The 69157-nt window shown below is 46.5% G+C and overlaps 5 protein-coding genes across 6 annotated transcripts in view; 3 read left to right on the top strand and 2 right to left on the bottom strand.

Annotated features, from left to right (window-relative positions):
• CCT3 (chaperonin containing TCP1 subunit 3) overlaps window positions 1-8056 on the bottom strand; it is a 13038-nt gene extending 4982 nt beyond the window's left edge. Inside the window, exons 1-7 of the mRNA XM_032234134.1 lie at window positions 7941-8056; window positions 4983-5044; window positions 4194-4244; window positions 3655-3717; window positions 3185-3281; window positions 2012-2129; window positions 1052-1238 (exon numbers count right to left, since the gene is read on the bottom strand). Of these exons, the coding sequence (XP_032090025.1) occupies window positions 1052-1238; window positions 2012-2129; window positions 3185-3281; window positions 3655-3717; window positions 4194-4244; window positions 4983-5044; window positions 7941-7971 (609 nt within the window). The 5' untranslated portion in view covers window positions 7972-8056. The remainder of the gene's footprint in view (window positions 1-1051; window positions 1239-2011; window positions 2130-3184; window positions 3282-3654; window positions 3718-4193; window positions 4245-4982; window positions 5045-7940) is intronic.
• A 3497-nt stretch (window positions 8057-11553) lies between these two features.
• On the top strand, window positions 11554-16053 carry TSACC (TSSK6 activating cochaperone). 2 transcript variants are annotated; one of them, XM_032234432.1, is made up of 4 exons: window positions 11554-11692; window positions 13292-13321; window positions 13789-13947; window positions 15738-16053. In XM_032234432.1, exons 1-4 carry the CDS (start codon window positions 11647-11649, stop codon window positions 15962-15964), a joined length of 462 nt encoding a protein of 153 aa, XP_032090323.1. In that variant the 5' UTR covers window positions 11554-11646; the 3' UTR covers window positions 15965-16053. The 2 variants fall into 2 exon arrangements, with proteins under 2 accessions (XP_032090323.1, XP_032090324.1); XM_032234433.1 differs by lacking the exon at window positions 13292-13321.
• Window positions 16054-18458: 2405 nt separating this feature from the next.
• On the top strand, window positions 18459-26529 carry SSR2 (signal sequence receptor subunit 2). The gene is made up of 6 exons (XM_032234376.1): window positions 18459-18531; window positions 19596-19753; window positions 22382-22480; window positions 23672-23780; window positions 24454-24531; window positions 26054-26529. Exons 2-6 carry the CDS (start codon window positions 19596-19598, stop codon window positions 26162-26164), a joined length of 555 nt encoding a protein of 184 aa, XP_032090267.1. The 5' UTR covers window positions 18459-18531; the 3' UTR covers window positions 26165-26529.
• Window positions 26530-31939: 5410 nt separating this feature from the next.
• On the top strand, window positions 31940-42951 carry LOC116519752 (cystatin-like). Its single transcript, XM_032233763.1, has 3 exons — window positions 31940-32263; window positions 33523-33651; window positions 42657-42951. The coding sequence occupies exons 1-3, from the start codon at window positions 32039-32041 to the stop codon at window positions 42732-42734; spliced, it is 432 nt and encodes a 143-aa protein (XP_032089654.1). The 5' UTR covers window positions 31940-32038; the 3' UTR covers window positions 42735-42951.
• Window positions 42952-46902: 3951 nt separating this feature from the next.
• On the bottom strand, window positions 46903-49471 carry LOC116520171 (cystatin-like). Its single transcript, XM_032234322.1, has 3 exons — window positions 49244-49471; window positions 48352-48454; window positions 46903-47015 (listed from the first exon to the last, which is right to left on the bottom strand). The coding sequence occupies exons 1-3, from the start codon at window positions 49469-49471 to the stop codon at window positions 46903-46905; spliced, it is 444 nt and encodes a 147-aa protein (XP_032090213.1).
• Window positions 49472-69157: the final 19686 nt, after the last annotated feature.

Raw genomic sequence — 69157 nt, 5'->3', positions numbered from 1 at the left:
AGCAACTCGGTGAGCCAAGTTCTCTCTTGAGGACCAGAAAGTCATTTTTGGAAAACTCAAGAAGAAACGGCACTTGTTTTCCTCTTCAGAAAAGCCTGTCGGTCATAATGTTCATTTTAGAACAAGTAATCACGGGCTTAAGTCGCCAGTGGAGAGCGCAGCTTTTTCAGAGCTCTCCTTTCTCAAAATAAGAACACGGAGCCTTTTACTGCACTGAGATTGGGCCTTGGCCTATTAGCCAAATATCCTACTATAACTTCTCCAAGTTACTAGATTTTTTTCCCTAGCTTGCTATGTGAATTTTGTAAAACTGGGATTACTAAAAAAACAACATGTGTGTCCATGTGATCTTATTTGAACTCATATTGAAGCATGAATAGAATAGAATAACAGAGTTGGGAAGGACCTTGGAGGTCTTCTAAATCCAACCCCCTGCCTAGGCAGGAAACCCTACACCACTTCAGACAAATGGTTATCTAACATTTTTTTAAAAACTTCCAGTGTTGGAGCATTCACAACTTCTGGAGGCAACTTCTGTTCCACTGGTTTATTGTCCTCACTGTCAGGAAATTCCTCCTTAGTTCTAAGTTGCTTCTCTCCTTGATTAGTTTCCATCTACTGTTTTTTTTTACCTCCCATGTTTTGGAAAATAAGTTGACCCTCCTCTTTGTGGCAGCCCCTCAAATATTTTAAGACTTCTATCCTGTCTCCCCTAGTCCTTGTTTTCATTAAATTAGCCATGCCCAGTTCCTGCGACTGTTCTTCGTATGTTTCAGCGTCCAGTCCCCTAATCATCTTTGTTGCTCTTCTCTGCACTCTTTCTAGTCTTCACATCTTTTCTACATTGTGGCAACCAAAACTGGATGCCGTATCCCAAGTGCAGCCTTACCAAGGCATTATAAAGTGGCATTAACCCTTCACATGATCTTGGTTCTATCCCTCTGTTTATTTCCACAACACAAGGCAGTATCAGTGTTGATTCTCCAAATTTCTTTCCTCCGAGCCTTCAGAACCCAATCCGGCTACAGAAACCCATTTTTTTTCTTTGTACCTTTTCTATTTTAGCATACTGCTTGATGTCAATTTCCTTCCTGCCATTCTCTTCCAACTCCACTGTTCTGACTGCATCCAGGGCAATGCTGCAGGCCATATCCGACCAGCGGTTGATAGCCTTGGTGCTGATGGCGCTGTTGATGATTTTAAGCATGGCCTCACGGTTGTTGACGTCAACTGCAGTGCTGCAAAAACCAAGCATGAAGCCTGTTATCCAGAAGCACATCAGAGACTATAACCATCTTTCCCAATAGCCAAGGACAAAGGAGCTCTCCATATGTTTCCTGAGCTTTTAACTTTCAGGGTTCTTCCCTTACATGTAGATAGTCTGTGACGTATGAGCATAATTGAGCCCAGAATTAAGATTGTAAGTTGTTGCAGTCATTAAAGGGGTTACCACACGATCATACTTGATTTTATTCACTTTTTTCTGGCGGTTGTTAAGCCAAAGTAGTGTTACTAACCAAATCCATTTTAACTAATGGGCGTTTTTTGCCAGAAATTGGAAGTAAATGCTGGAAACTGGCAAAAAAAGTCAAACATCACAATCAGGTGACTGTGAGATGCTGCAGACAACTGTCAAAGTGGGTTGACTGCCAAGTACCCAAAATGCAATCACATGATCAAGGTGTGTCAAATTTTTCAACATTCAATTTCCAAACATTAGGGATGCTCAAATGTTGTCACATGCCTTGGGGATTGTAAAGATATTTTACTGTACATGTATCAGAATTTCAAAATTGGGTCAGAAACACCTTTTGGAGGAAGTCTAGAAACAACTGGGCCATTACAGAATCAATCTACCTTTATAGGAAATCTGCTGCACCTGGTACACACCAAAGTTGTGGACTCATCAACTCCGACTAACACAGAGTGTTCGGGAATAATGGCCAAAATAGTTCACCCAATCCAAAGGAAACCAACTGCATCCCCCACATTTCCTCCCTCTTCTACTGACCTGATTTTTTTCAGAGCGCTGATCATGTCATCCAGGGCCTTTCGGTAGGCACTGATGATTACCGTGGGGTGCATCTGTTGCTCTAGGAAATGTTCTGCCACTGACAACATTTCTCCAGCTAAGGGGGAAGAAGAGAGCATGACCATCCTTCCGTTTATTTGAAGCAACATGTGAACAGAAGCACTCCTGCAGTGTTTCTCAAGCTTAACTATGTTAAGACACTCCCAGAATTCCCCAGCCAGTCAATTCTGGGAGTTGGAAGTCCACATGTCTTTAAGGTGGCCGCCCTTGAACCTCTTCCATGCCCCATTAGTATTAGTCCATACTAATATCAATACTTTAGAATTCCACACGCTAACAGATATATTTAGTTGTTGTGAATTGAACATGGGAATATATGGAAAGTTGTTAGTGCCTTGCAGGGCCTTTAGGATACTGTATATCACATAGTTACCTATGTACCTATCAGATAACCTAGGAAAGAGACACTAAACAAAGTTCTGCACAAAATGTGCTGCACAAAGTTAACAGATAATTATCCTTTCTTAATCTTCCCCATTCCAAATATATTAAAGGGATCGGATTCCATTTAGGAACTTACATATTTCATTTCTATCCTATTTTCCATTCAGGAGTCCAAGATGTTTAAATGGTATTTTGTTTTTGTTTTAAAAAACACTGGACTGAGAAAGAGTGACTGGCCCACAAGCACACAGTGGGGTTTATTGGCTGGGGGTAGGGGAAGACTAGTATTTAGGGATGCCAAACTGTGGCTTAACATAATTAACATTTGTGACACTCCACTGGGAAGCAAGTGAAGTTTGCTCACTTTCCATGTTGAATCTAAAGGATCTCCCCTTTGGATCCTTTAATGCAAGGATCCCCAACTCCCAATCCATGACTGGCACCAGTCTGCGGCTTGCCAGCAACCAGGCCATACAAACAAAGTCCCATCAGCAGGATGAAGGCAGCACACAAAACCACACCCCCTCTGGTCTGAGGAAAAACATTTCTCCACAGAACTGGTACCTGGTGCCCAAGAGGTTTTGGGGGGGGGAGGGGGGGAGGATGCTGCTGCTGCTGCTGCTTTAATGGTACTAAATGTTATCACCCAAAATATTTCTTGCGATCTAAGGTACTTGCATATTTCTTATCCATAACAGCACATCCTACCGAGAATAATCACAGATGTGGTCCCATCGCCCACTTCTTCATCCTGAGTACGGCTGATTTCTATCATGGATTTGGCAGCTGGATGCTGTACTTGAATCTGGAAGGAAGAGAGATGCGAACAGTTAACATTCTGGAGGCAATGTTTCTCAACCGTGGGCACTTGAAGATGTGTGAACTTTAATTCACAGAAATTCCCCAGACAGCAACAGAGTGAAGTGCAAGGCAAATGAGAGAAACAGCATCTGGATCTTACAATTTGGGTTTCATACATATTTCTGCATCTAGAAAGTATAACCATTTTAGCCATTCAAGAAAAATGAACTTCTGGGACACCTTGACAACGTGAAATTCTGACACACAAATGCCTGCCATCTTTAGTTAAGATTCTATAATGAAATATTGGAAAACCACATTTGAAATTATGCCTGCCTTGTGGACAAGATTGGATGTTGCTACTAAAAGTGACTTACTTCTCTAAGAATAGCATTGCCATCATTTGTCATGACGATTCCACCCATTGGGTCCAACAACATCTGCATGGGAAATTCAGAGGAAACGCTTGTTAGTATGCACAAAATGCAACACAAGTGTATGCAGGTTATCTCTTGTGAATTATAGGTGGTCCTTGACTTACAGCCATTCATTGAGCAGCCATTAAAAATTACAACAGCACTGAAAAAAAATATGGCTAGTCCTCACATTGTTACAGCCCCCTCAGCCACATGATCAAAATTTGGGCAAATGCATTTACTATGGTGGCAATGTCCCAGGATCATGTGACTGCCATTTGCAAGCTTCCCAGCTGGCTTCTAACAAGCAAAGTCAATGGGGGAAGCCAGATTTGCTTAGCAACAGTTTGAAACCCTTAACAACTGCAGTGATTCACTTAACAACCATTGCAAAAAAGGTTATAAAAATCAGGCCTGGCTCACTTAACTATCCTGCTTAACAATGGAAATCCTGGTCTTAAAGAGTACCTGTAAATGAAGTAAAAAAAAATAATCCTCACCTTCATCATTGCCCTTGGGCCTAAGCAGGTTCTGATAATATCAGCAATAGTCTACAATGAGAAGAGTATAATAAACTATGGTTATTCAATAGTGAACTTGCAAACTGCACTCTTATTTTAATGTCTGTACAATGGTTAGAAAAGTTAAGCCATTTTATAAAAGCTTGAATCTCCAGCTAAAAAAAAGGTTAACTTTCCCTCAAAATTATTTGCCTTTAAGAGGGGTGAATCACAATATAAAATTCAGACTTTGTTTTGAACCCAGAACAACCATTTTTCTTGGAGATCCTATTAAACTTTAATTTGGCTGAAGCAAAATCCAGAGGGAACCTGGAAATATTTTACAGAGCAAGTAGGATAAAGTCGGCATACGTTACAAGCAGAGCAAATGAAATTTCAAAATTGCAACTTTGTGTGCGTCGTTATATATAACCTACTGAGCAACTGTAAATTTCTTTCAGTGAGGTCAAGGCAAAAATCCATTGACATTCACAATACTGTAAATGGTACAAAGCATACTAAGTTTAAAAAAAACTGCACAAGCTTTTAAAAAATTAAAGAGCCACTTTCTAAACTTCTGAGTTGATAAATGTAGCTTTTTTTTTTTTTTTTCCAAGGTACATTTGTCACTGCTACATCTATTATACCAGAATATCCAAGATTTAGATCTGGATTTCCAGCTTTAGAACGGTAAAAAATGCTCTCAACCAAATTCCCATACTCTCTGGAACCTTGATGGCAAATGAACCCAATCTATTTTTCTCCAGTAGTTTTTCCTGGAATACATACCTTAGCAGCATTAATATTTCCAGCCTGGACTTTTCTTCCAGACTCACGTTTTGTGTTTTGACCTAACATGAAAAGAGAAAAGAAAAATAGCCTCATGCTCAAATACTTGCTGTACATCATCTGAAGAAATGCACCATCATTTAGAAGCTGCAATTACCCAACATACTAAACGGGCTTAGCATTTGTTCTGATTATTTTGGGGGTGACTTAACCTTGTGGGTCATCACTGCTATTGGTCAGTTTAGGATTCCCTTTGTTGCATGAACCCAGAAAACCTAATAATATTCATTGCATGTACAGGTAGCCCTCAACTTACAACCATTCATTTAGTGACTGTTTGAAGTTACAATGGCACTGAAAAACTGACTATTTTTCACACTTCCAAATATTGTAGCACCCCCCACCCCAAGTCTTACTTAGTCACAGAACTTTTGGGCTCAATTGTGATCATAAATCGAGGACTACTTGCATTCCTTTTACTCATTCAATAAAAACATTCAACTGTCTCCAGACTGCAGTTTTGCAGATTACAATTTCAGGACATTTTGTGAAGGGACTCTACAGTTGTCCCTTCACAATTTGCACCTCATTTCCCAAACCAGCTTTCCTCCTTGCCCAATTTCTGAGCTCTTCAAACAGAAGGAACTAACAAACCCAATTCTTCAGCAGGAACAAGGAGCTAGTTGCTTCTCCCCACCCCTTTACAATCCCATTTCCCACTTAACAGAGCCTTACACTTATTGTTCTTCCCCTTTTAGTATTTCAAGTCTCATCTGCTGGTGGGACACGCCTATCTCTTCATCCCTTACAAGAAAGCCTATGGTTTCTCTGCATCCCAATAGTTCCCAGAGGATGGGTTATGGAACTCTAAGCCACTCAGAGTCATTGGTTCAGATGGGCAGCTATGGAAATTTGGCTGCCTGGCTGGGTAACAAAATAAAATCACTTCTGGTAAAATTAAGAAGTTGGATGTGTTCACACAACCTGCCACTTTTGGTTCACAAGGAGAGGAGGGCAAGCACTTAACATGACTGACAAGCTAATCCAACTGCAAGAGTTCCCCAATGCATGTATCAAGTAGACCCAGGAAATGGATCAATTCAGGAATCGGATCAATTCAGGAATCATGAAGTAAATGTGCAAAACCAGCCTGACACTTCCACTAAGACTGATCCCAAGCAATCCTCCTCCTCCTCCTGGCAACCAGCCAAAAGGGGGCGGATTTATTCTCCATAGAGCCCTAGGATACAAGAACCAACAGGTGGAAGCTTTACAGAACAAGATCCAAACTCAAAATAAGAAGGGATTTCCTAACTGGGAGAGCTATTAAGCATTGGAATACATAGTCCTTGACTTGCAACCACAATTGAGTCCAAAATGTCTGTTGCTCGGTTGTTAAATGAATTTTGCCCGCTTTTACCACCTCCCTGGCCACAGTTGGTAAATGAACCAGCCTGCAGTTGTTAAATTATCAACATGGCTGTTAAGTGATTCTGCCTTCCCTGTGGATTTGGCTTGTGAAAGTTTGCAAAAAGGGATCTATGACCCTCAGACACTGCAACCGTCATACCTATGGGTCAATTGCCAAGCATCTGAATTTTAACCATGTGGCCATGGGGATGTTGCAATGGTCATTAAGAGTGAAAAACAGTCCCCCTTTTTTTCAGTGCTGCTGTAACTTTGAACTATTGTAACTTGAGTACCACCTGCATCACCTTTGGAGTGCTCCATTATGGGAGGTTTTCAAGCAAATGTTGCAGTCATTGGGGTGGTCTGAGGATTCCTGCCCGGCCAGGGGGTGGACTAGAAGACCTCTAAGACTGCTGAGACCACTCCCATAGAAGCTTCATACCCGGCCCTGGTCAGCCATTTACAGTTAGTCCTTGACTTACGACCACAATTGAGCCCCACATTTCTGTTGCTAAGCGACACAGTTGTTAAATGAATTTGGTCCATTTCACATTTCTTGTGACAGTTGTTAAGTGAATCTGGGTTCCTCATTGATTCTGCTTGCCAGAAAGTCACAAAAAGGGAATCCCATGACATTGAGACCCATCATAAATATGAACCAGTTGTCAAGCATCCGAATTTTGATCACATGACCAAGGGGATGCTGCAATGGTCATAAATGGGAAGAACAGTCCCAAGACACTTTTTTCATGTAACTCCATTAAAGTGAATGGTCACTAAACGAACTGTTGCAAGTTGAGGACTACCTCTAGCCCTCGACTGACAACAGTTCATTTAGTGACCCTTCAAAATTACACCGCCACTGGAAAAAAAGCAATTTGTGACCATTTTTTCACACTTACGACCTCTGTAGCATCCCCATGATTATGGGATCAGAACTCAAGATGCTTGGCAACTGATTCACACTTTAGGACTGTTCACACTTTAGGACCGCCACCCCCTTTTGACAAACAAAGTCAATAGGGAAGCCAGATTCACTTAACAACCGTCTCACTAACTTATCAGGCCGCAGTGATCCACTTAACAACCGCGGCAAGAAAGGAGGCAAAATTCACTTTGTAGCTACCGCCTCGCTTAGCAACCAATGTGGTCGTAAGTCGAGGACTACCTGTACTGAATGCCCTTTTTCGGTATTTTTTCTCTTCCTTTAACATGATCGATGCCCCTCAAGCCCACAGCTGCCTGTCCTTAAGAATAGAGGATACATGTCGGTTTTGGGGTGGGGCTTCCCCAAAGCTGAGGTATTTGGGGAGGGGGCTGCCTCATGGTGGGACTTTCTGGCGAAATTGGGCGAAGACCATGAGAGAAAATGGATTTTCCCAGCGTGTAGTGGGAGTTGGTCGGGCGAAGGACGCAGATGAGGGGCGAAGGAACCCCCAAAATGGGATATTCTGAGGGAAAAGTTGAGGGGAAAGATATGAGGGGTTCACTCGGGGAAGGGGCTCCTCTCCCCTCCCCCCCCCCCAGCCACCTCCCCCTCAGACTCACTGAGAACGAGGACGGGGCGCTGGCCCAGCATCTTCCCGGCGAGGCGAGGCAGAAGCCGGCGAGGAACCTTCTGGAGGCGGACAAAAAAAAAGAGCTCGGAGGGCGGGGAAAAAATGCCGTTTCACCGCGCTCGGACAACCTATCTTGCCCGTGGAGGCGGCTCCTCCAATCCGCAACACCGCTGCCCTCCGGACGGCCAATGAAGGCGCGCCTCCTTTGCCGAGACTCCGCCTCCCCCCGATGACAGCAAGGTGAGTTGAGCGAACAACGGATTATTTTCCGCCTCCTAGGCGAAGCATGCTTGGGCAGGGCGCCGCGGGAGGAAGGCCGCACGCATGCGCAGGTCTCTCTCCGTCGCGATTTTTTCCCCCCCTCCCGATTGCGACTGCGCACAAGATTAGAGCTGTCCTCGCGGCGAGGTGGAACGTTGAAAAGGCGAGGGAAGACAAATGCGCGTGCGCACAAGCGGTCGCCAGCGGTTAGGTGGATGAGGCCTGCTCAGCGGCGGCCGCTGCAGTTCCTGCCACGCTTCGTTTCCGGACGGCCGTACCCGAGAGGCGAGTTTGGGGGAGACCCCTGCCTCACCTAAGCCCAGACACGTGTGTCTTCCATCTCAAGAACATCGTGGGATTTACGGTCAACGAGTCGAGTAACAGCGTCCCCGCCCTTCATGCAATGATGCATGACGGGAATTGTAGTCCGCTCTCTACTCTGACACGTGCTCTATGATCTAAAAGTGCAGGAGAAAGAATAGGGAATCTGCGCGCTGAAATAAGAGGATTAACTTTGTAGTTCTTTTTTCTTCTTCTAAGGATTACAGGGCCCTAAACAGTGAGTTCCCCTCACACATATGTGCTAGTCGTTCCCAACTCTAGGGGGCGCTGCTCATCTCTGTTTCAAAGCAGAACAGCCAGCGCTATCCGAAGATGTCTCCATGGTCATGTGGCCGTCATGACTCAACACCAAAGACGCTGTTCCCTTCCCACCAAAGGTGGTTTCCTATTTTTCTACTTGCATTTTTTTAATGCTTTCGAACTGCTAGGTTGGCAGAAGCTGGGACAAGCAACGGGAGCTCACTCTGTTCCGCGGTGCTAGGGATTCGAACTGCCGACCTTTCTGGTCGACAAGCTCAGCACCTTAGCCACCCTATCCTGGTTCAAATCCCTAGTGCCGCTTAATGGAATGAGCTCCCATTACGTGTCCCAGCTTCTGCCAACCTAGCAGTCCAAAAGGTAAAAATGCAAGTAGAAAAATAGAAGCCACCTTTGGTGGGAAGGAAACAGTGTTCCATGTGCCTTCGGCATTGAGTCATGCCGGCCACGTGACCACGGAGACGTCTTCGGACAGCGCTGGCTCTTCGGCTTTGAAATAGAGATGAGCAATGCCCCCTAGAGTCAGGAACGACTAGCACATATGTGTGAGGGGAACCTTTACTTTAAAAAGAGAGTTTTACAGCATGTGCAACTTAGCATGTCAATTTCAACCCTCTAACACAGTCCCAAAGGTGTTTTTTCAAGAGGCAAATGGACTTACTGGTTTTTCTTTGAAGGCGTTTCGCCTCTCATCCAACAAGCTTCTTCAGCTATGATACAGACGACTCTTAATACAGTGTTTCTCAATTTTAGCAACTTTTAAAATTGTGGACATTGACTCCCAGAATTCCCCAGCCGGCCGTATAATTCCAGCTAGTCCTCAAGTTATGTTGGTTCGTTTACTGACTTCAAAGTTACGGAGGCACTGAAAAAAGTGACGTGTGACCATTTTTCACACTTAGAATCATTGGAGCCTCAGTTACGTGATCGAAATTCAGACGCTTGGCAACTGGCTCCTGTTTATGACGTTCCGGGGTCATAGGATCCTCTTTTGCGACCTTCTGTCAAGCAAAGTTAAATGAGGAAAACAGATTCACTTAACAACCGTGTGACTAATTTAAGAACTGTGGTGATTCACTTAACAAATGTGCCAAGAAAGGTGAAATAGGGCAAGGCTCACTTAACAACAGTCTCACTTAGCAACATAAATTTTGGACTCAAGGAGCTCTACCGGTTGAGTCTGAGTAAGTGATCAGTCTGGGTGTTTTGGAGAATTGAGTTCCTCTCGTGCAGGTATTTTTTGCTTTCTGTTTTGTGAGAGGAACTGAAAAGGAAACACTCGGGACACAAATGTTTGTGTGTCTGTGTGTGGATCGGCTGGCTGAAGAATTCTAGGACTTGAAGTCCACACAGCTTAGTCTGAGAAACGATGGGATGGGATAAGGAACAGGCAGGGCAGAACCTTGGAGGTCTTCTAGTCCAGCCCCTACTCAAGCAGGAGACCCTATACCATTTCAGACGTCCAGTCTCTTAAAAGCCTCCAGGGATAGAGCATCCACAATTTCTGGAGGCAAGCTGTTCCACTGATGAATTGTCCTCACTGTCGGGAAACTTCTCCTTAATTCCAGGTTGCTTCTCTCCTTGGTTAGTTTCCATCCATTGATTCTTGTCCTGCCTTCAGGTGCTTTGGAGAATAGGTTAAGAGAATAACAGAGTCGGAAGGGGACTTGGAGATCTTCTAGTCCAACCCCCTGCTCCCAACAGGAGGTCCTATTTCTGGGGGTAGTTCGTTCCAAAGGGTCGGAGCAGCCACAGAGAAGGCCCTCCTTCAGATGCCGTCAGCCAGACAATGTCGGCTGGCGGCTCACCGGAGGAGGGCCTTCTCTGTGGCTGCTCCGACCCTTTGGAACGAACTACCCCCAGAAATCCGGACCTCACCCACTCTCATAGCCTTCAGAAAAGCTGTCAAGACCTGGCTATTCCGGCAGGCCTGGGGCTGTTGACGTCATCGTTGAGGTCCAGCCCCGAATGGAGTGAATGTATCTATGTTGTTTTTTAACTTGTCTATTTTATTTTTATTTTATTTTCTTTCCCCTCTCTGTAAGCCGTCCGGAGTCCTCCAGGATTGGGCGGCCTATAAATAAAATTAAACTTGAAACTTGAAACTATACCATTCTGGACAAATGGTTGTCAAATCTCTTCTTTAAAAAAACCTCCTGTGTTGGATCACCCACAAATTCTGGAGGGCTGCCATTCCACCGATTAATGGTGGAAACAGTCAATAAGTGGAATGGCTTGCCCTTCGGACTTTGTGGCTGCTCCATCACTGGAGATAAAGCTGCTGCTGTCAGCACCTCTCCATTAGATAATTAGGAAAGAAAGACCACGAGACTCCATGTGTGGAAATCAAGTGTACTTTTACTAATTATAAATGATTAAAGGCATAGCGAAGCGAAATCTGAATATTTAGGCGGGAAAGCGATTGATATGTAGAATAGCCCATTCCCCTCCACTTGGTATCACAGTTACAGTCCAATCATAATTCTCCCAAGTGTCAGGTGCGAGATAACTTCAAAAGGCATCACGAAGATGGAATGTCGGTGCCGTTAGTCCTGGCGGGAAACTCCCACGCATGCGTAGTCCGATCAGCAGCTGAACTCCAGAACCTTCCTCCAGCACAATGAGTAACCCCTCCCAAATACCATGCCCTCCACCCCCCCTTTTCATGGCAGCCGAAGCAATAGCAAAGCAGAGGCTGACATCTGCTGCTTGAGCAGGGGGTTGGATTGGAAGACCTCCAAGGTCCCTTCCAACTCTTTATTATTCTACATTCTGTGCTTATCTTCATTGTATGGCTCTCCCTTTTTCTAGGCATAAGTTCCAATCCTATTCAGATGGAGCCAGACTTAAACCCCCAGGAGGAGAAGCAGCATCGGAAAAGTAGGTTCCCCCCCCCCACTCCTGACCCTCTTCCCCGTGAGCAAATGCTTAAAGAAAGGAAGTTAAGGTAAATGTCCAGGTAAAATGATGCACCTCAGGAGTGGCTAAGTCAGCAGGCCACATGGGTTATCTTCCATTCGAGCCACTCCCAGCCTGACATCCTCTGAAGGCCCTGGACTCTAATTCCCACGTTCCCCAACTAAGTCACCTTTAGTGGAGGTAGAGAAAAAGCAGAGTGCCATGTTTTTGTAGGGTACCAGGTTGGAGATGGAGAAGATGACACTTCCTCAGTGGCTTAGTTAGCTCCCATATCATCCTAACCAGGTTTATTTTAACTTTAAATTGTTGAGTAAGCCGGTGGCTATTTTACAATATCGGGTATGCCACGAAGCTTTGCTTCTTCCAGGCACAATGTCTGGGTTTAACATGCGAGATCCAATGTTTTAGAACAGTGTTTCTCAACCTTGGCAACTTGAAGATGTCCGGACTTCAACTCCCAGAATTCCCCAGCCAGCATTCGCTGGCTGGGGAATTCTGGGAGTTGAAGTCCGGACATCTTCAAGTTGCCAAGGTTGAGAAACACTGTTTTAGAATGAATGAGCTGGAAGAGACTTTGGAGGTCTTCTAGTCCAGTCCCCAACTCAAGAAGGACAAACCTATAATATTTCAGATAAGTGACTGTCTAGACTCTTCTTGAAAACCTCCAGTGATGAAGCGCCCACAATTTCTGGTGGCAAGCTGTTCCACTAGTTAATTGTTAGGAAGTTTCTCCTTAATTCCAAGTTGCTTCTCTCCTTGATTAGTTTCCATCCATTGCTTCTTGTCCTGCCTTCTGTTGGAAATAAGTTGACCCCCCCTCTTCTTTATGGCAGCCCCTCAAATACTGGAAGACTGCTATCATGTCCCCACTAGTTCTTCTCCTGTCTAGATTGGCCAAAGCCAAATCCTGCAACTGTTTTTCGTCTGCTTTAGTCTCCAGGCCTTTGATCATCTTAGTTGCTGTTCGCTGCACTTTTTCCAAAGTCTCAAGATCTTTTTTGTACTATGGTGACCAAAATTGGTTGCAGTATTCCGGGTTGTGGCCTTCCTAGGGTTTAATAATGTTATATACATATACAACATATAATATATATGTTGTCTAACATATAATATATATGTTGTCTATCTTTGTTCATGACGAAATAAATGTGTCTACTAAGTCAATAAGTAGGACACAGTGGCTAAGACACTGAGCTTGTCGATCAGAAAGGTTGGCAGTTCGGTGGTTTGAATCCCTAGCGGGAGTGAGCTCCCGTTCCTTGTCCCAGCTTCTGCCAACCTCGCAGTTTGAAAGCACGTAAAAATGCAAGTAGAAAAATAGGAGCCACCTTTGGTGGGAAGGTGGTGTTCCGTGCGCCTTTGGGGGCGTTGAGTCATGACAGCCACATGACCACGGAGACGTCTTTGGACAGCGCTGGCTCTTTGGCTTTGAAAGGGAGATGAACGCCGCCCCCTAGAGTTGGCAACAACTAGCACATACGTGCAAGGGGAACTTTTACCTTTACTTTTAAACCAAGAAGAGCAGTGCAAGCACCAATGACAATTACTGTTTCTTTCCAGGTACTTCAAGGAGATCTTCACAAGCCCCACGTAGGTGTTCAAACTTTTGTTCTGCGATAGTTGATTTATAACCGAAAGCTGCTTTGGCTGTGGAGACTTCCAGCTTTTCTCCGATTCCTCCAGCAGGAATCATTTCATGCTTCTCATTTTATTAATTTGTTTTAATGTTTGCTTAATTTGTAAACAAATTAATGATCTCGCCTGTAATGTGGCTCAGAGTCCAGAGAGGGTCTTCTCCCTGCTGCAGATCCAGCTGCTGTTAGAGGCATAGCAGTATTTCTCCCAGGGAAATATACAGGCAGTCCTCGACTTACAACAGTTCATGTAAAAAAAGAGTAAAAAGAGTATCTTACGTCCATTTGTCCCACGTAACTAGCCTTAAAGCTGTTTGTAAGGCAAGGACTCTCTGTATTGGCAGCTGTGGGAATAAGACTGCAAAGGTCCAGGTTTAAGAATCCTTCTTAATTCTTCATTCATTTTTCTCCCTCTCTGAACAGTAGAAGACGTCGACGGCCCCCCAGCCGCCACCTTTAAGCCTCTGTGTCCCGCTAAGCCCTCGCCCAGTTTTCTTGAACTCCCCTCGACTCAGTGGAGGCCCAATCCAGTCCAGCCGCACCCCGGGGCCGCACGGACGGGGAGAGGAAGGCGCCATTTTTGTAAGGATGGTCCCGCGTGTGAATTTCGTGGGTTGCTGAATCCCTGGAAGACAGAACACAATGCTAGCCGCCCCCTATTATAAAATTGAAAAGGTTTACAACAGACAGCACAGGTAGTCCTCGACTTACAACAGTCCCTTTAATGACCAAGTTACAATACTTTCAAAAAAAGTATTTTCCACACTTACGACCGTTGCATCTCCATGGTCACGTGATCCAAATTTGGACGCTTGGGCAACTGGTTCATATTTATGACGGTTGCAGTGTCCCTGGGAGGTGACGTGATCCTCTTTTACGACCTTCTGACAAAGTCAGTGGGGAAGCCATATTCACTTAACGACCCTGTGACTAATTTAGCAACTGCAGGAATTCACCCAACAACTACTACGGCAAGAAAAGTCATAAAGTGGGGGAAATTCACTGAATGTTTCACTTAGCAACAGAACCTTTGGGCTCTATTGTGGTCGTGACTCGAGGACTACCTGTTTCTTGCTGCCAGCAGTTGCTGGTTCGTTTAGTTCATGCTGTCACACTACCCAGGGTGCATCACGGGGAGAGGAACGAGCTTCATTCCCTGCGCTTGAATGATTAGATGGCCTAGTGTCATTGGTATTTGAAGAGAGATCTTTTTAACATTTATATTTTATTGTGTTTTACTAATCTAGGTGAAAACTTAATGTATATTGCTAGTCTGCCTGTCTATCTATATCATCTGTCTATTATCTATCCACCGGTATCTATCCCTTCCTCCATCCATCCATCCCTGTCTCTCATCATTATCTATCCTATCTCTATCATTATTTATCCATCTATTTATCTATCTATCTATCTATCTATCTATCTATCTATCTATCTATCTATCTATCTATCTATCTATCTATCTAACCTATCTATCATTATTCATCTATTTATCCATCTATCAATCCTATCTCTATCATTATTTATCCATCTATTTATCTATCTCTATCTATCCCATCTCTATCATTATTTATCCATCTATTTATCTATCTCTATCTATCCTATCTCTCTGTATCATTTATCCATCTATTTATCTATCTTTATCTATCTATTTATCTCTCTCTATCCATTTCTCTATCCATTTATTTATATCTATCCATCATCTCTCTGTCTATCGTTATCCATCTATATCTATGTCTGTCTGTCTATCTATCCTATCTCTATCATTATTTATCCATCTATTTATCTATCTTTGTCTGTCTGTCTATCTACCTCTATCCATTTCTCTATCCATCTATTTATATCTATTTATCATCTCTCTATCATTATCTATCCATCTATTTCTATCTCTGTCTTGTTTGTCTGTCTGTCTATCTATTTCTCTAGCCATCTATTTATCTCTATCTGTCTGTCTGTCTCTCTATCATATATCTATCTGTCTGTCTGTCTTTCTTTTCCTTCCTTCCTTCCTTTTATCTTTCTTTCATTGTCTATCTATCTATCTATGTATCTATCTATCTATCTATCTATCTATCTATCTATCTATCTATCTGTCTATCTTCTATTTATCATCCCTCTATCGATCTATCTATATATCTGCACATACATATACATATATCTAGCAACGTATGTTAAGATTTCACTTAGACTAGTAAAACACAATAAAACAACATACCTATATAATAAATACACAAAATAAATATTAATGTACTTTTGGGGAAAGCCCCAGAATTTTTCCTGAATTTGTTGCTGAGGCGCAGGCCGAGGGGCTGTCTGCTTGTGGGACCATCCTCTCAGCAACCCTTCTTCCCCTGCCCCCTTCTCCCTTGCAGCTCCGGACCACCAGCCGCAGGAATGCTTCGGCCTCCTTGAATGCCTACACAACAACATGCAGGTGCAGACCCAGATCGCGCAGGAGCAGCTGGCGCTGCTACAGGACATCCGCGAGTCCATGAGCCTCCTGATCTCCCAGCAGGACCAGCAGAACGGGGAGCTCCGGGGCCAGCTGGAGCAGCACGGCCCCAGGGACCCGGCCTACTCGCCCCACCCGGGCAGCTAGCAGGCAACACACGGGCCTCCTCTGGCTTCCATGCAGGCCTTCTGCGGGCAGCTGTGCCGTGGGACTGACTGGCAGTGCAAGCTGTGCGATGCAAATAAAGTGCTTGTTATATTTTTGAACCCGTGGCTGTTTTGCTCCACCAGAAATCCGCTTTTGATCCAAAAGGCACCAGCTCCTTTGCTGAGATAATTTCTGAATGAAGCGCATTTTTGGGCAACAGAAGACTTGAGAGTTTGGTCTAGTGGTGAGGGCCCCCGGTAGAATCACGTGAAGGGTTAATACCACTTTATAAGGCCTTGGTAAGGCCACACTTGGAATACGGCATCCTGTTTTGGTCGCCACGATGTAAAAAAGATGTGGAGACTCTAGAAAGAGTTCAGAGAAGAGCAACAAAGAGGATTAGGGGACTGGAGACTAAAACATATGAAGAACGTTTGCAGGAACTGGGTATGTCTAGTTGAATGAAAAGAACGACTAGGGGAGACAGGATAGCAGTCTTCCAATATCTCAGGGGCTGCCTCAAAGAAGAGGGAGTCAAGCTATTCTCCAAAGCCCCTGAGTGCAGAACAAGAAACAATGGGTGGGAACTAATCAAGGAGAGAAGCAACTTAGAACTAAGGAGAAATTTCCTGACAGAATAATAAACCAGTGGAACTACCTGCCTCCAGAAGTTGTGAATGCCCCAACACTGGAAGTCTTTAAGAAAATGTTGGATAGCCATTTGTCTGAAATGGTATAGGGTTTCCTGCCTAGCCAGGGGGTTGGACTAAAAGACCTCCAAGGTCCCTTCCAACTTTGCTATCGTATTGTATTGTATTGTATTGTATAAACCAAGAGACAGTGAATTCTAGCAGTATCTTAGGCATCAAAGCCAATTGGGGGACTTTGGGCCATTTAACCAGAGACAGTGAGTTCTAGTCCTGCCTTAGGCAGAAAAGCCAATTGGGTGACCTTTGGTTAATCACTGGGAGATTGTGAGTTCTAGTACCATCTTGGCCACAAAAGTGAATTGGTTGACTTTGGGCCTGTCACCAGGAGGCGGTGAGTTCTAGATCTGTCTTAGCCATGAAAGCCATGAATTGGGTGACTTTGGTTCAGTCCCTTCCTTTCAGCTCAGCCCACCTCACTGGGTGGTTGTTGTGGGTAAAATAGGAGTGGGAAGCAATCTTAGTGTCACGGCTCCTTCACTTAATAACCAAGAAAGAAACCACTCGACTCCATGTTTCAGAATTAAGTGTACTTTTACTGATTCTAAGCGATGAGAAGCTAAGCGAAGCTGGAACTGAGCAAAAGAGCGCGAAAGCAAATAGATATCAATACATGATCCATTCCCCTCCCCTTGGTAACCCCAGTCCATAGTCCAATTGTATATCACCACGACTGTCAGGTGGGAGACATCTTCAAAAATCATCATCAGGTTGGGATGCTAGACAGTTGGCCTTGGCGGGAAACTCCCCTCCTTCCACATGTGCAGACAATGGTGAGAACAACACCAAATTAACAGTCCTCCTGTACAGATTATTTCCCCCACCCAAATACCATGCCCTCCCTCCCCGTTTCAATGGCAGCCGAAAAGCAAGCAGCAAAACAGAGGCTGACACTTCGGTCCCTCTGCCCTACCTGAATTATTTATAAAAGCAATAAAGGATGGATAGAAACAAAGAAATAAAGCATGCCGTTCCCAAACAATAGATTGTAATGTTGTGTGAATCCACCCTAGGATATTTTTTCCTGCAACCTGGTGCTCTGTTTCTAGCCGAACACTGATTTTTGTTGTCTGCATTTTAATGTACAGATAGTCCTCCACTGACGACAGTTCATTTAGTGACCGTTCAAAAGTTAGAACGGCACTGAGAAACAGTGACTTGCGACCGTTTTTCACACTCAACGACCGTTTGCAGCATCCCCATGGCAGTGTGACCAAAATTCGGGCAACTTGACTCATGACAATGGCAGTATCCCCGGGTCACAACGTGATTCTCTTTTGCGACCTCCTGACGAGCAAAGTCAATAGGGAAGCCAGGTTCCCTGACTCACTGAACAAATGCAGTGATTCGCTTAACAACCTTGTGGCAAGAAAAGCCGTAAAATGGGGCCAAAATTCGCTGGATCAATGTTCTGCTTTGGGGCTCAATGGTGATCGTAACTCAAGGGCCACCTTTACTGATGGACTGCCGTCTGTCGGAAATAGTGTAGGCAGGGTCCCCCGATGGAGTAGGGGGGTTGGACTAGATGACCTCAGGGGTACCTTCCAACTTGGTCATTCGGATTTTTTTTTCCACAGTTTGGGTCCCGTTCCCCCCCCCCTTTCTTTCTAATTTGGCTTTAGATTTCGAGAAAGTGAGCTTCCTTTTAAAAACCAGACGGATCTACAATTGGGAATTGCTCTTTTCCTTGACTTTATTGAGGGGACTGGGCTGAGGAAAAGGCGCTGGGCCCGAAGACTCCATCTCCCAGGGATCTCAGCGGCAAAGGCAGGAAGCACGTGACGCTCCGGGGGCGGGGCCTCCGAGCCAGTCGAGCGCTGACGCTCTCTTCCGTTCTGCTGGCAGCTTGCAGGAGTCAAGGTGGGTGGGGGCTGCGCGCTCCAGGGGTTTATGAATGGGGAGGGGGGGCTGTCGGGAGGGGAGGGGGTATTATGTGGGAGGGGAGAAGAGAGAGATGCTCATTGTTTGGAGGGAGGGGGAAATTCTGGGGTCTCTGCTTAAAGAAGACTCTCCCCCAAAAAAGAAAGAGCCTTGGGAATTGGGGGGGGGGGTTTCCAAGGAGAGGAAATCTTGGGTGGGGGGCGCTGCCTAAATACTACCAAGATTGCCCTTCCTGGCGGTTCCATCTTTTTTCCTTGGTTTCCAGCCTCAGCAGCCCAGGCACTCTCTGGTTGGGTAGGACTGCAGTGCCCATCATCCCCAACCAGAAGGTACCTTCCTTCTCCCCTCCTCTCTGCTCTACCTTGCACACCAGGCACCCTCTGGTTGGGTAGGATTACAATTCCCATTACCCCCAACCATGTTACCCTCCTCCTTTGCCCCCTGCTTGCATTCCAGGCACCTCCAGTTGGGTAGGACTACAGTTCCCATCATCCCCAAACAGAAGCTACCATCCCTCCCCACTGCCTTGCACTCCAGGCATCTCAAGTTGGGTAGGATTACAGCTCCCATCACCCCTAACCAGAAGGATACCTTTCTTCTCCCTCCCTCTGTACATCAGGAACCCTCTGGTTGGGTAGGACTGCAGTTCCCATCATCCCCACACAGAAGCTACCCTCCTTACACTCCAGGCACTTCTAGTTGGTTAGGACTACAGTTCCCATCACCCCCAACTGGGTTACCCTCCTCCTTTGACCCCCCCCCCAACCTTTGCACTTCAGGCACCTCTAGTTAGGGTAGGACTACAGCCCCAACCAGAAGATATCTCCCTAGGACTAGATGACCTCCAAGGTCCCTTACCTCATAAATCTGTTTCTGTATCTGTTTCAATAAGTCCTAACCAGTTCTTGAACCTGGGGCTCAAATGGATCGACGTCTCTGTTTCTCCTTAAAATGACCGACGTCTCAGTCCTGAAAGTTGGAAAGTGTTTTTTTTTCCTGGCTTCCTCCGAAAATGGACCCCTTGTGCTTCTTCTTCCTTCCAGATGAAGCTGCTGCTGCTGCTTGCCTTTGTAGGGGTCTTCTCTTCCGTCCACTGTGAGGAAGGGGCCAGGCTTCTGGCCTCCAAGGCTCTTCTGAACAGATACGCCGTCGAGGGCCGAGATCTCACTTTGCAGTACAACATCTACAATGTTGGCTCCAGGTAGGTCCGGACGAATGTGTTGTGACCTAGGCTTCCTGAGACGGTAAAAATCACACGCTTAGTCCCCAAAACCCTCTTTTTATTTCAACAGCTGTGAATGATGTTCATTCACAGCCCGTAATGAGTCACAAATAGTTTGTAAAGAGTCCTACAGAAGTCTGCCAAAGTCTTTCGAGATAAAGCTGAGAAGCCCCCACCTTTATCTCCCTTGAAATGCTGCCAAAGACCTAATTGGCAATTAGCTTTGCAAGACCACACGGAGCACAGAGTCAAAACGGAGCTTCAGAGTTTAAACTGACCAATAGCAATAGCAGTTAGACTTATATACCGCTTCATAGGGCTTTCAGCCCTCTCTAAGCGGTTTACAGAGTCAGCATATCGCCCCCACAGTCTGGGTCCTCATTTCACCCACCTCGGAAGGATGGAAGGCTGAGTCAACCTTGAGCCGGTGAGATTTGAACCGCTGAACTGCAGATAACAGTCAGCTGAAGTGGCCTGCAGTACTGCACCCTAACCACTGCGCCACCTTGGCCAGAACGAACAAAGTTGCTTCCTGCAAAGGCTCCTCCTTTATGTCTTATGGGAGGGGCCAATCACCTCCGAGCCTTACTCCCGAGTCGTCCCTTTTGTCTTAACTGTTCTTGCCTTCTGGCAGCTCTGCGTATGCACGCACTGGGAACAGGCTCCAGATGCTCTTCTGCCTCACTGATGTTTGACTCTGAAGGCAGCTGATAACAGGCATACGGCCCTGGCCCCCTCTCTGCCTCCGACGCAAAGCCCTCATCCGAGCCTTCCCCAGACTCCAGGACTGGCCTAGTTCCTCCCCAATTTCCTCACTGTCTGACTCAGACGCTGGGCAACTGACTCATATTTATGACAGTTGCAGGAGCACACGATCTCCTGTTGCAACCTTCCGATGAGCAAAGTCAATGGGGAAGCCCGATTCACTTAACGACCGTGTGACGAGCTTAACAGCTGCAATGATTCACATAATTCATGGCAAGAAAAATGTCAGGGTTACAAGTAATACACCTACAGCAAGCAAAGCTCCGAGGCAGGTCGATTCCTCTAAGAATAGCTTTATTGGATATCTCATATTGGCACGTATCTGGTGAAAGCCGACTCTGAAGTTTCCCATGGTTTTCCCCTAATTAAAACTAAGTTTGTCACTTTCTCAAAACAATCAGTCACATGGTCCAATCACAGCACTGTTTGGTTGCCTGGTGACATCACTCCACCTTCCTCCGACCAGGTGTGAAAATGACCTTGGTTCCCAAGAGAAAGTATTTTGTTTTGGCTACAAAACCCCAGCTATCTCTAATCCCGCCTTCAGTGGCAGCACTGAAGCGTCCAAGATGCCTTCAGTCAGGTCAGCTTCAGGGTTGAGACTGCATCCTTCAAAGAGGATTTCTGAACTATAGCAGCCTACGACCTGTCGATCAGAAGTCAGAGCAAATTGGGACATTTCATTCATGCCTTTAGGTGTCACAACTGAAACTGATCTACATTCCAGAAACATTAGCAGACATGCCAAGAATGGGTTTAATATCAATTATGGCATCCAGATTATACTAGATGTAAAAGATGCAATCAAGTTACCATATTTCTCGGAGTATAAGACTCTCCGGAGTACAAGATGCACCTTAGATTTTGGGGAGGAAAATAAGAAAAAAAAAAAATCTGCCTCTGACTACCAGCATCCATTGGTATTGTTTGCAGCCTCCAAAAGCTCCATTTGAGAGGACGCACAGAGGGCGAAGGGTGGGTGGGGCTACATTCGGTGTATAGGTTTTCATCCTCTTTTGGGGGGAAATGCATCTTATACTCTGAAAAATACGGTAATGCTTTAATTTTTGAAAGTTTAGGATTCCTCTTCTGCTTTTTGTAGTTTTTTAGGCCAATGAAGACTTCTGGAACTCAGACCTTAAGTTTGTTGGTCCTAAAAATATTACTATCCAACAACGGGTCTAATTTTTTAAATAAAAAAAATATTCTAGAAACAAACTGTCTCTTGATTTTCAATTCACGAGTTCTAAGGTCCAATTCACTAGTTTTAAAAATGCTTCTATTTGCAATATCTATTTGCAACCGTAAGGGACGCGGGGGCTCAGAGGCTAAGACACTGAGCTTGTCGATCAGAAAGGTCGGCAGTTTGGCGGTTCGAATCCCTAGTGAGTGAGCTCCCGTGATTTGTCCCGGCTTCTGCCAACCTAGCAGTTCGAAAGCACATAAAAAATGCAAGTAGAAAACTAGGAACCACCTTTGGTGGGAAGGGAACAGCACTTCAGGGTTGAGTCATTCCGGCCACATGACCACGGAGACGTCTTCGGACAGCGCTGGCTGTTCGGCTTTGAAATGGAGATGAGCACCGCCCCTTAGAGTCGGGAACAACTAGCACAGATGTGCGAGGGGAACCTTTATCTTTACCTTATTTGCAACACCTGAGCTTCCAAGATGACTTCGATCATCTCAGCTCCAGGGTTGACCAAAAGTCGTAAAATGGTTCAAAAGTCCACTGCACCACTGTCTCACTTAGCAATGGGAATTTTGGGGCTTGGCGGGGGTCGTAGGTCAAGGCCTAAATTCTTTATTCCTGTTGTTCCCTCTTTTCTCTGCTGGGGTGCGTAGCGCTGCCTTAGATGTTGAATTGTCGGACGACTCCTTCCCTCCAGAAGATTTTGGTATTGTCTCCGGGATGCTCAACGTGAAATGGGACAGGATTGCACCGTATCCTTTTCTTCGGAAGACCCCGATGGATGGGTTGATATTTATTTGATTCCCTTCGGATGCCCCCCTTGACCTTGGGCGGTTCGGAGAAACAGCAAAATATACGAGAGGCGCCACTTAGTCCAGGGAGGGAGTTCGAGGACTCAAGCCAGTGCACAAGAGGTGCTGTTTAAGTTGGGGTGGGGGGCGGGGATGTGCTAGGGAGTGTGATTAAGGCGCAGGGGTACTCATGAGCCCCCTTCCCCCCAGTCCCCACAGACAGGGAGATGCATGAGAGCTGTCACAGTTTGGGAAGGATGCGCAAATTGATTTATATTTCGTACTAGTCGGTTGGATACCCATGCTTCGCTAGGGAACTATGTGATCGGGCTTGATAAATTGAGAGTTAAAGCTTGAACATTCATGAGTAGTTACGATGGGCCTCTCCTCTCCCCTTCTCTCCCTCAGGCTTGCCCCACAGGACAGAAGGCTGAGTCAACCTTGAGTAGTGAGAATCGAACTGCGGCAGTCGGCAGAATTAGCCTGCAATACTGTGTTCTAACCATTGTGCCAGCACGGAAGGAAGGAAAGGAAAGGGAAGGAAGGAAGGAATGTAGTAATAGCACTTAGACATATACTGCTTCACAGTGCTTTATAGCCCTTTCTAAGCGATTTACAGAGCCTCTTGCCCCCAACAATTTGGGTCCTTATTTTACCGACCTCAGAAGGCCGAGTAAATCTTGAGTAGTTAGAATCGAACTGCTGGCGGTCAGGAGAATTAGCCTGCAATATTGTTTTCTAACCACTGTGCCAGCAAAGAAGGAAGGAAGGAAGGAAGGAAGGAAGGAAGGAAGACCACTTAGACTTATATACTGCTTCACGGTGCTTTATAACCCTCTCTAAGCAATTTACAGAGCCTCTTGCCCCCAACAATCAGGGTCCTCATTTTATTGATCACGGAAGGACGAGTAAACCTTGAGTAGTGAGAATCGAACTGCTGGCAGCTGGCAATCGGCAGAAGTAGCCTGCAGTACTGCATTCTAACCACTGTGTCCCCACGGCTCTTGTTTCTGGGAAATTGAATGTGCATCCTTGTTCATTGCAATGAGAGGCTACCAAAGCTCATCGGCCTGGGATTACCTGTATCCCAAAGTGGTTTTTTTCTGCTGCTTTCACCTGTGTGTCTGACTTCCTTAGCGTGGACTTGCTCAGGGCCAGCAACGTGTCCCACACTGTGGTCCTCAGGCCGCTGAAGGCCGGATACTTCAACTTCACGTCGGCCACAATCACCTACCTGGTGCAGGAGGGAGGACAGGTGGTGGTAAGTGACAGGTCCCTTGGCCAGAGGCCAGTATCTGCAGGCATCCACTTAATGAACTAGTAACTTTTTAGGCAATATTTATTAGACTATTTCTGAAACCAGGGCATCGTGGGGGCTCGGCAGTTAAAGACGCTGTGCTTGCTGGCAGCCCAGGTTTGAGCGGCGTGCGTCAGGTTGAGCTCCCGTCCTCGCTCTAGCTGCCGTCAACCGAGCAGTTCGAAAGCATGCAAATGCGAGTCGATAAGTAGGTGCCACTTTGTTGATGAGGGAACAGCACTCCATGATGTCATGCTGGCTAAATGTGCACGGAAATGTCTCCGGACACCTGGCTCAGTGGCCTTGAAATGGAGATGAAAGCCATCTCCAATCACCAGCAGAGTAAACTCCACAGGGATTCCTTTACCTTTCCTTTATTCCTGATATTTGATGTTACCATATTATGATAAGGCAGAATTTGAAGTTGCCAATGGCCATTGCTTCCCCTAATTCTGTGCATGGAACCTGGAAAGGGTTATATGTGTGCTGAGGGGTGAGATTCAGCCAATTTGGACTGGTCCGGGCGAACTGGATGTTAATTTTACATCTGGTTCCCTGAACCGGTCGTTCCAAAGACTGGCTGCTCCAGCGTGTCCCACAAATCAAGACACCCCCCTCCTTTAATTTCTTCTTTTAGGTCGGCTTCACCAGTGCCCCAGGGCAAGGCGGGATCCTGGCTCAGCGGGAGTTCGACAGGCGGTTTTCCCCACACTTCGTAAGTAATCTTGAGTTCACTCCGACGCTCTTAATTTCCATAACCGGGGATAACCCTCAATTTATGACAATCGGTGGACGTTACAACAGGCCTCCCTAAGGCTGCTTACGATCCAGAAATCAGAGTTCCAATGGGCATAAAAGACGCACACAATCACATTTCCCAACGCTTGGCATCTGGCCCAGATGTTTGCAGGGTCCTCCTAAATCAGTGATGGCTAACTTTTTTGCTCTTGCGTGCAGACACCCATAAGGTAATGTGTGCCTTCTTTGAAGCCGCCTGGCACCAAAAATGGGACCCATGGGGCACCCTCCCATATGCATGAATGGCAGAGACTGAAAATCAGCTGGCCGGGGTTTTGGAAGGAAGGCAGCTTCCCATCCTGATTGACACCTTTCCCCAATGCTGCAAGGGCCTGGGACAGCATCGTCCTGAGCCCTTGGACTCTGCAGACACTCCAGGGGAGACATGTAGCTCCCCGTCAGATGGTCCTGGTTTCAACACCCACCCACTCCGAACTGGGATCCAGCTGTGGGTAAATGGTTCTGTGAGAGGATGATTAACCAATGAAATAGGAGCCAGCCCTGTGCAGCAGCTGCCAAAAAAGCCAATGCACTCCTAAATTGCATTAACAGAGGGATAGAATCAAGATCAAGGGATGTCTAATACCACTTTATAAAGCCTTACTAAGGCCACACCTAGAATCCTGCATCCAGTTTTGGTCACCACACTATAAAAAAGAGGTTGAGACTCTAGAAAAAGAATGCAGAGAAGAGCAACCAGGATGATGAGGGGACTGGAGGCTAAAACCTACGATGAACGGTTGCAGGAACTGGGCCTGGCTAGTCTAGGGAAGGGAAGGACCAGGGGAGACAGAAGAGCATCTTCCAATATTTGAGGGGCTACCACAGAGAGGAGGAAGGTGGTCAAGCTGTTCTCCAAAGCCCCTGAAGGCCAGAAAAGGAAGAATGGATGGAAACTGACCAAGGAGAGATTCAACCTGGAAATAAGGACAGGGAGAACAATCCACCCATGGAACAGAAGTTGCCTTCGGAAGTTGTGGGAGCTTCATCCCTGGAGGCTTTCAAGAAGAGACTGGGCTGCCATCTGTCAGAAATGGTGTAGGGTCTCCTGCTTGAGCGGGGGTTGGACTAGATGACCTACAAGGTCCCTTCCAACACTGTTAATCAGTATAGGATGGGAGTGAGCTGGCTTGGCAGAGATAACATATGAAAGCCTATGTGTGTTCTTGTGATTCCCTAAATTAAGCAGCAGGCAGCAGTACGATAGGATCTCCTGCTTGGACTGGGAGGGTTGGACTAGATGACCTCCAAGCTCCCTTCTAACTCTGTTCATCTGTTATCTGTCAGAAATGGTGTAGGGTCTCCTGCTTGGGGGGGGAGGGGAGGTTGGACTAGATGACCTAAAAGATCCCTTCCAACTCTGTATCTGATATCTGGGTGGGTGGGCTGGGCTCCGTTTCCTCTCCGGCTCACTCCTTTGCTTCCGTCTCTTTGTAAAGCTGGACTGGGCCGCCTTTGGCGTCATGACGCTGCCCTCCATCGGCATCCCGCTCCTGCTGTGGTACTCGAGCAAGAGGAAGTACGACACCCCCAAGAACAAGAAGAACTGAGTTGCCCTTCGGATTGGACGCTTCCCTCTTCCAGGGAGGTCGTCAGAAGACGGAGAATTGAGGGGGGTTCTTCTTTGGCAACGGAGAACTTTTTCTCAAGTTTGAAGGGGTGCAAGGGGGGGGAGGATTTTTTCCTCTGGGCCAGCCCCCCTCCCCCAATGTCTTCTCCTTTTGAGACCCTGCGTTCCTCGGTCAAAAAAAAAAAAAGGATTGTGCAAGGAAGATTCAAGGAAGGTAGATGAAGCATCAGAGCCATAAAGAGGTTGAAACATCCTCTTTATGCTTCCTATCCACCCCAAAAGGATCCCTCCGATCTGCATTGGCAGATTATTTTTTTAAAAAGAAAAATAAATCTTAAAACTCTCTGTTGGGTGTTTGGTGAGATATTTTTCCCCTTCCTCCTTCTCTTTTCTCCTTCCGTCTGCCTGGTTGAATAGCGCCTTCAGAGGCAAAATACATCATAGGCAAGTAAATATACTGGATTTCTACTGGGTGTAGGTTTAAAATGTGACGGAGGCGGTGGCTCAGGGGCTAAGACGCTGAGCTTGTCGATCAGAAAGGTCGGCAGTTCGCCGGTTCGAATCCCCAGCGCCGCATAGCGGAGTGAGCTCCCATTACTTGTCCCAGCTTCTGCCAACCTAGCAGTTCAATAGCACGTAAAAAATGCAAGTAGAAAAATAGGAGCCACCTTTGGTGGAAAGGGAACAGTGTTCAGTGCGCCTTTGGCATTGAGTCATGCCGGCCACATGACCACAGAGACGTCTTCGGACAGCGCTGGCTCTTTGGCTTTGAAACGGGGATGAGCACCGCCCCCTGGAGTCGGGAATGACTAGCACATATGTACTGCAGGCTACTTCAACTGACTACTAGCTGCAGTTTGGCAGTTCAAATCTCACCAGGTTCAAGGTTGACTCAGCCTTCCGTCCTTCCGAGGTGGGTCAAATGAGGACCCAGATTGTTGGGGGCAAGAGGCTGACTCTATAAACCGCTTAGAGAGGGCTGGAAAACACTTAAGAAGCGATACATAAGTCTAAGTGCTATTGCTATTGTTTTCTATTTCTTTGCACTGTTGATTTAATAAGGCATTCTTATCTCTTCTAGCTATTCTCTAAATAGTACAATTGGGTATATCTTTCTCCCTCCGGTTTTGCTTCCTTCCGTTCCTCAGCTATTTGCAGAGATTCCCCAGGCAGCCACTTATCTGAAATGGTTTAGGTTCTGCTTGAGAAAGGGGTCTGGACTAGAAGACCTCCAAGGTCCCTTCTAGCTCATTCAATTCTAAATAATACAGAATAGGTGGTATAACTGGGAGAGGGAATTCTAATGGATGACCATTTAAATAGGAGCCAGCCGTGGGCAGCAGCTGCCAAAAAAGCCAACACAGTTCTAGGCTGCATCAACAGAGGGATAGAAATCAAGATCACGTGAAGGGTTAATACCACTTTATCAGGCCTTGGGAAGGCCACACTTGGAATACGGCATCCAGGACTACTGATATATGTTATGCTTATAACGTCCTTTCTATTTTGATTAGGAGGAGGAGAGCAGGGTCTCTCGTTTGAGCAGGGAGCTGGATTAGAAGACTATCCAATTCTATTCTGAAGGAGAATGGAGAAGAAGGAACTAAGGGTCTCCTGTTTGAGCAGGGGGTTGGATTAGATGACCTCCAACCTCCCTTCCAACTCCATTATTCTGAAGAGAAGGAGAACAGGGTCTCTTATTTGAGGAAGGGGGCAGGACTAGAAGACCTCCAAGGTCCCTCCCCATTCTATTCTGAAGGAGAATGGAGGAGAAGGAAATAAGGGTCTCCTGTTTGAGCAGGGGGATGGACTAGATGACCTCCAAGGCCCCTTCCAATTCTATTATTCGGAAGAGAAGGAGAGCAGGGTCTTATTTGAGCAGGGGGCTGGACTAGATGACCTCCAAGGTCCCTTCCCATTCTATTCTGAAGGAGAATGGAGGAGAAGGGTCTCCTGTTTGAGCAGGGGGTTGGGCTAGATGACCTCCAAGGCCCCTTCCAATTCTATTATTCGGAAGAGAAGGAGAGCAGGGTCTTATTTGAGCAGGGGGCTGGACTAGATGACCTCCAAGGTCCCTTCCCATTCTATTCTGAAGGAGAATGGAGGAGAAGGAACTAAGGGTCTCCTGTTTGAGCAGGGGGTTGGGCTAGATGACCTCTAAGGTCCCTCCCCATTCTATTATTCTGAAGAGAAGGAGGGCAGGGTCTATTATTTGAGCAGGGGGCTTGACTAGATGACCTCCAAGGTCCCTCCCCATTCTATTCTGAAGGAGAATGGAGGAGAAGGAAATAAGGGTCTCCTGTTTGAGCAGGGGGTTGGACTAGATGACCTCCAAGGTCCCTCCCCATTCTATTATTCTGAAGAGAAGGAGGGCAGGGTCTATTATTTGAGCAGGGGGCTTGACTAGATGACCTCCAAGGTCCCTCCCCATTCTATTCTGAAGGAGAATGGAGGAGAAGGAAATAAGGGTCTCCTGTTTGAGCAGGGGTATGGACTAGATGACCTCCAAGGTCCCTCCCCATTCTATTTTTCTGAAGAGAAGGAGAGCAGGGTCTATTATTTGAGCAGGGGGCTGGACTAGATGACCTCCAAGGTCCCTTCCCATTCTATTCTGAAGGAGAATGGAGGAGAAGGGTCTCCTGTTTGAGCAGGGGGTTGGGCTAGATGACCTCCAAGGTCCCTCCCCATTCTATTATTCTGAAGAGAAGGAGGGCAGGGTCTATTATTTGAGCAGGGGGCTGGACTAGATGACCTCCAAGGTCCCTCCCCATTCTATTCTGAAGGAGAATGGAGGAGAAGGAAATAAGGGTCTCCTGTTTGAGCAGGGGGTTGGGCTAGATGACCTCCAAGCAATGTTCCCTCTAATTTTTTTTCAGTGTGAGCGGAAAAGTATAGTGTTTGAGCGGCACATTTTCATGCCTGAGCACCTTAATTTTTTTCACAGATGTCACCTAAGACAACAACGAAATCAGTATTATTTGAAACTCAAAGTTATGTTTATTCAAGGTACCCGCTTAATTAAAAGTGTTATATAATATCAGTATCACTTAACAACGGTCCTGCTTAGCAACCAAAATGTTGGCTCAGAAACTCTGGCATTGAAGCGTGCAAGTCTTAAAGCTGTCAAGTTACAAGACCCTTTTGCACCCCTAACCCTTTAGGAAAAAAACCCCAGGGATCTTCAAACCTGACAGCCTTAAGCCTTGTGGACTTCAACTCCCAGAATACTTTTCCGCTCACACTGAAAAAAAATTAGAGGGAACATTGCTGACGGGGTGAAGCATAGCTTGCATTGTCCCTAGTGCGGATTCTTTTCCCAGCCTTGGGAGCTGAAGTCCTCCGTCCCTCCCTTATTCCTGTTTCCTTTTCCTTCATTACATTCAATTGTTTCAATATTAAGTGTAATTCTTCCTTCCTAACATTTTTCCATTTTTTTCCTTATATTCTTTTCCATTTCAACATTGTCTTTGTTCCTTCCATTCTTCCTTCCTTCTTTCAATCCTTCCAATATTTTTTCCTTCATTCCCTTGTCTGTTTCAATATTAAGTACATTTCTTCCTTTCTTCCTATACTTTTTCCCATTTTCTTCCTTATATTCTTTTCCATTTCAACATTGCCTTCCTTTTTTCCTTCCTTCCTTCCTATACGTCTTTCCATTTTCTTCCTTATATTATCTTTTCTGTTTCAACAGTCTTTGTTTCTTTCTTCCTTCCTTCCTTCCTTCCTATACTTCTTCTTTCATTCATTATATTTTCTTTTCCATTTCAATATTAAGTGTAATTCTTTGTTCCTCCTTCCTTCTTTCAATCCTTCCAATACTTTTTCCTTCATTCTCTTTTCCTTCAATATTAAGTGCAATTCCTTCCTTCCTTCCTTCCTTCCTAAGTTATTTCCATTTTCTTCCTTATATAATATTTTCTGTTTCAACATAAAGTGCCTTCCTTCCTTCCCTCCCTCCCATCCCTTTCTTTATGTTTTCTTCATGCTTTCTTTTCTTTTTCCTCTGCTCTTTTTAAATCCCCCCCTTCTTCTCCTCCTCTACATTTAGGTTGGATTAGTTTGTACAACGGTCATCAAACTTCTGAAGTAAAAATAAATAAATCATATTTAAGAAGAAGAAGAAAAAGGAAGACGTTTTTAGTTAAGTCAAACGTTTTAATAAAAGTTTCATCTTTTAAGATTCGTCCAACACATCCAATTGTAACCTTAACAGTAAAGAATATCACCCCAGCTGCTAAAGGTTCAACCAGTCTGAGAACCATTGAAAAGACAACAGTGCAGCAAAATCCAAAAGACACAACTTCCTCACCGCCATTGCTTTGGTACCAAATCTTTGAGGAAGGGGGTCCAGAAAGGAGGAGGAGGAGGAGGGAGAGGAGGGAACCAAAGAGAGGCTTTTACCGGGTCTGCGTCTGCGCCCCACAGCCAGGACCGTCCTGGCGCCTCAAGCCGCGTTTCTTCCTGCAAAGCCCTTCTGGCGTCAAGCGGAACTCTCGGGTTGCCCGAAGGGCTTTGCAGGAAGAAACGCGGCTTGAGGCGCCAGGACGGTCCTGGCTGTGGGGCGCAGACTCGGTAAAAGCCTCTCTTTGGTTCCCTCCTCCTCCCGCTCCTTCCACAGCCTGCGTGACGCTGCCGCTCAGGCTGAGAGCTGCCGCTGAAACAAGTTTGGGGAGGTCCTTTGCAGGCAGCCAGTTCTAGCCGCCTGCAAAGGACTTCCCCACGTTTGCTTTGAAAGAAACCTCTGCGCGGGAGTTAGAAACCTCTGCGCGGGGGTTTCTTGCCATGTGCGCGGCCGCGCACCTTAGAGGGAACAGTGCCTCCAAGGTCCCTCCCCATTCTATTCTGAAGGAGAATGGAGGAGAAGGGTCTCCTGTTTGAGCAGGGGGTTGGGCTAGATGACCTCCAAGGTCCCTCCCCATTCTATTATTCTGAAGAGAAGGAGGGCAGGGTCTATTATTTGAGCAGGGGGCTGGACTAGATGACCTCCAAGGTCCCTCCCCATTCTATTCTGAAGGAGAACGGAGGAGAAGGAAATAAGGGTCCCCTGTTTGAGCAGGGGGTTGGACTAGATGACCTCCAAGGTCCCTCCCCATTCTATTCTGAAGGAGAATGGAGGAGAAGGAAATAAGGGTCTCCTGTTTGAGCAGGGGGTTGGACTAGATGACCTCCAAGGTCCCTCCCCATTCTATTCTGAAGGAGAATGGAGGAGAAGGAAATAAGGGTCTCCTGTTTGAGCAGGGGGTTGGACTAGATGACCTCCAAGGTCCCTCCCCATTCTATTCTGAAGGAGAATGGAGGAGAAGGAAATAAGGGTCTCCTGTTTGAGCAGGGGGTTGGACTAGATGACCTCCAAGGTCCCTCCCCATTCTATTCTGAAGGAGAACGGAGGAGAAGGAAATAAGGGTCTCCTGTTTGAGCAGGGGGTTGGACTAGATGACCTCCAAGGTCCCTCCCCATTCTATTCTGAAGGAGAATGGAGGAGAAGGAAATAAGGGTCTCCTGTTTGAGCAGGGGGTTGGACTAGATGACCTCCAAGGTCCCTCCCCATTCTATTCTGAAGGAGAATGGAGGAGAAGGAAATAAGGGTCTCCTGTTTGAGCAGGGGGGTGGACTAGAAGACCTCCAAGGTCCCTTCCAGCTACAGTCCGATCGAACTCCTCGGCGGGCCCCGAGGCAGCGGAGAAGGCTCAGCCGCCGGGCGGGGCTTGTCGGGAAGGGGCGCGGCCTCAGCGCAAGTGGGCGGGTCCCGGTCCCACCTCCAGCTGGAGCGTATCTAGGGCGCCTGCAAGGACTTCCCTCCAGAGCGACGGTTGGGCTTGCTCGCACTGCTTCCTTTCCTGAGACTCCCAGCCCCATGATGCACGGCCAGCTGTCGATCCCGGCTCCTCTCTGCCTGCTCTGCGCCCTCCTGCTGCTGCTACCGGGGGTCCCGGCGACGATTCCCGGGGGTCTTTTCCCAAAATCCGTCACGGATCCGGAGGTGCGGCAAGCCGCCGCCTTCGCCGTGGAAGAATACAACGCGCGCAGCGCAAACGGCAACTATTTCAAGGAGTTGCTCTTGGAGGACGCGCAGTCCCAGGTGTGTGGGGGGGGGGGTAATGGAGGGGGGAGGAAAAGCTTCCTTGGTTTTTTTTGGAATAGCCAACCCTGTAGGTTGAATGGGAAAGAATTGGGGGCTGTAGGTACAGTGGAAGGGAATTGGTTGCTGTCGTTAAAATGGGAAAGAATTGGGGGGCTTGTAGGTACAGTGGAAGGGAATTGGGGGGCTGTAGGTCCAATGGGAAAGAATGGGGGGCTGTAGGTCCAATGGGAAAGAATGGGGGGCTGTAGGTCCAATGGAAAAGAATTTGGGGGCTGTAGGTCCAATGGGAAAGAATTTGGGGGCTGTAGGTCCAATGGGAAAAAATTTGGGGGCTGTAGGTCCAATGGGAAAGAATTGGGGGGGGGGATGTAGGTACAGTGGAAGGGAATTGGTTGCTGTCGGTAAAATGGGAAAGAATTGGGGGGCTTGTAGGTACAGTGGAAGGGAATTGGGGGGCTGTAGGTCCAATGGAAGGGAATTGGGGGGCTGTAGGTCCAATGGGAAAGAATTGGGGGTCTTAAGTCCAATGGAAGGGAATTGGGGGACTTAGGTCCAATGGGAAATAATTGGGGGGCTGTAGGTACAGTGGAAAGGAATTGGGGGGCTGTAGGTCCAATGGGAAAGAATTGGAGGACTATAGGTCCAATGGGAAAGAATTGGGGGGCTGTAGGTATAGTGGAAGGGAATTGGTGCTGTAGAACCAATGGAAGGGAATTTGGGGGGCGGTTCCACACTTACGACCTTTGCAGCCTCCCCGGGATCACGTGATCGAAATTCAGACACTTGACAACTGACTCGTATTTATGACGGTTGCCTGTCCCGGGGTCATGTGATTTCCCCCCTTTTGCGACTTTCGGACAAGCAAAGTCAGTGGAGGAAGCCGGATTCACTTAACAACCGTGCTAAATTGGACTAGATGACCTCCAAGGTCCCTTCCAATTCTATTATTCTGTAGAGGAGGAGAGGAGGGTCTCCTGTTTGAGCAACTGGCTGGACTAGAAGACCTCCAAGGTCCCTTCCAATTCTATTATTCTGGAGAGGAGGAGAGGAGGGTCTCCTGTTTAAGCAGGGGGCTGGGCCAGATGACCTCCAAGGTACCTTCCAAGTCTGTTATTCTATTATTATTCTGTTGTTGTTCCTCTCTAGCTATAGACTACTTCTCGGGTTACAATCTATGCTGCTGAGCCTGTTCTGGGTTTCCCCCCCTGTAATTCACTTTAAGGTCACATTACTGGTTTTCCTTCATTTAAATCCAGGTGGTCGCAGGGGCGAAATATTATCTGACGATGAAGTTGGCAAAAACCGACTGCAAGAAGGCCGTTGGCAACCGGAAGGTGTACAAAGAGATCCAGAACTGTGAACTCCCTCCGAGGGCTCAGCAGGAGGTGAGAGCCAATGCCAAAATCTGATTATGTCCTTCACATTTAATGGACAAAAGCCACCTTGTTTGAGGTCAGCAGGTCCGGCTGTAAAAACAAAACGGATTTAAATTCTTTTCACGGATGGCTTCAGTTTAAAACAAGGGTGAGCTGTAAGGAATGAGAATTGGGAGCTTGGGGGGGTGGTGGCCTGTCCACACAGCATCACATAACAGACTAATTGGGTTAGGGGTATTTTTCCCCCTTATGACCCTATGGCACGGGTGCCAGAGGTGGCATGCAGAGCCCATTCTGTGGGCAGGAGCACTGTCGGCCCAGCTCTATTGCATTTCTTACAAAAAAAATGTGGGACTAAAAAGAAAGAGAGAGAGGAAGGGAAAGAGAGAGAGAAGAAGGGGAAGAGAGAGAGGCAGGGAAAGTGAGAGAAAGGGGGGAGGAGAGAGACACAGAAAGAGGGAGGAAGGAAAAGGGGGAGGGGAAGAGAAGGAGAAAGAGAGAGAGACAGAAAGAGGGAAGGAAAGAGAGAGAAACACAGAAACAGAGAGGAAGAGATGAGGGAAAGAGAGGGAGGAAGGGAAAGCGAGAGAGGCAGGGAAAGAGAGAAAGGAGGGAAAGAGTCAGAGAGAAAGAGGGAGGGAGGTAAAGAAGGAGAAATACACAGAAAAATGGGGGGAGATAGAGAGAGAGAGAGGCAGGGAAAGAGAAGGGGGAAGAGAGAGAAAGAGAGGGAGGGAAAAAGGAGGAGGGAAAGATGGGGAAAGAGAAAGAGACAAAGAGGGAGGGAAAGAGTGAGACACACAGAAACAGAGAGAGGGGGAGATGAGGGAAAGAGAGAAGGAGGGAAAGAGAAACACAGAGAAACGGAGATGAATGAAAGAGACAAAGGAGGGGGAAAGAGAGAAGGGGAAAAAATGATATTACAAAAGTTTTTCTTTTTTATTGTTGCCAAACGTAATAATTCAAATGGGGGGAATGAAGGGGCATAAAAGTGGAATGATCACATTTTCCTTAGAACAATTAGTTATGCCTTGTTTATTATTTTAGGGAATAAAACCTCATTATTCAGGTTAAATGGCCGGGTTGGCACTTGGCGATAAATAAGTGGGTTTGGGGTCGCAGTTTGGCCCCTCGACCTCTAAAAGGTTCCCCCCCCCCCCAGGTGCTCTGTGATTTCTTAGCAAAACCAGGGAGTTCTGAGTAGCTTATGGCTCCGTCTTCTGCCCCCCCCCCAGCTAAGCAAATGGGTCAGTGGTGGGCCAAGGGGGTTGTGTGAAGGCAGAGAATCTTCCCCACAGCTGTCGGGGCACCAGAGTTTTGAACTGATCCAGTTTCCATGGGAACTGAGTGATGAGCCCCCCCCCCACAAAATGATGAGTTTATGGCAGTGTTTCTCAACCTTGGCAACTTGAAGATGTCCGGACTTCAACTCCCAGAATTCCCCAGCCAGCGAATGCTGGCTGGGGAATTCTGGGAGTTGAAGTCCGGACATCTTCAAGTTGCTAAGGTTGAGAAACACTGGTTTATGGTCTTTATGGCAAAATTCCAGCCTTTGTCTTGGCAGCTGGACAGGATTAATGGGGACGGATATTCTTAGGGGTTTGGTAAATTAGAAGAGGCATTAAAGTTGTCTCCAAGATTGATTATGTCGTGCGAATTCAGCCTCTTTGGGTCTGTATGGTTTTCGGGCAATGTGGTTTTCTGTGAATCTTGGCCGGAAAAAACCCAAAGGGATTTTAGAGTAGAGATTAGGCAAATCCTGGCTAAAAAACAGTAACTGTGAGTCACCTTGGAGTCCCGGTGGAGGATCACTTAAATATGAGCCAGTGCTTTACAGCAGCAGCCGCCAAGAAAGGTAATGCAATCCTGGGTTGCATAAACAGAGGCACAGAATCAAAATAACACGAAGTATTATTATCACTTTATAAAGCCTTAATGAGGCCACACCTGGAATGCTGCATTCAGTTTTGGTCCCCACCTTAGAAAAAGATGTTGAGACTTTGGAAAAAGTTCAGAGAAGAGCAACTAAGAGGATTAAAGGCCTGGAGACTAAAACATACGAAGAACAGTTGCAGGATTCGGGTCTGGCCAGGAAGGACTAGGGGGGACATGATAGCAGGATTCCAGTATTTGAGGGGCTGCCACAAAGAAAGGGGGGGTCAACCTGTCCTCCAAAGCAGCGGCAGGACAATTAACAATGGACGGAAACTAATCCAGGAGAGAAGCCATCTAGAACTAAGGAGAAATGTCCTGACAGTGAGAACAATTAACCAGTGGAACAGCTTGCCACCAGAACCTGTGGGTACTTCAACACTGGAGGTTTTTTAAGGCTGGATAGACCCTTGTCTGAAATGACATAGGTTCTCCTGCTTGAGCAGGGGGCTGGACTAGAAGACCTCTGAGGTCCCTTCCAGCTCTATTCTGATTAAGGACTCTCAGGGGCAGCCAGACCATTATCCCACCACAGCTGCTGGATTTGGGAAAGGCCTCCACCACACAATGGGCCACTTCCACAAATATTTTGGCCACTGAGTAACGAGCTTAAGCTGTGAGGTCCAGGGTGGAGCCGAACAACTCCGGATGGATCTGTTTTATTGGTTACTCGATTGTCAAAATAAGGCCGGGTGTAGACACCGGGCAGTCAGAGACAAAGAATGTCACAAGTTGATCTTTCCTGCATTTAAAAGATTACTCATCCTCCATCAGGGAAGAAGGTGGGGCCTTTTTCAACCGAATGACTAGCCTGCCACTCATCTCAAAACCATGCAAATAAGCTCACCTGAGACATTGTCTATCCCCATTCTTCCCTCTTAGGCTGTCATTAATTATAAACCTCTGTGTGTGTCTCGGCAACCGGTTCACTGACAAATGTGCGATAGAAATATGCGCGCCGACAAAACCGCGACGGACAAATGAGCGCCGTCAAAATCGCTAATTGGTTTTCGACAATAGCGCGCCGGACAAATGCGCGCCGACAAAACCGCGTCATCAACAAACTATTGACAGCCCAGTGAGAGTGCTGGGCCTTTAACATAGTGGGACGCGTATACATACGCTATAACGTACGTTATAATGCAGTCAGCACACATCAGTTGAATAACACGTTTTAGTTATACTGAAGCCATGGATATTATTAAGTCACAGGAAGGAAAACAATAATATGTGCAACTCACCCTAACCTTAACCCTCAATTAATTCAGATTATTTAGTGACATAATAAATTTTTACCGCTGAGTTTTTAAATGGTGTGCGGTCACATTGAACTAATTCGCTAATCAAATAGTAACAGTAATTTTTTTCGATTTTATTGTGCTTGTCATCGCACTTTTGTCGTCGCGAATTTGTCGGCGCGATTTTGACGTCACGTTTTAATCGGCGCTATTTTGTCATTGCACATATGTCTATCGCGCAATTGTCGGGTCACTTCGGCAACCAAAAACAGCAGAGATGTGAAAAAGAGATTTCTGTCCAACCTCTGCTTTCGTAACCTTATATGATTTCTCAGGGGCTAAGACGCTGAGCTTGTCGATCAGAAAGGTCGGCAGTTCAAATCCCTAGTGCCGCATAATGGAATGAGCTCCCGTTGCTTGTCCCAGGTTCTGCCAACCTAGCCGTTCGAAAGCAGGTAAAAAATGCAAGTAGAAAAATAGGAACCACCTTTGGTGGGAAGGGAACAGCTCTCCATGCGCCTTCGGCGTTGAGTCATGCTGGCCACATGACCACGGAGACGTCTTTGGACAGCGCTGGCTCTTGGGCTTTGAAACGGAGAGGAGCACTGCCCCCTAGAGTCGGGAACGACTAGCACACATGTGCAAGGGGTACCTTTTACCTGTATCTAACTCATTAATAAAACTATTAAGATGCGCAGATCCAGAGATCTTGTCCTTGCTGTGTTCTTCTTTCCAAACTTAATTAAGCCAGTTTGGAGGCCCTTTTTTTTAATTTTTATTTTTATTTTTATTTTTTAAAAAAAGACAAACAAAACATATAAAACGTACAACCTGCAACTGTTTCATATAGCGTGCCGTTTGGTTACAGGTTTTTGTGCATCTCCATTCTCGCCACTTACAATTGTGTATCAAATCACAAATTATCCATTGAATAAGCATAAATACATTATTATCATTTTTCCACTATGATTGTTATTCCTTCATTTTTCACAAAATATTTTAGGTCAACGTTTCTCAACCTTGGCGACTTTAAGTCCTGTGGACTTCAACTCCCAGAATCCCCCAGCCAGCACAGCTGGCTGGGGGATTCTGGGGAGTTGAAGTCCACAGGACTTAAAGTCGCCAAGGTTGAGAAACACTGTTCTAGGTATTGGGTTCATATAGATAGCATCATTACACATCAATTGTTCCACTCCAATTGTTATTCCATCATTTAGAACAAAATGTTCTAGATATTAAAATCATGCACGCAACCTCATTCCATTGCCTCGTATTATACTGGAGGGTTTTTTCGAGTGGTGTCGCTCGGGGAATTATGGGTGTCTCAGCTGCCCAGAACTTCCCCATGTCTCAAAGGAAGATGGGATGAGCAACTTGGTCAAATGCTGGGCTGAAATTCAGAGGCTGACTCCTCTTGCTAACCACCGCATTCCGATCAAGGGCTCAGAAAGAAGATTGCTTCACAACAACATCTGTTTGAGGCTCTTGCCCAATAAAACATCCAGCTGGCAGCTGATACATTTCCTGCATTTTCCTCCTCTTCCTTTTTGTTTGAAGACAGACATCTACTGCCTCTCGGTATTTGGGGCCACAGCTTCCTTCATACTTAATATGTTGTTGTTGTTAGTTGTGAAGTTGTGTCCGACCCATCGCGACCCCATGGACCACGTTCCTCCAGGCCTTCCTGTCCTCTACCATCCCCTGGAGTCCATTGAAGTTCAGGCCGACTGCTTTGGTGACTCCATCCAGCCCCCTCCTTCTCTGCCGTCCCCTTCTTCTTCTTCTGCCCTCCATCGTTCCCAGCATGAGGCTCTTCTCCAGGGAGTCCTTCTTCCTTCTCATCAGGTGGCCAAAGTCTTTGAGTTTCCTCTTCAGGATTGGCCTTCTAAAGAGCAGCCAGGGTGGATCTCCTCTAGGACTGACCGGTTGGATGGCCTTGCAGTCCAAGGGACTCAATGCAGGAGTCTTCTCCAGCACCAGAGTTCAAAGGCCTCCATTCTTTGGCGCTCAGCCTTCCTTATGCTCCAACCTTCACAGCCATCCGTTGCAACTGGAAAAACCATCGCCTTGACCAGAGGCACTTTTGATTGGCAGGGTGATGTCTCTGCTTTTTAGGATGCTGCCTAGATTTGCCATCGCTGTCAGCTCCTCTCCATTAGTTAATTAGGAAAGTAAGACCATGAGACTCCATGCGTAGAAATCAAATGTACTTTTACTAATTAAAAATGGTTAAAAGGCAATGCATAGCGAAGTCTGAATAATTAGGCGCGAAAGCAGTTGATATATAGAATAGCCCATTCCCCACCCCTTGGCATCACAATCCCAGCCCAATCATAAGTCTTCTAAATGTCAGGTGCAAGATAACTTCAAAAGGCATCACGAAGATGGAATGTCAGTGCCGTTAGACCTGGCGAGAAACCCCCACGCATGCGCAGTCTGATCAGTCGATGAACTCCAGAACCTTCCACCAGCACAATGAGTAACCCCTCCCAAATACCATGCCCTCCCTCCCCCGTTTCATGGCAGCTGAAGCGATAGCAAAGCAGAAGCTGACAATCGCTTTCCTCCCCAGGAGCAAGCCTCTTTTAATTCCTTAGTAATAGCAGTTAGACTTATATACCGCTTCATAGGGCTTTCAGCCCTCTCTAAGCGGTTTACAGAGTCAGCATATTGCCCCCACAGTCTGGGTCCTCATTTTACCCACCTCGGAAGGCTGAGTCAACCTTGAGCCGGTGAGATTTGAACCGCCAAACTGCAGTTAGCAGTCAGCTGAAGTGGCCTGCAGTACTGCACTCTAACCACTGCGCCACCTCGGCTCTTCAACTCCTTGGCTGTAGATCCCCAACTGTGGTGATCCTGGAGCTCAGGAAAGTAAAATCTGTCCCTCCCTCCATTTCTTCCCCAGCTATTTGCCAGGAATTGAGGGGGCCAGATGCCATGATCTTAGTTTTCTTAATGTTCTCTTATTGTTAATAATATAGAATATATTAATTGTAATATAGATTATATAGAGTTGGAGGAGACCTCGGAGGTCCATGTAGTCCAACCCCCTGCTCCACGGAGGAGACCCTAGACCAGTGTTTCTCAACCTTGGCAACTTGAAGATGTCTGGACTTCAACTCCCAGAATTCCCCAGCCAGCGAATGCTGGCTGGGGAATTCTGGGAGTTGAAGTCCAGACATCTTCAAGTTGCCAAGGTTGAGAAACACTGCCCTAGACCATCTCAGACAAAGGATTGCCCACCCAATCTCTTCTTGAAAGCCTCCAGTGATGCAGCGCCCACAACTTCCGGTTGATTGGATGGGTGGTTTGGTGACTCGGGGAGATGGGACCTGTAGTCCACTCTGCCAGGACTCCATATTAAGAAAGGGCAGGCTAAATCCTTTGATTATAGAGAGTTTGTACCAAGTTTCGCATTTAATTTGTTTCCATTAATACTAACAGATTTTATATACCGTATATACTCGAGTATAGGCCGACCCGAATATAAGCCGAGGCACCTAATTTTACCACAAAAAACTGGAAAAGTTATTGACTCGAGTATAAGCCTAGGGTGGGAAATGCAGCAGCTACCGGTAAATTTCAAAAATAAAAATAGATACCAATAATGTTTTTGAATATTTATTTCAAAGAAAAACAGTAAACTAGCGGTGTATTCAATGAAATACTTCACTCACCTCATGATGCTGATGTCCCGCTGTGATGATGATGTCCCGTGCAGCCGCGGGAGCGATGTCCCGCCTCCTACGACACACGGCACAGTGATTCCTATCATTGGATCACTGTACCAGAGGAGGTGGGACATCGCTATGTGGCTGCTTGCCATAACAAGGAGGAGGTGGGACATCGTTGCAGAGCGGCAGGAGGGGGAGGAAGGGGAATCGTAAGACAGCCCTGCATTACATTAGAACGTGAGGAGGGGGGATGGTGCGGTGCGCGCTGCGCGGCAAACTGACACAGAGGGAGGGGAAACTCACAGGGGCGCCGGGCCATTCACGAGTGTCACCCAGCGGCATGGCCCCGCCCCTTTTTCTCCTCCATTTCGGGCAAATTTTTCACTGACTCGAGTATAAGCCGAGGCGGCTTTTTTCAGCCCAAAAAGTGGGCTGAAAAACTAGGCTTATACTCGAGTATATACAGTACTATCTATGGGGTCCTTGATGCTCCCTTAGTTAAGTTGTTTTCTTGCAGACGTCTCATGACCCAACTAGGTAACATCTTCAGTGCTAGAAGAGAAAGGGGGTTTGTAGAGAGGAGGAGGAAAAGGACTGTGGGGTCCTTGGTGCTTTCAGAGCTCGGTTGTTTTCTTGCAGACGTTTCACGACCCAACTAGGTAACATCTTCAGTGCTAGAGAAGGTGTTTATCAATGCCCGCCAACTGTAACAGGGCAAGCCACTGTATAGGCAGTCCTTGGCTTACGGCCACAATTGAGACCCACATTTCTGTTGCTGAGTGAGACATTTAAGTGAACTTTTTGCCCCGTTTTACGGCTTTTCTTGCCACGTTTGTTAAGTGAATCACTGCAGTTCTTAAATTAGTCACCCGGTTGTTAAGTGAATCTGGCTTCCCCACAGGCTTTGCTTGTCAGAGGGTGGCAAAAGGAGAACACCTGACCCTGGGACCCTGCCCCCCGTCATAAATGTGGGTCAGTTGCCAAGCGTCCAAATCGTTTGAACATGGGGCTGCTGCAGCGGTCATAAGTGTGAAAAACGATCATAATTTGCTTTTTCGTAGCTTTGAGGCTGTCACTAAATGTTGTAAGTTGAGGACTATCTGTATAATAAACAGAGAACAAGCCCTACTCCCTTCTAGCACGGATGACGTTACCAAGTTAGGTCGTGAAACGTCTACAAGAAAACCAAGTGCAGAGAGCATCAAGGACCCCAACAGTCCTCCTCCTCCTCCTCTTCCTCCTCCTCCTCCTCTTCCACAAACTCCCCTCCATTCTAACTCTGATGATGTTCCCTAGTTGGGTCATGAAATGTCTGCAAGAAAACCACCAAGCTCAGAGAGCACTAAGGACCCCACATTCCTTCTCCTCCTCTTCTTCTCCTTCTCCTCCTCCTCCTCTTCCTCTCCTTCTCCTCCTCCTCCTCCTCTTCCTCTTCTTCTCCTTCTCCTCCTCCTCCTCCTCCGATGATGATGATGTTCCCTAGTTGGGTCATGAAATGTCTGCAAGAAAACCACCAAGCTCAGAGAGCACTAAGGACCCCACATTCTTCTTCTTCTCCTCCTCCTCCTCCTTCTCCTCCTCCTCCTCCTCCTCCTCCGATGTTCCCTAGTTGGGTCATGAAATATCTGCAAGAAACCCACCAAGCTCAGAGAGCACTAAGGACCCCACATTCCTCCTCCTCCTCCTCCTCCTCTTCTCCTCCTCCCCCTCCTCCTCCTCCTCCGATGATGATCCCTAGTTGGGTCATGAAATGTCTGCAAGAAAACCACCAAGCTCAGAGAGCACTAAGGACCCCACATTCTTCTTCTTCTCCTCCTCCTCCTCCTTCTCCTCCTCCTCCTCCTCCTCCTCCGATGTTCCCTAGTTGGGTCATGAAATATCTGCAAGAAACCCACCAAGCTCAGAGAGCACTAAGGACCCCACATTCCTCCTCCTCCTCCTCCTCCTCTTCTCCTCCTCCCCCTCCTCCTCCTCCTCCGATGATGATCCCTAGTTGGGTCGTGAAACGTCTACAAGAAAACCACCAAGCTCAGAGAGCATCATTTCAACACTGACTCACAAGTTGTTATTTCTGTTGATAATTTATATAACCCCCCCCCCAAAAAAAATGACACAAGCACTAATTAATTGGGTGTCCCTTCTCCCCCCTCCCCTCTTTATTCTCTTTTAGGAAGTAACTTGCCACTTTGAAATCTGGTCCCGCCCTTGGCTGAAACAGATCGAGATGACAAAGATGAGGTGTAACTAATCTGCACAGCTGGGATGGACTTACGAGATGACCCCAGCATGGGCCAGTGTGTCCAGCGGTCAAAAAACATCTGGGATCACAAGCTGAATTTACAGGAAGCGTTGCTTTTTCTGTCATGTATGACCTTTCCCAAATCACGAGTAAAAAGCCTTAAGCCCCAGTTCACATTTTCACGACATGCAGTGTATGTGGGCGTGTGTGTATACCATATTTTCCGGAGTATAAGACGCACCTTTTTCCCTCAAAAAAGAGGCTGAAAATCTGGGTGCGTCTTATACGCTGAATACAGCATTTTTTTGCCTCCTGAAACCCCGCCCCCTTCACCAAAATGGCCCTGCATTGCCTTTAGGAGGCTTTCAGGCCGGTTTTTTGGTCAATTTTGCCGCCCCCCCCCCCCCCAGCCCCCAGGAGCACTCTATAAGCATCCTAAAGCAGTGTTTCTCAACCTTGGCAACTTGAAGATGTCCGGACTTCAACTCCCAGAATTCCCCAGCCAGCATTCGCTGGCTGGGGAATTCTGGGAGTTGAAGTCCGGACATCTTCAAGTTGCCAAGGTTGAGAAACACTGTCCTAAAGGCTATGCATGCCCTTTTTTTTTGACAAAAACTGGGCCCGTTTTCACGAAAATGGGCTATTTTTTGCTTGTTTTGGGCCCTCCCACCCTCCCTCCCAGGAGCACTCTATAAGCCCCCTAAAGATTATTTATGCCCTTTTTTGAAGAAGAAGAAAAACCAGGCCCGTTTTCACAAGATCTGCAGAGTGCAAAAATGTTTTTTTTTTTAATTGCCTCTTCAAAATCTTGGTCCGCCTTATACTCCAAAAAATATGGTATACACACAAACACACACACACCACACACACACACGTCGGGTGGGTGGGTGTCTTTTCTTCTTCCTCAGTTTCCCCTTCTTTTCTCTAGCTTTGTTCGCTGTAGTTTGTGTTCTCTAGTGAGTCGGTTGTTAATTAATCTTAATAAAGTTATCAGCATGATGCTTGTGTCCTTTTCTTGTCCAAATCCTCTCCAATCTCCAGGTTTTGACACCCACAGCACAATGGCACAATGGCTTGTCCAAGAAAGACTTTGCTTTGTCAAGAGTGTGGGGGAAGAATAGGGGCCTTCCCTGGGCTTTGCCAGTCCATGTAGTCGTTTTTAACCCATGAGTTTCCCACCTGGGAGGAAGAGAGGCCATCAGAGACCCCTGAAGCACCCTTGGTGGGAACTGCAACAGCTGCCAGATAAGGAAGGAAGGAGATACATTGAAAGGCAGGGAAAGGGAGAAGGGAGGGAAGGAGAAAGAAAGGAGGGAAGGAAGGGGAGACAGATTCAAAGGTAGGTAAGGAAGGAAGCCATGAAAAAATGGAGGAAAGAAGGAGATACATTGAAAGTGATGGAAAGGGAGAAGGGAGGGAAGGAGAAAGGGAAGGAAGGGGAGAGATTGAAAGGTAAGGAACGAAGGAAGTCAGGAAAAATGGAGGAAGGAAGGAGATACATTGAAAGGGAGAAGGGAGGGAAGGAGAAAGAAAGGGAAGAAAGGAGAGACAGATTGAAAGGGAGGGAAGGAAAGAAGTCAGGAAAATGGAGGAAGGGTGGAGATACATTGAAAAATGGAAAAGGAGAAGTGAGGGAAGGAGAAAGAAGGAAGGTAGATAGATTGAAAGGGAAGGAAGGAAAAATGGAGGGAGGAAGGAGATACATTGAAAGGCAAGGAAATGTGGAAGGGAGGGAAGGAAAAAGAAGGAAGGGATAGATTGAAAGGTAGGGAAGGAAGGAAGGAAGGTGAAGGAAGGAAGGAAAAATAGAGGGTGGGAGGAGATACAATGAAAGGCAGGTAAAGGGGGAAGGAAGGAAGGAGATACATTGAAAGGCAGGGAAAGGGAGGGAAGGAAAAAGGAATGAAGTAAGGAGATACATTGAAAAGGAAGGAAAGAAAGAAGGAATGGAGATAGATTGAAAGGTAGGGAAGGAAGGAAGGAAGACAGGAAAAATGGAGGAAGGAAGGAGATACATTGAAAGGCAGAGAAGGGAAGGAAGGAAGGAAAGAAGGAAGGGAGATAGATTGAAAGGTAGGGAAGGAAGGAAGACAGGAAAAATGGAGGAAGGAGATACATTGAAAGGCAGGGAAAGGGAGAAGGGAGGGAAGGAGAAAGAAAAGGAAGGAAGGGAAGATACATTAAAAGGAAGGAAGGAAAGACGGGAGATAGATTGAAAGGCAGGGAAAGGGGAGGGAGGAATGAAGGAGGGGGGATACACTGAAAGGGGAGAGAGAGAGGAAGGAACAACCAGGATTGTCGGCCCTTCCCCAAAGCCTTGGAGTGGAAGCCCTCCCCCTCTCTGTGGACATTACTAAACATCTCCTCCTGTTGGGTTTCAAGAAGCTTTCAAGAAGAGACTGGACTGCCCACTTTCAGAGATTATGTAGAGCAGTGTTTCTCAACCTTGGCAACTTGAAGATGTCCGGACTTCAACTCCCAGAATTCCCCAGCCAGCATTCGCTGGCTGGGGAATTCTGGGAGTTGAAGTCCAGACATCTTCAAGTTGCCAAGGTTGAGAAACACTGATGTACGGTCTCCTGCTTGGATGAAGGGGTTGGACTAGATGACCTATAAGGTCCCTTCCAGCTCTGTTAATCTATTAGCCTAGCTGTGTATTTCCTAACCATCAACCAGGGCTACCTTAATCTAGGTGGACAATGAGAATATGGGAAAACCCCCCCCCAACAAGGATTGTCACCCCCTCCCCAAAGCCATGGAGGGGAAGCCCTCCCCCCTCTACGGACTTTACTATCCACGGACTGCAACGAAAAATCTTCTGCTTCTGTTAGTTTTCAAGACGCTTTCAAGAAGAGACTGGACTGGCCACTTTCCGAAATGGCGTAGGGTCTCCAGCGTGGATGGCGTGAGTGGGGTTGGACTAGATGACCTCCAAGGATGCCCCTTCCGTTCATCTGTTGGCCTGCTTGTGTGTTTCCTAAGCAGAAGCGTTCTACTGTATAGTGAAATATTAATGCAATACCAGGAGTTTTCAACTCAATTCTATAGGATGGGAAGGAGGTGTCCTTGTGTTTTATTTTTATAGTTGCAATGTACACTGAAGAGGGCATTTAATTTCGTTTTACGAGGCCCAATGACAACAGATTCAACTACTACATAAGCGAAGGCTACCTTTCCACAGGTGGATAATGAGGATTTGGGGAGCCTCGGGATTGTCGCCCTCCCCCCAAAGCCCCAGAGAGCAAGTCCTTCCTCCATAGTGAGCCGAGGTGGCGCAGTGGTTAAATGCAGCACTGCAGGCTACTTCAGCTGACTGCAGTTCTGCAGTTCGGCTGTTCAAATCTCACCGGCTCAGGGTTGACTCAGCCTTTCATCCTTCCGAGGTGGGTCAAATGCCTCCAGAGCAGCAAGAACATCAGTTCATGCGGAAATATTTTTGTATCAGGTACGAAGAGCAGAAATCATGTCCTTTTGGCCACTATATCAGTCCCTCCCATAGAACATTCCCTAAGCTCCCTCCAGCACCCCCCAAATCCTTCTATTAAGAGCCCTGGTGGCACAGTGGTTAGAATGCAGCATTGCAGGCTTACTCTGCCAACTGCCAGGAGTTCAATCCTGACTGGCTCAAGAGTGACTCAGCTTTCCGTCCTTCCAAGATAGATAAAATGAGGAGCCGGATTGTTGTTGGGGGGCAATATGCTGACTCTGTAAACCGCTTAGAGAGGGCTGAAAGCTCTATGAAGCGGTATATAAGTCTAACTGCTATTGCTATTGCTATGGTGAGTTTACAGCTAAGGGGCATCTTGGCAGAATAGACGTGCGGGGGATAAGGAGCTTGGAATGTATGTGAGAAATCTAAAGGAGACAATCAATGGACAACTTTTAAGCAAGAGCGGGGGGGGGGTTCAAGAGACAGTATTAATTTGGTTAAAATTGCTAATTGGAGTTACGGTACCAAAAACAACCACATCACGACAATAATTTTATTGTGATTAATTGAATGAGCCAAATATTGATTCTTTTCAAAGATGAACATGATAGAAAAGAAGAGAAATGGAAGAAAAGGCCTCCCTGGATGTCAAGGAACAATTTCAGACACTCAGAAGAGGTGAATTTGGGCTGAAACAAACCGTCTCATTCTTGACTTGTGCCAGAAGAATCAAACCTTGGTGTGAACTCAGCTTGTACACCAGAGGTTGCTCAGCTGCCGGACACACTCAGAATCCTTAGCCTGAGCAGAAGAGGTTCCTTCGGAGGTCCAGATCAGTGACAGGCAGTGACTGACAATAACTGCGGAGAGTGGCGTATAACTATGAAGCAGGGTGTTTTCTGGAAGGGAACGAAAGAGAAAGAAAAAGTTGGAAGGGACCTTGGAGGTCATCTAGTCCAATCCCTTGGTTCAAAGACCCTGTACCATTTCAGACAAACGTTTGTCATTTCATAAAATCTTCCAGTGATGGAGCACCCACAATTTCTGGAGGAAAGCAGTCCCTTGGTTAATTTTTCTGACTGTTAGGAAGTTTCTCCTTAGTTCTAGGTTGCTTCCCTCCTTCTTAAGTTTCCATCCGTTGTTTCTCGCCTGGCCTTCTGCTACTTTGGAAAATAAGTTGAGTCCCTCCTCTTTCTGGCAGCCCCTCAAATACTGGAATGTTGCTATCTTGTCTCTCCTAGTCCTTCTTTTGATAAAAGTAAGCCCAATTTCTGCAACCATTCTTTATATGTTTTAGTCACCAGTCCCCTTCTGTTGATCTTCTCTGCCCACTTTCCAGAATCTCAACATCATTTTTTTCATATCGTGGTGACCCGTGACCCATCAAAACCGCGGAGGACAAAATCGCGCTCGACGAAAGCGCGCATTTGACGTCATAAAAGCGTGACGAAAAAAATTAAAAATTGAAATAAAATTAAAATTAAAGCAAGCTAATTCACATAAAGGTAAGGGTTAGGTTTAGGGTTAGGGTTAGGGTTAGGTTAAGGGTTAGGGTTAGGTTTAGAGCGTTAGCATTAGGTTTAGCGTTAGGTTAAGGGTTAGCGTTAGGTTTAGCGTTACATTAACGGTTAGGTTTAGGGTTAGATTTAGGGTTACGTTAAGGGTTAGGTTTAGGGTTAGGTTTAGGGTTAGGTTTGGGGGGGTTAGGGTAAGGTTTTCGCTTTATTTTTACATTTTTCGATCACAACGCGATGTTTTCGTCGCGCTGTGATGACGTCAAATGCGCGCTTTCGTCGAGCGCGATTTTGTCCTCCACGGTTTTGTGGTGGAACCGTGGTGACCAACACTGGATGCAAGATTCCATGTATGGTCTTATCAAGGCATTATAAATCAGTGCTACTGTTTCATGTGTTCCCATCGATTGCCTCTCGTCCTGCCTTCGGGTGCTTTGGAGAATAGGTTGACCCCCATTTTCTTTGGGGCAGCCCCTCAAATAGCAAACATGGCTATGGTGTCACCCCGAATGTTTTGAGTTGAAGTCGTCCATGGAAATCATTAAAACCTCCTTAAGCAGAGGTGGCTGCTGAGCTCAGACAAGGCAGGAAATCAATCGATTTAACTTATCAATGAAACCTCAAATATATAACCGGAGCTTGGCATCCAATCTCACCTTTTGTGCCTTTGGGATTCGCTTACATTGCTGGATCTTCTTATATGTCAATGTATTAGTCTTCTTTTCACAGGTGGTTTCCACCAACTCCAACTTAAAACGGTATCGACGTATCTTCCCATTTTTCACCTGGATTTAAAAATAAGTACGTGGCCTTTTAATTAATTACAAAACATGAGCGGCTACATTGGTTCCAACCAGGAAAGGACTTTATGCCTTGAGAGCAGCAAGAACATCAGTTCAAGCAGAAATATTTCTGTTTAAGATATGAACCGTAGAAATCTTGTCCTTTTGGGCCACGATAACAGTCCCTCCACTAGGACACCTCCTAAGCTCCCTCCAGCACCTCCCAAACTTTTCTGTTAAGAGCCCTGGTGGCCCAGTGGTTAGAATGCAGCATTGCAGGCTTACTCTGCCAACTGCCGGGATTTCAATCCTGACTGGCACAAGGTTGACTCAGCCTTCCCTCCTTCCGAGGTTGGTAACATGAGGACCCAGATTGTTGGGGGCAAGAGGCTGACTCTGTAAACTGCTTAGAGACACTGTGAAGCAGGATATAAGTCTAAGTGCCCTTTTTCCTTCCTTCCTTCCTTCCTTCCTTCCTTCCTTCCTTCCTTCCTTCCTTCTTTCCTTCCTACCTACCTACCAACCTACCAACCTACCTACCTACCTACCTACCTACCTACCTACCTACCTACCTACCTATCTCTTAGAATGCAGTATTGCAAGATAACTCTGCCCACTACCAGCAGTTCGATCCTGACACGCTGAAGGTTAACTCAAACTATGGTCCTTCCGAGGTTGGTAAAATGAGGACCCAGATTATTGGGGGCAAGAGGCTGACTTTGTAAACAGCCCCAAGGATCCAACGAGGCTGGCCACCTCCTTCCAAGAAACTCCCCACCTCCAGACCCTTACCTGTGCCTGAGCCGTCAGAACTCCCCGCAGCTTGAAATAGTTGGCGATGTCAATTCTCTTCTGATTGTATGCCTCCACCACGAAGGCGAGGGCTTTCTGCACACCTGGATAAGAGAGGGACACGTCGAAAAGACCCCTGGGGTTCCCCATTAGCAGCTCCGGAGACAGCATCAGGAGGGCTCTGAAGAGGTCGAAGAGGGACGGGAGAGGCCGCCGGGAGCGCACCATGGGGCTGGCGAGAGAGAGGGTCGCTGGCAGGCGCAGAAGCAGACCGACCTCCCCGGATTTGCCTTAGATCTGCAAGAGCCGCAGGTGGCAGTGGCGCTCACCTGCTCTGAGGCCACGCCCATCCTGCAGAAGCCACGCCCCCGTGGCTGGATCATCTCCGCTGACAGATGCTCGCCCGCCTCCGCGCCCTTTGGGTTCCCCCCCGGCCCAATTCTCCCCCCTAGTTGAGGTTAGGGTTGACTTCAGTGGGGGGAGAGTAGGGGAAACAGTTGCGTTACTACTCGCGGTCTGTTACAAAACGTCAGCGGTCCTGCTAGTTGTGTATTTCCTAAGCAGAAGCCGAGACTACATTTATCCAGGTGGACAATGAGGATGCGGGGATACTCCCCCCCCCCAAACGAAGATTTTCACCCCTCCCCAAAACCCTGGAGAGGAAGCCCCCCCCCTATGGACGCTAGCCCAACCCCTGTTCACACAAAAGACCCCGTACCATTTCAGTTAAATGTTTGTGGCTTCATCAAAACATCCAGTGATGGAGCACCCACAACGTCTGGAGGAAAGCAGTCCCATGGTTAATTTTTATCGCTGTTAGGAAGTTTCTGCTTAGTTCTATTTTGCTGCTTTGGAAAATAAGTTGACCCCCCTCCTCCTCTTTCTGGCAGCCCCTCAAATATTGGGATATCATTCTGCTGTCTCTCTTAGTCCTACTGCAACCTTTTTTGTACGTTTTTGCTTCAGCTCCCGAATCCTCTTTGTTGATTTTCCCTGCCCACTTTCCAGAGTCTCAAACGTATTTTTTTTCATATTGAGGTCACCAAAACTGGATGCAATATTCCAAGGGTGGCCTTATCAAGGCATAATAAAGCAGTGCTACTATCTCAGGTGTTCCCATCCGTTGCTTCTTGTCCTGCCTTGAAATCGCCCATGAAAATAATTAAAATATCTTTTGCAGAGGTGGCTGCCAAAGCCAGACAAGGCAGGAGATCAAATAATTTAGTTCATATTTAAATATTTAAAAAGAGAGAGAGGGTAGGAGTAGGGGAGAGGTAAGGGAAGAAGGAAGGGGAAGGAGAGGAGGAAGGAAGGAAGTAGAGAAGGAAGGGAGGAAGAAAAGAAAGGGAAAATAAGATGGTGTTACAACAGGCGCTAGGGATGATAAACAAAGCAACTCAAACTATATTATAACCTTTTAAATGGAATAACAAAAGTATAAGAATGGCAAAGAAAAAGAATAACCATGTGAATGTATACCTATAATTGTATGTAAGAGAATAAATGATAGTAAGAATATAAAGCACAATATAGGTAAACAATATTTTGTTATAAATAGCTAAGTATAAATAAATATAGAATAGTACATAAAAATGGATAACGAATAAGGGGACCATGAATGCAAGATAGAAATGTATAGAAGGGAATGTGAAGTTTCCGCTGTTCGCCCATGAAGCCAATGTTGAGAAAAGACAGGAGACAAATTTTCTCGGGATGGAGCGACCCAGATTGGGGGTCTGGTAGCCCCTTTTATTGGGATAGAACAAAGGCAGGAGGAGCAATAGCATGTGATAAAAAACAGCCTGTAAAAGTACAATTTCTAATCTACCGCTTCAGGAAAGTTCTCTATATATATGGTCAAATCCTGGACGTCAATGGTAGAGCACATCTCAGAATGTTATGTTATTCACTATCAGGTTGTTATGGCTTTCTCGGAGCCAGTTGTCTCCTGTGTGATTCAGCGTGACTCTGCAGGCCCTAGTATGAACTAGGCCATGGAGGACACACACCTACACAAGGAACTATATTACAACAAGGGAAAACACTAACTGTAAAGAAACCGATACGGAACTGCTGTATGATATACGATGGAACTTCTTGTTCCTATGTTGTTTTAAGTCATGTGTTTGTTTTTGTTGATGTGCTTATGTGTTTAAAATAAAAATTAAAAAAAAGATTAAGGCCATCCTTGGAATATTTCATCCAATTTTAGTCGCCACGATATTAAAAAAAAAGATATTCCGACGCTAGAAAGAGTGCAGAGAAGAGCAATAAAGGTGATTAGGGGACTGGAGGCTGAAACATATGAAGAACGGTTGCAGGAACTGGGTAGGTCTAGTTTAATGAAAAGAAGGACCAAGGGAGACATGATAGCATTATCCCAATATTTGAGAGGCTGCCACAAAGAAGGGAGGGCCAAGCTATTCTCCAAAGCACCTAAAAGCAGGAGAAACAAGAGGTGGAAACTTTTGAAGGAGAGATGCAATGTAAAAACTAAGGAGAATCTTCCTGACAGTGAGAAACAATTAGCCATGGAATTGCTTTCCTTCAAAAGTTGTGAGTGTTTTTGTTCGTGTGTGTATCTTTTATTGATATATTTTTCCTTAATGAACATTAAAACCCTCAATGTCTATCTGAACAGCATATTGTCTGGGTACAATTAGTTTTCAATAACACAAAAATGATAAGCATAGTAGTATCCATAATATACATATAATTAATAAACAGTAATACTAGGATTAGCTTATCCATACTAGAAAACTTTCATTACATAATTATTCTTAAGATTTTAGTTTCTATAACCTCTATAATAATACTCTTAAACAATACATGCCCAGACCAGTGGGAAAAGAAGAAATTAAAAAAAAAAAAAAAGAAACCAACAAAAAGACAAAAAAGACAAAAAGAACAAAGGACAAGGTAGGGAAGAAAAAACAAAAAGCAAAAAGCAAAACAAGAAAAAAACAACAACACAGGTATATATTATATAAGAAAAATGTACAAAACGTCAGCGGTCCTGCTAGTTGTGTATTTCCTAAGCAGAAGCCGAGACTACATTTATCCAGGTGGACAATGAGGATGCGGGGATACTCCCCCCCCCAAACGAAGATTTTCACCCCTCCCCAAAACCCTGGAGAGGAAGCCCTCCCCCCCCCCCTGTATGGACGCTATTAAGCTTCTGCCCTGCTAGTTTTCAAGAAGCTTTCAAGAAGTGACTGGGCTGCTCATCTGTCAGTAATGGCGTCGGGTCTCCTGCTTGGGCTGGGGGTTGGACTAGATGACCTCTAAGGTCCCTTCCAACTCTGTTAATCTGTTAGTCAGAAGTTGTGAGAGCTTCATCCCTGGAAGTTTTCAAAAAGAGACTGGACATCCATCTGTGACCAATGGTGTTGGGTCTCCTGCGTGGGCAGGGGGGGGTTGGACTAGATGACCTACAAGGTCCCTTCCAACTCTGTTAATCTGTTCTTTCAGGCCCGATGGGGTTTTCTTTCCATGGGAGAGGAAGGACAAATGGGAGCTACAAGGCTTGTGACCTGAGTCACCTTCTAGGACAAAGTGTGGTGGTTAAGCCCAGAATCCTAGTCCCGAGTTCTACTCCTGCCTTAGCCCCCCACCCCTAGCCCTTCCAGCTGTTAATCTGTTAGCCTAGTTGTGTGTTTCCTAGCATAAGCCAAGGTTACCTTACCCCACGTGGACAATGAGGATGTGGGGAGGCCCAGGATTGTCTTCCCCCTCCACAAAGCCATGGAGAGGAAGCCCTCCCCCCTCTACAGACCTCACCATCGAAGGAGAAGCAACTAAAAATCTTCTGTTGATGCTAGCTTCCAAGACGCTTTCAAGAAGAGACTGGACTGACATCTGTCAGGAATGGTGTTAGTATCTCTTACCTAGGCAGGTGTGTGTGTGGTGGGGGTTGGACTAGAACCCCTTCATCTGTTAGCCTTCTTCTGTGTTTCCTAAGCATAAGCCAAGGCTACCTTTAGCCATGTGGATAATGAGGATTTGGGGAGCCCCAGGATTGTCGCCCCCTCCCCAAAGCCCTGGAGAGCAAGTCGTCCACCCCCCCCCATGAAGAGTTTACAGCCAAGGGGCATCTTGGCATCTTTCTGAATAGATGTGTGTGGGATAATGAGCGTGTGGCGGGAGAGGGGAGAAATCAAAAGGAGACAATCTGTGGACATTTTTTAATCAAGTGAGGGAAGGGAGAGTTTCAAGAAACAGTATTAAAAATTGTTAATTGTTGTTACCGAAAAGAAAACTATCAAAGGCATCCATCAACCACAGCTAAAGTTTCCAGAAGTTTGGGAAAGAACCAAATTCCTTCCCCATTCAGCATCTGGCAGCTGTTGCAGTTCCCACCAAGGATGCTTCAGGGGTCTCTGATGGCCTCTCTTCCTCCCAGGTGGGACAATCATGGGTTAAAAAGGACCACATGGACTGGCAAAGCCCAGGGAAGACCCCCATTCCTCCCCCCCCCAATTCTGGACATAGCAAAGTCTTTCTTGGACAAACCATTGTGTCTTTATGTTGTGGGTGTCAAAACCTGAAAGTTGGAGAGGATTTGGCAAGAAAGGGACACAAGTAGGAACATCATGCTGATAACTTTATTAAGATTAATTAATTGAATGAGCAAATATTGATTCTTCTTAAAGATGAAGATTATAGAAAAGAGAAGTGGAAGAAAAGGCTTCCCTGGATGTCAAGGAACAATTTCAGACACTCAGGAGAGGTGAATTTGGGCTGAAGCAAACCGTCTCATTCTTGATTTGTGCCAGAAGAATCAAAGCTTGGTGTGAACTCAGCTTACACACCAGAGGTTGCACGGCTGCTGGACCCCCTCAGAATCCTTCGCCTGAGCAGAAGAGGTTCCTTTGGAGGTCCAGATCAGTCACAGGAGATGCTTTGCGAGAACATAGTATTCGGAGAGATGACTGTAACTTGAAAGCAGATGATTTCTTTCTGGAAGAGAATGAAGGAGAAAAACAAAGTTGGAAGGGACCTCGGAGGTCATCTAGCCCAACCCCTGTTCACACAAAAGACCCCGTACCATTTCAGTTAAATGTTTGTGGCTTCATCAAAACATCCAGTGATGGAGCACCCACAACGTCTGGAGGAAAGCAGTCCCATGGTTAATTTTTATCGCTGTTAGGAAGTTTCTCCTTAGTTCTACGTTCCTTCTCTCCTTCATAAGTTTCCATCTGCTGCTTCATGTCCTGCTTTCTGCTGCTTTGGAAAATAAGTTGACCCCCCTCCTCCTCTTTCTGGCAGCCCCTCAAATATTGGAATATCATTCTGCTGTCTCTCTTAGTCCTACTGCAACCTTTTTTGTACGTTTTTGCTTCAGCTCCCGAATCCTCTTTGTTGATTTTCCCTGCCCACTTTCCAGAGTCTCAAACGTATTTTTTTTAATATTGAGGTCACCAGAACTGGATGCAATATTCCAAGGGCGGCCTTATCAAGGCATTATAAAGCAGTGCTATTATTTCAGGTATTTCCATCCATTGCATCATATCCTGCCTTCAGGTGCTTTGGAGACCAGGTTCACCCCCGTTTTTGGGGGGGCAGCCCCTCAAATAGCAAACACCGCTATTGTGTCACCCCAAATGTTTTGCATTGAAATCGCCCATGAAAATAATTAAAATATCTTTTGCAGAGGTGGCTGCCAAAGCCAGACAAGGCAGGAGATCAAATAATTTAGTTCATCAATGAAACCACAAATAGATAATCGGAATTTGGCATCCAATCTCACCTTGTTTTTCCCTTGACCACATTCCTGGATCTTCAGATATGTCAACCTGCCGGCCTTCTTTTGACATGTTGTTTTCACCAACTCCACCTTAAGAAAGTAATCCTTCCAAGGGACCCCCTGGATTTCAAAAGGAGTACATGTCCTTTTAATTAATTCAGAAACATGATCGGCTTCATTGGTTAAGGACTTTATGCCTCGAGAGCAGCAAGAACATCAGTTCAAGCGGAAATATTTCTGTACCCGATAGGAACAGCAGAAATCCTGTCCTTTTGGGCCACGATAACAGTCCCTCCACTAGGACACCCCCTAAGCTCCCTCCAGCACCCCCAAACCCCTCTATTAAGAGCCCTGGTGGCACAGTGGTTAGAATGCAGCATTGCAGGCTAACTCTGCCAACTGCCAGGAGTTCAATCCTGACTGGCTCAAGAGTGACTCAGCTTTCTGTCCTTCCAAGATAGATAAAATGAGGACCCAGATTGTTAGGGGCAAATATGCTGACTCTGTAAACCACTTACAGAGGTCTGTAAAAGCACAGTGAAGCAGTATATAAGTCTAAATGTTCCTTCCTTCCTTCCTTCCTTCCTTCCTTCCTTCCTTCCTTCCTTCCTTCCTATGGTAGATTGCAGGCTAATTCTGCTGTGCCAGCTGTTCGATCCTCACTGGCTTAAGGTTAACTCAGCCTTGCGAATTAAAATGAGGAGCCAGATGGTTGGGGGAGCCAACTCTGTAAACCACTTAGACACAGCTGTAATGCACCGTGAAGCTCTATATAAATCTAACCGCTTTTACTATTGTTCCCAGAACAATCCCGAGTTCTTTAGCTACTCCAGGGATCCAACGAGGCTTCCCCACCCCCACCCCCCCAAAAATATCCTCCGCACCTCCAGACACACACCCTCGGCTCTGCCTTAAGAAGGCCCAGATGTTTGAAATAGTAGGGGCTGTCCCTTCTGCCCGCATTGTATTTCAGCACGGCGAAGGCGAGGGCTCTCTGCAGCTCCGGATTAGTGAGGGGCACGTCGGAAAGATTCCCGGGCAGGTCCTGGAACAGCATCAGGAGGGCGCAGAAGAGGCGGAGAAGGGACGGGACAGGCAGCCGGGAGCGCACCATGGGGCTGGCGGAAGAGAGGGTCGCTGGCAGGCGCAGAAGCAGACCGACCTCCACGGATTTGCTTTAGATGTGCAGGAGCCGCAGGTGGCAGCGGCGATCACCTGCGGGGGGCCACGCCCATTCTGCATAAGCCCCGCCCCCGTGGCGGGACCATCTCCGCTGCCCAGGTGCTCTCCGCCTCCGCTCGCTTTGGGTTCCCCTCCGGCCCAATTCTCCCCCCTTAGTTGAGGTTAGGACGAAGTGGGGGCGGGGGAGAGACAGTTGAGTTACTACTCGCGGTCTGCCTCCGCGCAGGTGAGTGCTGCTGCTACCTGCTACTCCTTGCACATCTAAGGCAAATCCGTGGAGATAGGTCCGTTTCTGCACCTGCCAGCGATCCTCTTTCTCGCCGGCCCCATGGCGCGCTCCCGGCTGCCTGTTCCGTCCCTCCTCGGCCTCATCGGCGCCCTCCTGATGCTGTGCCCGGAGCTGCTCCTGGGGAGACTTATACACGTGCCCCACACCGATGCGGGGGTGCAGAAAGCCCTCGCCTTCGCCGTGGAGAAATACAACCAAGACAGTCGCGACATTGCCAACTATTTCAAGCAGCTGCGCCTTATTAAGGCACAGTCGCAGGTGTGTGCCTCGAGGTGGGAAGGTTTTTTTTTGGTGGGGGGGCAGTCTTGTTGGATCCTTGGTGCAGCCAAAGGACTCGGATTTGTTCTATAAACAATAGCAAGAGTGGTTAGACTTATATAGCGCTTCACGGTGCTTCACAGCCCTCTCTAAGAGGTTTACAGAGTCAGCCTCTTGCCCCCAACAATCCTGGTCCTCATTTTACCCACCTTGGAAGGACTATAGGTTGAGTCGACCTTGAGTGGGTCAGGATCAAACTGCTGGCAGCGGGCAGAATTAGCCTGTAATACTGCATTATAAGAGAAAGGAAGGAAGGAAGGAAAGAAGGAAGGAAGGATAACATTTAGACTTATATCCCGTTTCACAGTGTCTCTAAGCAGTTTACAGAATCAGTCTCTTGCCCCCAACAGTCTGGGTCCTCGTTTTACCGACCTCGGAAGGACGGAAGGCTGAGTCACCCTTGAGCCAGTCAGGATCAAGGCAGCTGACTCTAGCAGTTGGCAGAGTTAGCCTTTCAATGCTGCGGTCTACCCACTGTGCCACCAGGGCTCTTAATAGAAGGGCTTGGGGTGCTGGAGGGAGCTTAGGGGGTGTCCTACCGGAGGGACTGTTATCATGGTCCAAGAGGACAGGATTTCTGCTGTTCGTATCGCTTGAACTGATGTTCTTGCTGCTCTCGAGGCATTAAGCTCTTTCCGGGTTGCAACTGATGAGGCCGATCATGTTTTCCAACTAATTAAAAGGCCACGTACTTATTTTTTAAATCCAGGTGGAAAATAGGAGAGTAATCGAATACAGTCTGAGGGTGGTGTTGGTGAAAACAACATGTGTAAAGAACGCCGGAAGTTTGACATATAAGAAGATCCAGGAATGTAAGGAAATTCGAGGGAATCAGGTGAGATTTCAGAATCCTTCAGAAAAGCTGTTAAAAACCTGGCTGTTCGGGCAGGCCTGGGGCTGTTGACCTTATCATGTAGGGTCCAGCCCCGATCAGAACGTATGCATGTTGGGGAATGTTTAAATTTTTTATTTTTATTTTGTTTTTTTCTTTTCTTGTTCTTGTAAGCCGCCCGGAGTCCTCCGGGATTGGGCGGCCTATAAATCTCATAAATTGAATTGGATTGAATTGAGATCGGATGCCAAGTTCCGATTACGAATTTGCAGTTGGATTGATAAATTAAATCGCCTTGTTTGAGCTCAACAAGCCACCTCTGCTTAAGGAGATTTTAATAATTTTCACGGACGGTTTCAATTCAAAACGTTAGGGGTGTCACGTGAGTGGCATTTGCTATTTGGGGAGCTACCCCATAGAAAACGGGGTCTTCAATGCAACTGAAGGCAGGAGAAGAAACAACAAATGGAAACATATGAAATAGTGGCACAGCTTTAAAATGCCTTGATAAGACAATACTTGGAATATTCCATCCAATTTTAGTCGCCATGATATTTAAAAAAAGATGTGGAGACTCTGGAAAGAGTGCAGAGAAGAGCAACAAGGATGATTAAGGGACTGGAGGCTAGAACGTATAAAAAACTGTTGCAGGAACTGGGCATGTCTAGTTTAATGAAAAGAAGGACCAAGAGAGACATGATAGCAGTGTCCCAATGGGGACACTTTGGACTTCCATCACTGGAAGTTTTGGTGAAGAGATACAACAAACACTTGTCTGAAATGGTACAGGGTCTCTTGCTTGAACAAGGGGTTGGACTAGACGACCTCCAAGGTCCCTCCAACTCTATTCTTCTCTCTCGTTCCCTTCCAGGAACCAACCTGCCAATTTATAATTATACCGGGCGATTCACCGAATGAAATGAAGTTGGCAAAAACAATCTGTATTTGGACCTCCAAATGACTTCTTCTGCTCACGCGAAGGATTCTGAGGGTGTCCAGCAGCCGAGCAACCTCTGGTGTGCAAGCTGAGTTCACACCAAGCTTTGCTTCTTCTGACACAAATCAAGAATGAGACGGTTTGCTCCAGCCCAAATTCACCTCTTCTGAGTGTCTGAAATTGTTCCTTGAAATCCAGGGAGGCCTTTAATTCCACTTCTCCTCTTTTCTATCCTGTTCATCTTTGAGAAGAATCAATATTTTGCTTATTCAGTTAATTAATCTTAATAAATCCATCAGCATGATGTTCCTGCTTGTGTCCCTTTCTTGTCCCAATCCCATCCAACCTTAAAGTTGGACTACAAAGCACAATGGCTTGTCCAAGAAAGGGGGGATGGGGTCTCCCCTTGGCTTTTGCTTTGCCCATCCATGCGGTCCTTTTTAACCCATGAGTGTCCCACCTGGGAGGAAGAGGGGCCATCAGAGACCCCTGAAGCATCCTTGGTGGGAACTGCAACAGCTGCCAGATGCTGAATGGGGAAGCAATTTGGTTCTTTCCCAAACTTCTGGAAACTTTAGTTGTGGTTGCTGGATGCCAGTTTTCTTTTCGGGAACTACAATTAGCAATTTTCACCGAATTAATACTGTTTCTTGAGACCCCTCCCTCCCTCACATGATTAACCCCAAGCAGGAGACCCTACACCATTTCTGACAGATGGGCAGTCCAGTCTCTTCTTGAAAGCTTCTTGAAAACTAACAGGAGCAGATGCTTAGTAACGTCCGTAGTAGGGGGGGAGGGGCTCCTATTTCTTCTCCATGGCTTTGGGGAGGGGGCGACAATCCTGGTTGAGGGGGTATTTCCCCGCATCCCATTGTCCACGTGGAGCCTTGGCTTCTGCTTAGGTAATACAGAATTACCAGGAACGCTGGCGTTTTGTAGCAGTCCCGAGTAGTAACTTGATAGTATCCCTCGCCCTCCCACAACATACTTCAGCCTAACCTCAACTAAGGGGGAGAATTGGGCCGGAGGGGAACCCAAACCGCGCGGAGTCGGCGAGCCCCTGGGCAGCGGAGGCGGGCTAGCCACGCGGGGCGGGACTTCTGAAGAATGGGCGGGGCCTCCGCGCAGGTGAGCGCCGCTGCCGCTGCCACCTGCAGCTCCTTGCACATCTAAGGCAAAAACCTCAAGGCCGGTCTGCTTCCCTGCCTGCGACCCTCTCTCTCGCCAGCCCCATGGCGCGCTCCCGGCTACCTGTCCCCCCCCCTCCTCGGCCTCTTCGGCGCCCTCCTGATGCTGTGCCCGGAGCTGCTCCTGTGGACTCCCTGGAAACTTTCCGACGTGCCCCACAGCGATGCGGGGGTGCAGAAAGCCCTCGCCTTCTCCGTGGAGCAACGAGGACGATAATGAGGCTGCCAACTATTTCAAGCAGCTGCGCCTTTGGAAGGCCCAGTCGGAGGTGTGTATCTGGAGGTGGGGGGGGTTGGGGGGGGCAGCTTCCTTGGGTCCTTGAAGTAGCCAAAGGATTCGGAATTGTTCTGAAAACAATAGCAAGAGTGGTTAGACTTCTATACCGCTTCACGGTGCTTTCCAGCCCTCTCTAAGCGGTTTACAGAGTCAGCCTCTTGCCCCCAACAATCCGGGTCCTCATTTTACCCACCGTGGAAGGACTATAGGTTGAGTCGACCTTGAGTGGGTCAGGATCAAACTGCTGGCAACGGGCAGAATTAGCCTGTAATACTGCATTATAAGAGGAAGGAAGGAAGGAAGGAAGGAAGGAAGGAAGGAAGGAAGGAAGGAAGGAAGGAAGGAAGGAAGGAAGGGATAACATTTAGACATATCCCGTTTCAAGTGTCTCTAAGCAGTTTACAGAATCAGTCTCTTGCCCCCAACAGTCTGGGTCCTCGTTTTACCGACCTCGGAAGGACGGAAGGCCGAGTCACCCTTGAGCCAGACAGGATTGAACTCCTGGCAGTTGGCAGAGTTAGCCTAACCACTGTGCCACCTGGGCTCGAAGGGTTTGGGGTGCTGGAGGGAGCTTAGGGGGTGTCCTAGTGGAGGGACTGTTATCGTGGCCCAAAAGGACAGGATTTCTGCTGTTCCTATCGGGTACAGAAATATTTCCGCTTGAACTGATGTTCTTGCTGCTCTCGAGGCATAAAGTCCTTTACTGGTTGCAACCAATGAAGCCCATCATGTTTCTGAATTAATTAAAAGGACACGTATTCCTTTTGAAATCCAGGGGTTGGTTTGGAAGGATTACTTTCTTAAGATGGAGTTGGTGAAAACAACATGTCAAAAGAAGGCCGGTAGGTTGACATATATGAAGATCCAGGAATGTGATCTGGGTCCTCGTTTTACCGACCTCGGAAGGACGGAAGGCTGAGTCACCCTTGAGCCAGTCAGGATTGAACTCCTGGAAGTTGGCAGAATAAGCCGGCAATGCTGCAGTCTACCCACTCTGCCACCAGGGCTCTTAATAGAAGGGTTATGGGGTGCTGGAGGGAGCTTAGGGGGTGTTCTGATGATTTCTGCTGTTTGTATCTGATACAGAAATATTTCCACTTGAACTGATGTTCTTGCTGCTCTCGAGGCATAAAGTGTTTTCATGGTTGAAACTGATGAAGCCGATCATGTTTTGTAATTGGTTAAAAGGCCATGTACTTATTATTAAATCTAGGTGGAAAATGGGAATGCAATCGTATATGGTCTGAAGGTGGAGTTGGTGAAAACAACATGTCAAAAGAACACCGGAAGATTGACATATGAGAAGATTCAGGAATGTGAGCCATTTCCAGGGAATCAGGTGAGATTGGATGCTAAATTCTGATGATAAATTTGCAGTTTAATTGATTGCTCAGCAGCCGCCACCTCTGCTTAAAGAGATTTTAATTATTTTAAATGACCATTGCAATTCAAAACATTCGGGATGACACGATAATGGCATTTGCTATTTGAGTGGCTGCCTCAAAGAAAACGGGGGTCAATCTATTTTCCAAAACACCTGAAGGCAGGACGAGAAACAATGGATGGAAACACAGGAAATAGTAGCACTGCTTTATAATGCCTTGATAAGGCCATCCTTGGAATAATACATCCAATTTTAGTCATATTTAAATATTTAAAAAGAGAGAGAGGGTAGGAGTAGGGGAGAGGTAAGGGAAGAAGGAAGGGGAAGGAGAGGAGGAAGGAAGGAAGTAGAGAAGGAAGGGAGGAAGAAAAGAAAGGGAAAATAAGGTGGTGTTACAACAGGCGCTAGGGATGATAAACAAAGCAACTCAAACTGTATATTATAACCTTTTAAATGGAATAACAAAAGTATAAGAATGGCAAAGAAAAAGAATAACTATGTGAATGTATACCTATAATTGTATGTAAGAGAATAAATGATAGTAAGAATATAAAGCACAATATAGGTAAACAATATTTTGTTATAAATAGCTAAGTATAAATAAATATAGAATTGTACATAAAAATGGATAACGAATAAGGGGACCGTGAATGCAAGATAGAAATGTATAGAAGGGAAAACACTAAATGCAAAGAAACCGATACGAAACTGCTGTATGATATACGATGGAACTTCTTGTTCCTATGTTGTTTTAAGTCACGTGTTTGTTTTTGTTGACGTGCTTATGTGTTTAAAATAAAAATTAAAAAAAAAGATTAAGGCCATCCTTGGAATATTTCATCCAATTTTAGTCACCACGATATTTAAAAAAAAAGATATTCCGACGCTAGAAAGAGTGCAGAGAAGAGCAATAAAGGTGATTAGGGGACTGGAGGCTGAAACATGTGAAGAATGGTTGCAGGAACTGGGTAGGTCTAGTTTAATGAAAAGTAGGACCAGGGGAGACATGATAGCATTATCCCAATATTTGAGAGGCTGCCACAAAGAAGGGAGGGCCAAGCTATTCTCCAAAGCACCTAAAAGCAGGAGAAGCAAGAGGTGGAAACTTTTGAAGGAGAGACGCAATGTAAAAACTAAGGAGAATCTTCCTGACAGTGAGAAACAATTAGCCATGGAATTGCTTTCCTTCAAAAGTTGTGAGTGTTTTTGTTCGTGTGTGTATCTTTTATTGATATATTTTCCTTAATGGACATTAAAACCCTCAATGTCTATCTGAACAGCATATTGTCTGGGTACAATTAGTTTTCAATAACACAAAAATGATAAGCATAGTAGTATCCACAATATACATATAATTAATAAACAGTAATGCTAGGATTAGCTTATCCATACTAGAAAACTTTCATTACATAATTACTCTTAAGATTTTAGTTTCTATAACCTCTGTTTCTATTAATTAACCATTGGTAAAAGAAGTCCCATGTTAAAAAGTTTTCTGTTTCTCCCTTCTCCTTTATTTTTAGTGTCAATCTCTCCATCCCTGCGGGTTCTAACATTTTTATTATGACACTTTCATCTGAAGGGATCTCTTCCTTTTTCCACTGTTGTGCAAACAGAATCCGTGCTGCTGTCAACACATGTAAACTTAGATATGGACTGACTTCATTAGACTGTTCCGGGGAAATACCCAGCAGGAATATTTTTGGTTTAAAATCAATAAGTTGCTTTATCATTTTTTCTAAACATGTATGTATTATAGGCCAGTTTGTTTGTTTTTTGCCTTTGGATTTCCATCACTGGAAGTTTTTAAGAATTGATACTACAAAGACTTGTCTGAGATTGTACAGGGTCTCTTCCTTGAACAAGAGGTTGGACTAGATGACCTCCAAGGTCCCAACTCTGTTTTTCTCTCTTCCCTTCCAGAGAACACTCTGCCAATTTACAGTTGTACCCGATCCTTCGAGGAACATAATGATCTTGGCAGTCACCGTCTGTTCCTGATCCGGGCCTCCAAAGGAACCTCTTCTGCTCAGGCTAAGGATTCTGAGGGTGTCCATCAGCCGTGCAACCTCTGGTGTGGAAGCTGAGTTCACACCAAGCTTGGACACAAATCAAGAATCAATATTTTGCTTATTCAGTTAATTAATCTTAATAAAGCTATCAGCATGATGTTCCTGCTTGTGTCCCTTTCCTATCCAAATCTCCTCCAACCTTCAGGTTTTGTCTCCCACAACACAAAGACACAATTGTTTGTCCAAGAAAGACTTTGCTTTGTCCAGAGTGGGGGAAATGGGGGTCTTCCCTGGGCTATGCAATCCATGAGGTCTTTTTGAGTGTCCCACCTGGGAGGAAGAGAGGCATCAGAGACCCCTGAAGCTTCCTTGGTGGGAACTGCAACAGCTGCCCCGGAGGGGAACCCAAATCGCACGGAGGCGGCGAGTACCTGGGCGGCGGAGATGGTCCAGCCATTGGGGCGAGGCTTCTACAAAATGGGCGTGGATTCCACGCAGGTGAGCGTCACTGCCACCTGCGGCTCTTGCAGATCTAAGGCAAATCCGGGGAGATTGGTCTGCTTCTGCGCCTGCCAGCGACCCTCTCCCTCGCCAGCCTCATGATGCGCTCCCGGCTGCCTGTCCCGTCCCTCCTCGGCCTCTTCGGCGCCCTCCTGATCCTCTCCCCGGAGCTGCCCGGGTATCTTGAAGACAAACCTTCCACTGATCATGATGTGCAGAAAGCCCTCGACGTCGCCGTGCAGCAATACAACAAGGACAGAAGTGACAGCGCCAGCAGCCTTGTTGGAGCAGCCAAAGGACTGATTGTTCTGGAAACAATAGTAAGAGCGGTTAGACTTATATTTAGACATTTTTTTAGACATTTTATTGGTTCCACCACAAAACCGCGGTAGACTAAAGCGCGTGTGACTAAAGCGCGGTGACAAAACCGCACTGTCAAAACCGCACGCCAACAGCGCGCCAACAGATAGAAGCGCACTGTAACATAACCCTAAAAATAACCCTAAACCTACCCTAAACCTAACCCTAAACCTTACCTTAAGTTAAATCGCGCTTCTGTCGGCGCGCTGTTGTGGGCGCTCCTTTGACATCGCGGTTTTAGCGCCGCTGTGTTGTCGGTGCCCTTTAGTCTACCGCGGTTATGTCGTGCCACGTCATAAGTTTCCATCCATTGTTTCTCGCCTGGCCTTCTGCTGCTTTGGAGAATAAGTTGAGTCCTTCCTCTTTATGGCAGCCCCTCAAATATTGGAATATTGCTATCCTGTCTCTCCTAGTCCCAATGAATTCCTGCAACCCTTCTTTATGTGTTTTTGTCTCCAGCTCCCTAATCCTCCTTGTTGCTCTTCTCTGCCCTTTTTCCAGAGTCTCAACATCTTTTTTTAATATTGTGGCAACTAAAACTGGCTGTGATATTCCAAGGGCGGCCTTATCAAGGCATTATAAAGCAGTGCTATGATTTCAGGTGTTCCCATCCATTGATTCTTATCCTGCCTTCAGGTGCTTTGGAAAATAGGTTGACCCCGTTTTCTTTGGGGCAGCCCCTGAAATACCACACGTGACTATCATGTCACCCTAAATGTTTTGAATTGAAGCCATCCATGAAAATCATTAAAACGTCCTTTTGCAGATGTGGCTGATGAGCTCAGACAAGGCAGGTTTGTTCAAATAAACCCCAAATAGATAATCGGACTTTGGCCATCCAATCTCACCTCCTGATTCCCTGGAAGTTGCTCACATTCCTGGAACCTTTTATAGATCAGCCAACCGGCCTTTTCACATGCGGTTTTCACCAGGAGCACCTTAAGATGGACTTCCACCGAACCACCCACCTGGATTTAAAGATAAGTACGCGGCCTTTTAATTAATTAGAAAGCATGGTGGGCTTCTTTGGTTGCAACGAGGAAAGCACTTTCTGCCTCGAGAGCAGCAAGGACATCAGTTCATGCGGAAATATTTCTGTACCCGATACGAACAGCAGAAATCCTGTCCTTTTGGGCCACGATAATTGTCCCCCCCTAAGCTCTCTCCAGCACCCCCAAACCCTTCTATTAGGAGCCCAGATGGCACAGTGGTTAAAATTCAGCATTACAGGCTAAGTCTGCCAACTGCCGGGGGTTCGATCCTGACTGGCTCAAGGGTGACTCAGCCTTCCGTCCTTCCGAGGTGGGTAAAATGAGGAGCCGCTTAGAGAGGGCTGTGGAGCACCATGAAGTGGTATATAAGTCTAACCGCTCTTGCTATAGTTTCCAGAACAATCCCGAGTCCTTTGGATCCTATTCCAAGGATCCAACGAGGCTTTTCTCCCCCTCAAAAAAAAAGCCCCTCCCCATCCCCAGATACACACCTTGTACCGCTCTTTCCTAAGGCTCACCACCTTGTAATAGTTTGGCCAGTCCGTTCTCTCCCGGTTGTAGTGCTCCACGGCTATGGCGAGGGGTACCCGCACCTCCGGATCAGTGAGGGGCACGTATGGAAGTCTCCCCGTTAGGAGCTCCGGGGACAGCACCAGGAGGGCTGCGATGAGGCCGAGAAGAGACGGGACAGGCAGCCGGGAGCGCACCATGTGGCTGGCAGGCGAGGAAGCAGACCGACCTCCATAGAATTCCCTGAGATCTGCAGGAGCCGCAGGTGGCAGCGGGGCACACCCGCGTTGAGGCCACGCCCATTCTCCATAAGCCACGCCTTCCGTGGCTACACCACCTCCGCTGCCCAGATGCACGCCGTCTCCACGCCCTTTGGGTGCCCCTCCGGCCAAATTCTCCCCCCCCTAGTTGAGGTTAGGCTGAAGTCAGAGGGGGGAAGGGCGGGGGAGTCAGTTGAGTTACTACTCGCGGTCTGCTAAAAAACCTCACCGTTCCAGTATTAATTATGTTAAAAATTGTTGATTTTTGTTACCGAAAATAAAACTGTCAAACACATCAAACAACCCCAGCTAAAGTTTCCAGAAGTTTGGAAAAGAATCAAATTGCTTCCCCATTCAGCATCTGGCAGCTGTTGTAGTTCCCACCAAGGATGCTTCAGGGGTCTCTGATGGCCTCTCTTCCTCCCAGGTGGGAGACTCATGGGTTAAAAATGACCACATGGACTGGGAAAGCTCAGGGAAGGCCCCCATTTTCCCCCAATCTGGACAAAGCAAAGTCTTTCTTGGACAAACAATTGTTTCTTTGTGCTGTGGGTGTCAAAACCTGAAGGTTGGAGAGGATTTGGACAAGAAAGGGACACAAGCGATATAATGCTGATAGCTTTATTAAGATTAATTAATTGAATGAGCCAAATATTGATTCTTCTCAAAGATGAAGATGATAGAAAAGAGGAGAAGTGGAAGAAAAGGCCTCCCTGGATGTCAAGGAACAATTTCAGACGCTCAGAAGAGGTGAATTTGGGCTGAAACAAACCGTCTCATTCTTGATTTGTGCCAGAAGAATCAAAGCTTGGTGTGAACTCAGCTTAAACACCAGAGGTTGCTCGGCTGCTGGACACCCTCAGAATCCTTCGCCTGAGCAGAAGAGGTTCCTTTGGAGGTCCACATCAGCCACAAACTGTGGTTGTCAACTTAATTAGCCTTAGCGGGAATATACTGCTTATAACTTTAAAGTAGCAGAGTTGTTTCTGGAAGGGAATGAAAGAGAAAAACAAGGTTGGAAGGGACCTTGGAGGTCGTCTAGTCCAACCCCTTCTTCATACAAGGGTCCCTGCACCATTTCAGACAAACACTTGTCATTTCCCATACATTTCCAGTGATGGAACACCCACAACCCCTGGAGGAAAGCAGTCCATGGCTATTTTTTCTCACTGTTGGGAAGTTTCTCCTTAGTTCTAGGTTGATTAGATTAGATTTGAGATTAGATTTAATGAATTTATAGGCCGCCCAATCCCGAAGGACTGCAGGCGGCTTACAACAAATACATTTAAAAACAGAAAAGTTAAAAACAAAGAAACATAGGTTTAAAAAAAAAGCCACAACATACACCCAGTCTAATCGGGGCTGGACCTCAGTCATGAGGTCAACAGCCCGGGGCCTGCCGGAATAGCCAGGTCTTAATAGCCTTTCGGAAGGCCATGAGAGTAGGTCGGGTCTGGATCTCTGGGGGCAGTTCATTCCATAGGGTCGGAGCAGCTACAGAGAAGGCCCTCCCCCGGGTGGTTGCCAGCTGACATTGTCTGGCTGACGGCACCTGGAGAAGGCCCACCCTGTGCGATCTTATCTTCTGCTTATGCACTCAGTGGAGGGGGCACCAGGCTGTGCTCCAGGTCCTCCCGTGCATGCTACACAACCATTCTCTCAATCATGCCCCACTGTAGTCATTTAAAAACATACATAATTACAGTAACATAGCAGTATAAAATTAATTAGTTTAAATTAAAAGTGGGTTCATTCATCCTCATTCACACCACACATTGCTTCTCTCCTTCATGGGTTTCCATCTGTTGCTTCATGTCCAGCTTTCTGCTGCTTTGGAAAACAAGTGGAACCCCCCCTCCTTTTATGGGAGCCCCTCAAATATTGGGATATGGTTGTCCTGTCTCTCCTAGTCCTACTGAATTCCTGCAACCTTTTTTGTATGTTTTTGCTTCAGCTCCCTAATCCTCTTTGTTGATCTTCTCTGCCCTCCTTCTATTATATAAATATATGTGTGTATTGTATTGTATGAATGTTGTGCTTTTAACAATGTACTGTCTTATGTGTTTAATCTGTTTGTCCCCCCTTCCTTCTGAACTGTGAGCCGCCCTGAGTCCCCCCAGGGAAAAGGGCGGCTTATAAATAAACACACACACACACACACATATATATATATATATATATATTAAAGTCACAACCCCTGGTATGCCCAAATATGGGAGGAAGGTCACACTTCCACTCTCTGTCTTCGGCTCGTCACAAGAGACCATCCAGACAGAAACCCAATATTTTTTACTGTTGCCTTTTGTTACATTGTTATATTTATGCTGATAAATAAATAAAGGGAGACTAGTATAGATCTATTTCAAGCTATTTAGCTCTCATCAGCTAGCCACACCCTTATTGGTTTTCTGTCTGGATGGTCTCTTCTGACGAGCCGAAGACAGAGAGTGGAAGTGTGACCTTCCTCCAATATTTGGGCATACCAGGGGTTGTGACTTTAAATATATACCTCTCACCCTGGCTGCTGATAAGGAGTTGAGCTCTGTAGCTCATGGTTAACACATCTGCCTAAGAGGCAATAGAGCACAGGTTCGATTCCCAATAAGGGTGTGGCTAGCTGATGAGAGCTAAATAGCTTGAAATAGATCTATACTAGTCTCCCTTTATTTATTTATCAGCATAAATATAACAAATATATATATAGTGGCGACCAAAGCTGGATGCAATATATTCCAAGGGGGGCCTCATCAAGGCATTATGAAGTGGTGCTACTACCTCGTGTGATCCCATCCATTGCATTTTCTCCTGCTTTCATGCGCTTTGAAGAAAGGCTGACCCCCCCTTTTCTTTGGGGCAGCCCCTCAAATAGCAGACACCGCTATCGTGTCACACACCCCACCCTAATGCTTTGAATTGAAATCGTCCATTGAAATTATTAAAATCCCCTTTGCAGAGGTGGCTGCTGAGCTCAGACAAGGCAGGTTTTATCAATTAAACCGCTAATAGATAATCGGAATTTGGCATCCAATCTCACCTCCTGTTTCCCTGGAAGTGGCTGACATTTCTGAATGTTCGTATATCTTATAACGAAACCAGCCTTCTTTTTGCACCTTGTTTCTACCAACTC

Source organism: Thamnophis elegans, chromosome 17 (assembly GCF_009769535.1).
Source record: "Thamnophis elegans isolate rThaEle1 chromosome 17, rThaEle1.pri, whole genome shotgun sequence".
Classification (NCBI taxonomy): domain Eukaryota; kingdom Metazoa; phylum Chordata; class Lepidosauria; order Squamata; family Colubridae; genus Thamnophis; species Thamnophis elegans.
Note: the sequence above shows the minus strand (reverse complement) of the source record. Positions and strands in the feature narration are given on the sequence as shown.

Excerpts from the sequence above, each read along its gene's own strand:
- TSACC (XM_032234432.1), top strand. The coding sequence starts at position 11,647 with ATGGAGCCAGACTTAAACCCCCAGGAGGAGAAGCAGCATCGGAAAA. Across the intron at positions 13,322-13,788 it reads GAGATCTTCACAAGCCCCAC|TAGAAGACGTCGACGGCCCC; the intron begins GTAGGTGTTCAA and ends CTCTCTGAACAG. Across the intron at positions 13,948-15,737 it reads GAGAGGAAGGCGCCATTTTT|CTCCGGACCACCAGCCGCAG; the intron begins GTAAGGATGGTC and ends TCTCCCTTGCAG.
- SSR2 (XM_032234376.1), top strand. The coding sequence starts at position 19,596 with ATGAAGCTGCTGCTGCTGCTTGCCTTTGTAGGGGTCTTCTCTTCCGTC. Across the intron at positions 19,754-22,381 it reads ATCTACAATGTTGGCTCCAG|CGCTGCCTTAGATGTTGAAT; the intron begins GTAGGTCCGGAC and ends TGGGGTGCGTAG. Across the intron at positions 22,481-23,671 it reads AAATGGGACAGGATTGCACC|GGCCAGCAACGTGTCCCACA; the intron begins GTATCCTTTTCT and ends GGACTTGCTCAG.
- LOC116519752 (XM_032233763.1), top strand. The coding sequence starts at position 32,039 with ATGATGCACGGCCAGCTGTCGATCCCGGCTCCTCTCTGCCTGCTCTGC. Across the intron at positions 32,264-33,522 it reads TGGAGGACGCGCAGTCCCAG|GTGGTCGCAGGGGCGAAATA; the intron begins GTGTGTGGGGGG and ends ATTTAAATCCAG. Across the intron at positions 33,652-42,656 it reads CTCCGAGGGCTCAGCAGGAG|GAAGTAACTTGCCACTTTGA; the intron begins GTGAGAGCCAAT and ends ATTCTCTTTTAG.
- LOC116520171 (XM_032234322.1), bottom strand. The coding sequence starts at position 49,471 with ATGGTGCGCTCCCGGCGGCCTCTCCCGTCCCTCTTCGACCTCTTCAGA. Across the intron at positions 48,455-49,243 it reads TTCTGACGGCTCAGGCACAG|GTGAAAAATGGGAAGATACG; the intron begins GTAAGGGTCTGG and ends TTTTAAATCCAG. Across the intron at positions 47,016-48,351 it reads ATATAAGAAGATCCAGCAAT|TTATTGTCAGTCACTGCCTG; the intron begins GTAAGCGAATCC and ends CACTCTCCGCAG.